Source organism: Sciurus carolinensis, chromosome 7 (assembly GCF_902686445.1).
Source record: "Sciurus carolinensis chromosome 7, mSciCar1.2, whole genome shotgun sequence".
In the NCBI taxonomy this organism is placed as follows: domain Eukaryota; kingdom Metazoa; phylum Chordata; class Mammalia; order Rodentia; family Sciuridae; genus Sciurus; species Sciurus carolinensis.
Window position 1 is genome coordinate 114,298,456 of NC_062219.1, and position 71,361 is coordinate 114,369,816.

Sequence of the window (71,361 nt, forward strand, 5' to 3'; positions counted from 1 at the left end):
AGGGTTGCCCCATCTTGGAATTACAGCTTCCAAAACTCTTTTCTTCATAAGTACTCAGCTTCAGGTAGTTTGTTATAGCAACAGAAAATGAACTAATATACAGGGCACAGGAAAGCATTCATTTTGTGCTCATTGACAGCCTCATATAAGGGGGCTTAAGAATCATCTCCATCCCCTTCATTTTCTGAGGAAAAAAAATGGAGTTTCAGAGAGGGAGAGTGACCTGCCCAAGCTCATACAGGGTTGAACTGAGAAAACAAATCCAGGTGTAGAAGAAATATATAAAGCATAAAATATAAGAAATTACATATTTCTTATTATTTCACACCTCAGACAAAAGGCCTTCTGATGAGCTTAAGGGTGTGTACTGCACACTTTTTTTTTTTTTTTTACTTCAAATATTAGGGAATCTAGGAAGCCGAATGCACTTAGTGTCTCAGCAGAAGCCCAAGGTACAGAAGAGATTTTATCTTGAAGAGATTTGTGTGATTCTGTCTAATGATGTGAATCACAAGGAGATTCATAGGAGATCCACACATTCTCAAAGAGAATGACACAAAACACCGCTAGCTTAGTCTGAAAGGAACAGAGAGTATTAAAAAAAAAAAAAAAGCCATTGTGTCTTTCACATTCTACTTAGTAATCAGTCTTAGAAAACTATGGTGATTGCAAGTTTTAGGCAACTTAGAGAGACTCTGGCTCAAAATACAAAATAAAAAGGACTGGGGATACAGCTCAGTGCAAAAGTACCCCTGGGCTCAATCTCCAGTACCAAAAAAAAAAAAAAAAAAAAAAAAAAAAAAAGAAAAAAAAGAGCATAGGCTGCTCTTCACAGAAAGAAAAAGATGGCTCAGAGGGCAGAATCAAGAGCCCAGGGGAAGGACCCATGAGCCATGAGGAACGTTGGGCAGGAATTTCCACCCTTGGCTCAGCTTGTTTCAGAGTCCCTGTGGCTCAGGGATGCATCTTGTCTCCTATTCCACCTCCTTGGAACAAGACTGTCTACAGAGGTTACGCTACAGCCCCTGTGCATTGAGTGTGTGTGTGGCAGACAATCTGTCTTGCTAGCTGGGAGGTCTTCCTGTTGGGAAGTGTGCTGAGAATCTGTCTTCAAGAAACTATATCTGCGCGGGGGTGATGAATGCCCATAATCCCAGGCCTTCCCCTGGAGGGCGGAGGCAGGAGGATTGCAAGTTTGAGGCCAGCCTCAGCAATTTAGTGAGACTCTGTCTCAAACAAAAAAGAAGGCGCACACCTGTAATTCCAGAGACTCAGGAGGCTGAGGCAGGAGGAACATGAGTTCAAAGCTAGTCTCAGCAACTTAGCGAGACCCTGTATCTAAATAAAACATAGAAGGGCTGCTGATGTGGCTCAGTGGTTAAGCTCTGGGTTCAATCCCTGGTACTAAACTCCCCCAAACAGCTCCCCCTGAGGAAGTGTAGGCATACCTGGAGCTGATATGAATGACAAACTCCTGGACCTCACGCTGACGCCATGACAGGGTGAGACCTTGAGACTTTTGGATGAGCATGTTTTGCATGTTGGAGGAATGTAAATATTTTGTGCCTATAGTGTGTACTGTGATGATTTAAAAATATACCTGCATATTCTTTGATATCCCTTCCTTCAGGAATGCAGTCTGATCCTCTCCCACTCAGTGTGGGGTGAACCCAGTGAGTAACTTCTAATGAGCAGAATATGGCAGCAGTACTGGTATGTGCTCCAGAGACAGGATAATCAAAGGCACTGTGGTCTCCTCCTCACTCTGTCTTGGATGACCACTCTGGGATGTCAGCTCCCACGCCAGGAAGAAAGGCCCACATGGCAGGGAACAGAGACCTGCTTAAGAACTGGGAGTGCACCACCATGGTTTCTGCTGGTGAAGGAGTTCAGGGAATAGCACCCCCAAATACATAGCTCAGTATGCTGATAGCTTCAGACTATGAAGCTTTGACCTTCTCTCTCTCATTCATGGTACTGGGGATTTAATCCAAGGTGGACTGAGTTGCATTCCCTTCTTACTTTTAACTCTTTTTCGAGCAGGGTCTTGCGAGTTGCTGAGGCTGACCTTGAACCTGTGATCCTCCTGCCTAAGCCTCCTGAGTTGCTGGGATCACAAGTGTGTGCCACTACACCTGGCTTGTATTAATAAGGTTTTATTGAGATGTGGTTCAGGGTGATGAGGGAGGACCTGGGTGTCCTGGTCATCTTGTGGTGGCTAGAGTGAAGAGGGGTAAAGGCATGAAGAGGCTGGTCTGCGGTCACAGCGCCAATCCTAACCTTTGGGGGTAGGAGGGAGCCAGGAGTCTGTACAGGAGCAAGTGGCAAGTGGCACCTGGCTCCTTGGTGGTGGGTCTTGGGGAAGGATGTTTTGATGGGAAATCATCTGGGGTCCCCCCTCACTCTTGCTAAGAAGGTGTGATATTCTCAAGAATAAAGAGAGAGCACCACAAAATTTTTGAAGTTGGATAAAGATCAGATGATTCCCAGAAAACTCTGAGGAAAGACAGAGGTCAACCAAGGGAGGAAACAAAAGACACGACGAGGCATGCAGAGGGAAGGGCACATACACGGTACTTAAAAGGGGTTTGAAAGTTAAAACTTTATTGTTTCTGGAGAAAAATATGGTATGCCAAAAACCACTCACACACACACTCACACACACACACACCTCATGCTATAAAAAGGAACATTCTGAGAACAAATGGACTGTTTGGAAATGGAAAAATGTGATAGCACATGTCGTAAACATTTGAATCGAAGAACTGGAACGTAATCCAGCCAGGTATTTGTTGAGATGGGCTGGCTCGTGCAGCCTCGGCTCCTGGGAACAGTGGCGCTCACACAGAAAACAAAAACACAAGCTCAAAACCAACTGCTTTTTTTGGAGGAGGGGTCCCAGGGATTGAACTCAGGGGTGCTTAACCACTGAGCAACCTCCCCAGCCCTATTTTTTATTTTATTTAGAGACAGGGTCTCACTGAGTTGCTTAGGGCCTTGCTCTCGATGAGGCTGGCTTTGAACTCAAGATCCTCCTGCCTCAGCCTCCTGAGCTGCTGGGATTAACTGCGTGTGCCACCTCTCCCAGCCAAAACAAACTACTTTTTTTTTTTTTTTAAAGAAACTCTACAATTTCTAAAATGTTCTTGAAAAAAATGCAACAGAGATATTTGCTTCCCAATGTGTGGCTAATCTATGGCAGAGAGAAAAGCTTAAATGCCACTTTCCAGTGACAGACAAAGCCAACATGGCAGCTTTATTTGCTCTGAGTCGCTGGGATTACAGGTGTGCGCCACCACCCCTGGCATTTGATAATCCTTAATAATTTGATAGGATGTTTTGAAATTTGTTTCCTGTCAAAATAAGGTAAAGGAGAAAAAATTCATAGACCCGGAATCCACTTTTCTTCATCTCTCTCTCTCCTCCTCCTCCTTCCTTCCTTCTTTCCTCCCTCCCTTCCTTCCTTTCTCCCTTCCTTCATTGGGTACTGGGGATTGAACCCAGGCTGAGGTGCATCTACTCAAGCATTCTACCACTGAGCTACACCCCCAGATCCAGAATCTATTTATTTATGAAAAGCTAATTTGAATTTAACTATAACTTTAAAGAGTAAAGTTTTAGAACTGGTTACTGAAGAATTGAAGATAAATTTTAAAAAGTTACAGCATTACTTGCTTCCATTTGTAAAAGTTAAAAATAAAAACATTAACCTTGTTGAAACTGCTTTAAAATTCCTCCTTTTATTTCCACCAATATACCTGTGTTTTTAAAAAACAAAGCATCAACACAATTTCTTTGTACCTTATTTCCTAAGGGGAATGACACTGTCCTAAATTGGTGCCATTAATAGTTCTTGGACTAGGTGGGTTAACAAGTAAGAAGAGAATTGATTTGTCACATTTAGATCTTTAAACACGGACAGACTGGGTATTTGTTCCGGATGGGCATACTGGTTGGCCTTTAATATGGTTGTAATGGTTAATTTGAATTGTCAACTTGATTGAATTAAGAGATACCAATGATTAAGAGACTTCTGGTGTCAGTGAGGGTGTGTCTAGGAATGATTGGCATGTGGGATAGTGAACTGAATTGGAGACCCTCCCTAAGCAGGGGCAGCACCGTTCAATAGGATGGAATACAAGCTGGAAGAACAAGGAAGCAGATGCAGATGCAAGCTCGGCTCTTCTTGAACGGGTTCTTGATTGCTGCTTTGATCGTCTGAGGATATCAGACTCTTGCTTCTTCACTCTTCCAAAGCAGACTGCCAGTGATTCTCCAGGGAGTTTCCAGAAGCCTTGGTCTCAGACTAGGGTAGCACTGTTGGTCCCTCTTGTTCTGGGACTTCTGCCTCTTGGCCTGCGAGCTACTTGTTCTTGCAGCTCTCCAGCTGCAGATGGCCATTGTGGACTATCCAGCTTCTGGTCGTATAAGTCAATCTAGTAAATTCCCTTTTTATAATCATATTCCTGCTGATTCTGTTCCTCTAGAGAACCCTAAATATATGGAGAGCTGCTATTGCACTTCTAACGGTTGGTTTAGTTAGGAGAGAGGGCATGGGTTTAATGCTGAGCCACTGTATCAGTCGCCTTTATGAAGACTGGCAGATGAACAATGTGCATTGTTTCATAATTAAGTTTTCCCCCATCATGTTTGTTATGATTACATTTGTTGATAGTTTTATGTCTGCCAAATCTAATAAAAATTTGGTTTGTATTTTGTATGTTTGATATTTCCTTTTATTTATTTATTTATTTTTGGTTGTCCATGAACCTTTACTTTATTTATATGTGGTGCTGAGGATCAAACCCAGTGCCTCACACATGCTAGGCAAGCAGTCTACTACTGAGTGACAGCCCCAGCCCTCCATTTATTTTTAAAAGTTTTATTGAGACAGGGTCTTGCTATGTTGCCCCGGCTGGTCTCAAACTCCTGAGATCAAGTGATCCTACTGCCTCTGTCATAGGCCAGACGATATGGGCAACAACCAAACAGACTCCATTTTACCCCGAGACTCCATGTCATGCAGGAAAGGCTTCTCCTGTGGAACACCCCGCCTCTGTACCCATCAACAGTTGCTTAGCATAGTACATTTGGCAACACAAAATGACAATTCTTTTTTTTTTTTTTTTGTTACTGCGTATTTGACCAGCTCTTTATTCAAAATAAACTGTCCCAAATTATTTGAACTTATGGAGTAAAACTGATTTTAAGAGTTTATGCAGCAGACTTTTTCTCTTCTGCGACAGGTTTCTTTTCGGCTGTTTTCTTTTCAGCTGTTGGTTTCTTGGAGGGCGCTGCCTTTTTCCCCACAGGTTTCCTCTGCTTAACACCAACAGCCTTCTTTCCGTGCTTCTTTACCACAGGCTTTTTGCCTGCAGCCCCCTTCTTATCTTTTTTATCTGATTTGGCTGCTGCAGCTGCTGCTGCTTTATCCACCCGGAGTTTGTGATTCTGGGCCTGGCGAAGAATGGTGTTCCGGCGCATAGTCTTTGCATATGGGTTTAGCTTCAACATGATTCTCAGGTTTTTCAATGGATTCTTCTTCAGGACTCTGCGATGAATCTTCTTACGTGGTGCCCTGAGAGCTCTTTGGATTTCTGGGCTTTTCAAGATTCTGCTGAGGTCTGTATTCATCATCTTGTGCATAGGGAGGTTATAGTTACTCTTGAGGGAAGCAGCTTTACGCCAAGTGCCATACAGTTCATCCAACTTCCGAAAAGCACTTTCAGTCCAAATGCAGAAACGTCCCACATGTCCACCAGGAGCAAGTTTCAAAATGTTCAGTTTGCTTACATTAAGTAGAGTAATTCCAGGAATGTTTCTGAAGGCCTTGATGATATCATTGTCTTCATTATAGATGATACAGGGTCCCCTGCGCTGGATACGACGACGGTTTCTCATTTTGCCTTTGCCAGCTCTCATTCGTTGAGAGGCATAGACCTTTTTGATGTCATTCCAGGCTTTAAGTTTCTTAAGAAGCAAAACAGCCTCCTTGGTCTTCTTATAACCTTCAACTTTATCTTCCACCACCAAAGGGAGTTCAGGAACTTCCTCAATTCGATGACCTTTAGACATGACCAGGGCTGGTAAGGCTGAGGCAGCCAAGGCAGAGCAGATGGCATATCGCTTTTGGGTTGTGTTCACTCTACAATGCCAATGATGCCACGTTTTGGTTGGTGCAAACATGCGGCCTCCTCTACACATATTTCCAAAGGCACCTTGGCCAGAACGGTGGGTCCCACCACCTCGAACTCTGGGAATTCGAGCCACAGCTCTGCCAGTACCCCAAGACTCAGCACTGGTCTGATGACCTGCTAATTCACTGATAGCATAGGGCTGTCTGTTGTTTTTATGCAAGTTGGTATGAACAAAATTCACAATATCTGGTCAAATTGGAGCCTTGAACACAGCAGGCAAAGTGACATTTTTGCCAGATGACTCCCCCTTTTCAGAGTACACAGATATCAGGGGTCGAGCACACGCCTTGTTCTTAGGCCCCAAAGATTCTCATTTCCAAAGGAACTCTAGTTTTCTAGGATCCAATAAAAGCTAGAATCCTCAAGTCCCTCTGAGAAAGACCGAAGTTCTCCCAAGTAGCTTCCAGGCGCGCCCTTGTGCTGGGTCGCCCACGTTGCCTAAGATGGCTGCCGGGTTGCCGCACAACCCAGTTCCCCCCAGAAATAGATGCCTTTGGAACGCTCGTCCTTGATTCCTCTCCAACAGATTTTGTTTTCTGAACCCTCCATCACTCCCTTCTCGCTCCGGAACAGGCGAAAGTCCAGCCACCAAGACTTCCACTCACCATGGTCAGGAGAGGAGAAGGCCACGCTCCTCTCGACCCAGCTGCTCCCTCAGGAAAAGCGGCAATTCTTACATAACGTGAAATTGTTCTCTTTTTGGTTCCTATTTTTCTTGGACAATGTACTCTGTCAGAGAACGATTGTCTAGATGTTAGTAACTATTCTTTAACTTGTACCCAATTAAGGTCGATTTGACCCACTTCCCCTTCTGCTTATGATTTTAGAGCTCATGATGTTAGTTTGTTTTGAATCATAGCAACAGACACTTGTGATTGATGGACTGACTGATGGTATAAAAACCCCTGCAACCTACACTTGGGGCTGTTCTCCAATAGCCATTTTTGGGCGTTGTGTGAGACAGCCAGCTGGCTGGCTAATAAACACTCTCAAATTTGGACTTCTCCTTGGTTATCGGTCTGTTCTTAAGTTGCGCCCCACAACAGCCTCAGCCTCTCTAGTAGCTGGGACTACAGGTGTGAGATAGGTATGCCTGGCTTTTTGATTTTATGTTTCTAGTTTTTTTTTTTTTTTATATGCTATATCCTGTTTAAAAATCAGTCACTGATGAACTGTGGGTATTTATTTATTTTTGCGGTGCGGGGGATTCAACCCAGGTCCTTGCAGATGCTGGCAAAGGCTCTACCATGGAGCTACAGCCCGGGGCCTAACTGTAGATTTTTTAAAAAGGTCCTTCACCACAGACACTTTGAGAGTCTCTGCTCTTGACTAGACATTGGTGAACTTTCCCTGCAAAGGGCCAGAGAGTAAATATTTTTGGCTTTGGGGGCTTTGTGTCTCTGCTGTTGTTTTGGGCAAAGAGCCGCAGACCACGTGTGAGTGAGAACAGCTGTGTCCCAATAAAACTTTACTTGTAGGCACTGAAATGTGAATTTCCTACAATGTTCATGTCATGAAATATTGTTTTTCTTTCTTTCTTTTTTTTTTTTCAGCCATAAAAACCTGAGAGCCATGTTTACTGGTTGCTGATGTGGCCCACGAAGGATGGGCAGACCCTACCCAGATACCAACAAGCTCACTGTGGGGGTGTTTGCTGTCATTAGATTCCCATCTCCTGAGCATCCACCATGTGCTGAAGATGCCCGGCAATCTCGGGCTTCCCTGATTGGTCAGCATGTGCAATTGATCTGTTTAACCATCTCTGAGGAAGCCACTGGCTGTAGGCTTGTAGGTCATGAAGACGGACAGGTAAGGTGGTGTGTGCAAGTGCCCTGTTCCCAACAGCCCTCCCAGGAGACAAGGGCAGGGCAGAGGCCTCCATGACCTGCAGGCCAGAGTGAATGGAGGCACTGAAAGGGAGTGAAGAGTGTTCCTGGAGGGCCCTGGACACCTTGGATAGATTTCCATGGTCCAGGGGCAGAGTTTCTGGAAGTGTGGTATATTTTATACCAGTAGCTCTGGAGTCTTCCTCCCTCTGACCAATCGTGGTGACAATGAAGATGTGGCAGCAGGATCGTCCCAGAGTGAGAACAGGGAGGCTTGGACCTGCGTTCCAGAACTTACTGGGCACTAGCCCGATGCACACAGGTGCTGACACCTCCTGACGCCAGGCTGTTTTCTCATAGAATCTCAGTGGATGGGAGCCAGCACCTCATAGAGGGCATCTGCCCTACCACTTCTTAAACTTTCTAAACCTTTTAAACTTTCTGTGTCTTTAAGAGTGCCTAGGAGGGGGCTGGGCTGTGGCTCAGTGGTTGAGCACTTGCCTAGCACGTGTGAGGCACTGGGTTCAATTCTCAGCACCGATTATAAATAAAACTAAAAGGTCCCTTGACAACTTAAAAAAAAAAAAAAAAGAAGAAGAAGAAGAAGAGTGCCTAGGAGCCTGGTGATTGAGGTCACAGATCAGGGCCTCATACAGAAATTGCTGCACACTGGGCCTCTGGACCTCTGGCCAGGGGAGAGGTCACTGGGAGTCGGGTCTGGTTCTGTGTGCCTCTTCTAGCACCTCTGATACAGAACAGAGAAGAAGTGACCAGGCCTGAGTCGGGGAAGAGGGAGAACACGGAGGAAGGATTGGAGGCCGGATTCTGTGGGCTGAGGAGGTGGAGGCCTCCAGCTGTGGGCATCGACCTGGGTCTGGAGGACGCAGCCCCACCCAGCACAGCTCCCAGGCCTCTGTGGAGGATGCCCGCTCTCCCCAGTGCCCAGCTGCCCTTTCTGTGTCCACCCCTGCTGGGGAGCTGAGGTCAGGAGGAAGCTGTGGGCCGGCCATGGCCTCTCTCCTGCTCTGTGACTGCCTCTTGCAGGGCAAGCCTGTGCCTCTCCAGGGAAAGTCAAGTTGAAGGCAGGTGGCAAGCCCAGGGACACTTGGGGGTCTGACCCTGAACCCCAAGCCTCAGGGTAGTCAGTCTTCAAGCCCAGGCTCCTGGTGGGTTGTGCTATGCTTCTGCCCTGGGGGACCTGGTAGGTGCTGGAGGGATGTGCAGGGAAGGAGGGAGGATTCCAGGAAGGAAGTGAAGGGAGGGTCCCTGCAACGGTGGGGGAGCTGGGGACGGTGCTGAGCAGGGTTCCTCAGCGGGACCAGCAGGAGATGGCACATCACTAAGGTGGGGGACAACGGAGCCAGGAACTTCCATCAGGCCTTCTTTCTGAATCCTCAACTCCACCCACAGGTGGTGCCTAAGCAGAGACTCCAGCTTCTCTTTCATGAATGAAGGAAGCATTCTTAAGATTTAATTTTTTTTAAAAGATGCGATTGATAAAGAGAGATGCGTTTCAGGTCGCTGGAGAGGCTGGGTGAATCCAGGCGCAGCCATCGGGTGCCATCAATCAAGCCCGCGGCTCTGTGTGCTGCGAGCTCCCGCAGAGATTCACGGACCACTCCGCACGCCTGGACTCCTGCTCCCACTGGGCCTCAGCGCAGTCCTTACAACAGGGGTGACAGAGACTGCAGAGAAGAAAGGGAAAGAGGAAGAACTAAAGAACACAGCAGGGATACCAGATTCTGCATGGAGGGCCCCGGTGGGGCAGCAGCCTGGGGCTGTAGAGCTGGAAGGCAGTTCAGGGCACAAGGCCGGTGCACCGGAGGCACAGTCTACAAAGCTGGTTCTCTCAGGTGCCTCGCAGAAAGTTCATGGAGATTGAACCCCGGGGTGCTTTACTACTGAGCCACATCTCCAGTCCACCCTTTTTTATTTTAATTTGAAGACAGGGTCTTATTCAGTTACTGAGGGCCTTCCTAAGTGGCCCAAGCTGGCCTTGAACTTGTGATCCTCCTGCCTCAGCCTCCCGAGTGGCTGGGATTACTGGTGGGCATCCCTGTACCCAGCTACTTTGCTTCTTAATAGATCTGGAGCTGAGGCCCAGATAGGGTCAGGGGCCTGCTCTAAGTGACCCGGTGAGTTGGTGATGTCAGCAGAATAGGCCTCCTGACTTCCGCCTGGAATCTCTGGGTCATTGTCTGACTGGAGTTTGACCCACAGACACGACAGGAAACCAGGCGCGAGGCAGAGGCCAGTGAGCTGGACGGATGGGGTTTCCTCATGCCCAGCTGAACTGAACTTCCCCTCCCTGAACCTCCTAACTCACCAAATCAGGGAGGGGCGCCCTCCTGGTGGGGAGGAAGGCTGCCGCCCTGGCTGGCCAAGAGACCTGTCACCCAGCACAGGGGTGTCAGTTTCTGCCTCCTACTCTGATTTTCCCTTCTCTGGCTACGGCCCACGGCTCCTTCCTGCTCCCAAATCACCTCTTGCCGCACACTACTCACCAGGGTGACCTGGAACTCTCAAAGGGTGGGTCTGCCTCTTTCTCACTCTGCGCCCCCAGTATGAGCGGGGCAAGCATCCCCCGCCCCATAGACTTGGGACCTCCGGCATCCCAGATGAGGGCTCTGCTAGAACCATCTGGAATCACCCTTTCCTCAGCATCTGGGCCTGGAGCTGGAGGGAGGGGATTCTGGGCTGAGGTTCAGACCCCACCCGGGTCAGGGCTGGCCCTCTGGAGGGGGGCTCACTACAGTCCCTGTCACAAGTTGAGTTTTTGCAGGAAGAGCTGGGGCCAGCAACTGGGCTGGAACTCTGGGCTCCTTCAGAAGCATCCTCAAGGAACCTCTGCGCAGAACCATGTAGCAGTTAAAAAAGGGTGAGGCGCAGCTTGTATTTGAACCTGGCTAGATCTCCAAACATCTCTCTCTCTCTTTTTTTTTTTTCTTAATCTTTCTTTTTTATTTTTTAGCATCTTACTAAATTTAATGATTGCTGCAGAATAGTATGTGCAGCGTCATCTCATATAAAGTAAGAGGAACTTGAAGCTGTTTATTTGTATACATAAATCCTTATCTGTAGAAACACACGAATTGTCTGGAAAATCACACATGAAACTAATAATGGGGTAACTTTAGGGGAAAGGACTTTGATTAGTATTGGGGAAGGAACGGTGAAGGGAATTTGGGCTGAACACTACTGCGATGTTTATTGTCCCAGCTTCATTAAAGTTTTAATTGAGAATAAATAAATATATATATATATAAAATAAGAATGGTATATATTTAGGGTGCACAAGATGATGTTTTGATACACTGTGAAATGATTAAACGAAGCTAGTTAATCCAGCTGTCATTCACTGCTCATCATCTTTTGTGGTGAGAGCATTTATGACCTGCTCTCTTCCTGACTGGGAAGTACCGCATACATTATTAGTAACTACAGTTGCCACGGCGCGCCCTAGATCCCCAGCACTTCTTCATCCTAACTGAACCTTGCCCTCTGGAACCAATGTCTGCAATGTTTGCTCTTAATAAAAAGTCTTTATATACATATAATCATAAGTTGCTCGTGTAATGAATATAATTTTAAGATACTATATTAAAAAGTATTTTGAGCCAGACACAGGGAGGCACGCCTGTAATCCCAGCCGCTCCGGAGGCTGAGGCAGGAGGATCGCTAGTTCAAAGCCAGTCTCAGCAGTTTAGTGAGGCCCTGAGTAACTTAGTGAGACCCTGTCTCTAAATTAAAAATAAATGAATTAAATAAATAAATAAAAAGGTCTGGGGATGCGGCTCAGTGGTTAAGTGCTCCTGGATTCAATCCCTGGTACAAAAAAAAAAAAAAAAGGAAGTGTCACGCATGTTAGAAACTAACCTACTCACTCTGTCCTGGTTTGAATGGACTGACTGGGGTAACTGAGTGCAGAGGTGGTGTGGCTGGAGGAGCCGGGTCCCTGGGGTGTGCCCTGGGAGGGTAGTTCCCGCAAGCCTTTAGCTGGTAGCCCCTCCCTCTGCGGCCCAACCCCTGCCATGAGCTGAGCTACACTGGGCTCTTCCCCATGAGGCACAGCCTCTCCGTGGATCTAAAGAAATGGAGTCAGCCATCTATGGACTGATGCCTCTGAAGCCTTAAGCCCCCATAAACTTCCTCCTCTAAGTTGTTCTTGTCTGATGTTTTGGTCACAGCAATGAAAAAGCTAACTAAAATATAATGATCCATTATAACAAAGGTAACAGTTTCAGACATGGAAATATTTGATAGGATTTACCAGTAAAGTCATGTAGGTCTCTAGTTTCAAGACAAATATAATCTTTAGCAAGACAAAATCCATAAATATTTAAGAAATAACTATACCAAACTTAAATTCTTTTCTTTTAATTTTTTTTAGTTGATGCAGACCTTTAATTAATTAATTAATTTATATGCGGTGCTGAGATTCGAACCCAGTGCCTCATACATGCTAGGCAAGCACTCTACCACTGAACCTCAGCCCCAGCAAACTTAAATTCTTTAAGGCAATAGTAAACAATCCTCACTCATTTTATGAGGTCAGAATTCCCTGACACAAGAAAACAAAGAAAGGAATTAGAAGACAGAAAAATGATAGTACCTCATGAGCACAATGCCCTGAACAATGGATCAGCATACTGAATTCAATGATATGTAAAAAGATAACACACAATGACCAGATGGACTCTGTCCCAAGAATCTAGGTTGGGTTAACATTTGAAAAATCAGTCAGTGAAAACTGCTCTATTAAAAAGAAATAAAAACCATACGATCATCTTAAAAGATATAGAGAAAAACATTTGAAAAATGAGCACTTACCACGTCAAGCATGGTAGAGCACGCCTGTAATCCCAGCAGCTGGGGAGGCTGAGGCAGGAGGATGGCTTAACAAAATAAGATCTCTAATACCTATACATTCAAAACTACAAAACACTAAGAGAAATGTAAGAAAATCTGAACAAATGGAGAGAAATACCATATTTTTGAACTGGAAGCTATGATATTGTTAAGATGTTAATTTCCACCAAACTGATGTTCAGTCATCTTTAGATATTGGTACCAAGCCCCTTCCCTGACCCCATACCAAAATCTGCCCATGGCCATGTCCTTCATATGAAATGGCATAGTGTTTGCACACAACCTACACACATCCTCCCATAATACTTTATCATCTCTAGATCATTTATAACACCTGGTACAATGTAAATGTTGTGTAAATAGTTGTTATATTGTATTGCTTAGAAAAAAATGACAAGAATGAGAAACTACATGTTTTGGGGCACAACTTAAGAACAGACCCATCACCACCGAGAAGTCCAAATTTGAGAGTCTCTATTACGCTGGCCAGCTGACTGTCTCACACAATGCCCAAAAAATGGCTACTGGGAGAAAAGCCCCGACCATAGAGTTGCAGGGGTTCTTATACCAAAAATCACATCAATCATAAGTGTCTGTTGCCATGATTTGAAATTACAAACTAACATCATGAAATCATCAGCAAAGGAGGAAGTGGGTCAAAACGACCTTACTCAGGTACAAACTAAAGAATGGTCACGAACATCCAAACAATCATTGTTGACATTACCTTTCACATGGTGCATTGTTTAGGAGAAATAGGAATCAAAAGAGAACAATGTTTCATTATATAAGAATTGTCATTTTGTATTGCTAAACATGTCATGCTAAGTAAATGATGATGGGCACAGAGGTGGGGCGTTCCCATGGGAGAAGCTCATTTCCTACATAACATGGAGTCTCAGAGCAAATGGAGTCTGTTTAGTCATTGCCCATGTAGTCTGGCCTGTAACATTTCCATGGAGATAAATCTGTCAGCCTGTCACACTACGCATCTTTGGTACAGATGAAATATTTTTTTGCATATTTTTGAATTTGGTTTGATTCAATTCATGAATGCAGAACCTGCAGATACAGAGAGTCAACTGTATAAACTCAGAAGCAGAGAGAGACTCCACTCATCAGATACAAAATATATGCCCAAAGCCACGCCCCAATGCCCACCTCCTCCAGTCACACCTACCACTTCAGTTACCACTCAATGAATCCTATCAGGGTTAATCCACTGATTGGGTTAAGGCTCTCACAACTCAATCATTTCTCCCTGAATCACAGTAGACATTTTTGTTGAAACCGACAAGAGGATTCTCAACTTGTGAAATGCAGAGGGCAGAGTAGCCAAAACAATTTGGAAAACAAAGTACAAAGTTGGATGGTTCATACCAACTGATTTCAAGACTTACCATAGTCTACAGAAATCAAGACACTGTGATTTTGGAGTGGGATGACTAATTAAATCAATGGAACAGAAAAGATAGTTCAGAAATAGACCCACGCCTGGAGGGACAAGTGATTGCCAACAAAACCACCCAAGAAATTCCATGGGTAAAAAGGAAATCTCTTCAACAAATGGTGCTAGAACTATAGGATCCTTACCTCATACCACAGAAAAAAAAATCAATTCAAAATGGACTATCGTTCTAAAGGTGAAAGTCCAAATTGGAAAACTTTCAGAAGAAAACATTAGAGAAAATCTTTGCCTATAATAGATTTTCATAAATGTGGAATTATACAGTATGCATTTTTTTGTATTTCTCAACTTTGCTCAGGATAATGTTTTTGAGATTCACACGCGTTGCTCTTTTATCAGTGGTCCAGTCTGTTTATTGCCGAGTTACATTCCACTGTGAAATGCTACTCACCTGTTCATCTACTGAAGGACAGTAGGAGGAAGGGCAAAGTGGCACGCAAGAACTTTCTAGGGTGCTGCAAAGGTTCTCTGTCTTCAGAGTGGTGACTGACACAGGGGCATAAGCGTTTTCAAAACTCATCTAACAATACACTTAAAAGGGTGGATTTTATTTTACTTAAATGGGAACTCAGTGAGTTGAGTAAAAATTTTCTCAAGTGCGTGTGTGGTGCAGGAGAAGCAGGTCTTCCAGCCTACCCCTGTGCCCTGGACTAAATATGGAGTCTCTAAGCTAGTGGAGAAGAGTGTAGGAATGAAGAAAGTGATCTGGGGGGCTGGGGAGATAGCTCAGTTGGTAGAGTGCTTGCCTTGCAAGCCCAAGGCCCTGGGTTCGATCCCCAGCACCACCAAAAAAAAAAAAAAAAGAAGAAGTGATCTGGGAGACCTAGATAGGTGCACACCTGTCCCCAGTCCCCAAGACTAGGCCAAGAGTCCCATAGAAATCTTGGGATCTGAGAATACATGGTATCACTTCCTCAATTCCTGAAAAATGATCTTGGGAGGTGGAGATGTTTTCTTTCCCACCCACCCTGACATGGTAGAGATTAGACAAAATACATTCATGTGTCTTAAGCAAGGGGCAGAGATCCCAAAGCTGTAGTGGTCTTGAATGATAAAACCTGAGAGTTTTTTCTTTGAGTCTGAGAGGGCAGAGGGTGAGGCAGTGAGAGGTGGGGTCTCCAGGCTGGTGAGGGAGTCATGGGCTCCACAGCCCAGATCCCGAGGGGACTGCACACCTCAGAAGAGGGCGGATGGGAAGTAAAAGGATGAACCTGGAGCTTTAGTCAGCTATTTCACTGCTGTGACTAAAAGACCCAAGCAGAGCAATTGTAGAGGAGGAAAAGTTTATTTGAAGGCTCACGGTTTCAGAGGTCTTAGTTCATAGAAGGCTGGCTTCATTCCTCAGGGCTCGAGATGAGGGAAGACATCATAGCAGAAGAGTGTGGCAGAGGGAACCAGCTCACCTGGTGGTCAGGAAGCAGAGAGAGACACCACTTCTCAGATACAAAATATATACCCAAAGCCACGTCCCAATGCCCAACTCCTCCAGCCACACCTACCACTTCAGTTACCACTCAGTGAATCCTATGGGAGATTAATTCGCTGATTGGGTTAAGGCTCTCACAACTCAATCATTTCTCCTCTGAATCTTCTTGCATTGTCTCACATGTGAGCTTCTAGGGGACACCTGTGTGGAAAGTGGACCTGGTGTGAAACGAAACATGCAACAGTATCTTGCGTGTGCCAGACTTGTCTCAATGGTCTCACTACCAAAGAGCCACAAGTGTGCTAATTAGAATCAAAATAAGGATACTTAGGGTTCCTCATACAAAAGTTTAAAATCCTTGTAGTGGTAAAGATGGAAAAAACAGAAAAATTCTACACTTATAAAAATCCTTTAAGGCACTTGTTATGATTTAGGTATGAAGTGTCCCCCAAAAGCTCATGTGTGAGATGATTCAAGACAGCTCAGAGGTAAAACGATTGGATTATGAGCCTTAACCCGACCAGTGCATTAATCTGCTGATAGGGATTCACTGGTCGGGGGAGGGTAATGCAGGCAGGTAGGGCGTGCCTTGGCTGGAGGAGGTGGGCATTGGGGTATATATTTTGTCCGTGGCGTGGGGAGTTTGTCTCTGCTTCCTGATTGTCATGTCCTGAACTTCCTTCCTCCTCCACACCCTTCTGTCCTGATGGTCTGCCTCATCTCAGGTACAGAGCAATGCAGTCAGCTATCTACGGACTGAGACCGCTGAAATCCTGAGACCCAAATAAACTTTTCCTCCTCTAAAATTGTTCTTGTCAGGTCTTTTGGTTACAGCAGGAAAAAAAAAAAAAAGCTGACTCAAATGGTACTTGTATTTACCTCTTACAAAATATAAAAATCTGATAATTATGAAATTTGAGTCTATTTTGCTAGAAGCTTATGTCTATTCCAAATTTGAGTGGAACTTGAAATTGACAAATGACTTTCAAATTGCTGGACCCTTTGTCATAAACCCTCCGAATCTTTTTCAGTTTCTAGAGTCCTTGTCCCCTTTGTCCAGCAAGAACTGTGCACCAGGCTCCCTCCATTTAGGGTCTTCACCTGCAATAGGGCTGCACCTTCCACACCTGGCTCAGGCTCCTGGAGGACACTGAATTGACACTAAGCTGTACAGGACTCGTGTGTGTGTGTGTGTGTGTGTGTGTGTGTGTGTGTGTGTGTCTGGGGGTGAGGGGAGGTACTGGGAGAGAAAGAGATCAGATCCACTCAGGTCTGAGACACCTGCCTGGTCCTGGGCATTCTTCCGGTTAGTGGGAACATCTGCAGAGAACCCAGAACAGAGACCCAGGAAAAAACATCTAAGTTTAGATGTTTCTAGTCACCCAGAGTTATTCACCTCAGGAACCTGATGGGAGAGAGGAGGCGATATTCCTATTTTACAGAGGAACCGAGTTCCCTCTGCCAGCAGAGGTACTCAGGGAGGAATGGGCAGGGAGAGCACTACTGTGGTCTCTGCTTCCCTAGTTTCTTCTCAAATCTGAGTCTCAGGGTTGGGGGGAAGAAGGTACCAATGTTTTCCAGAAAGATTAGTAGGGTGAGATTCCAGAGAAAACAGGTGCCACCCAGGGCTGTTTCCTCCGTTCCCTGACAGTGACCCAAAGGCCCATTCCCTGGGCACCTCCCAGGGCCCAGTTCCCAGAGCCATGCTAAGCTCCATTAGGGGGACAGCGGCACCTGGAAGAGTCACCCTTCTAGGACTGGGGAACTTTTAGGAATCCACCTGAACTCCCAACAGAACTGAAGGTCCATGTGTTGAGCAGTCAGCACCGTCAGAATCCGAGACCCCTCCCTGCATGGAGACTGTTGACTGGAGAGAAGACAGTCACCTCCACATCCCAGCGCTTACTGTCTTCAGGAGAGAGAGGACCATACCAAAGAGCAGGTGAGAAGGACAGAAGGCCACAGGAGGCGTGGAACAGTGGTCCACGTCACCTTTTGAATATAGCTCTGAGGCTTATTTTTAACAGGTATATGTTTTCCTTTTCCTCTTCTCCCTCTCTCCCCACTAACCTGGGGGCAGGGAACAGATTACCCTGAGTTATCGGTGCTCCACCGGTGCTCCACCGAAAGAGGGATCTGCCAGAGGATCCCGGAAGTGAATAGCTCCCAATTAGCAGGTGAATGTTGACATACCATCAGGGCCCCCGGGAACCGGTCAAGGCACACCTAGAATGTGGTTTTTGAAGAGCTCCTTTAGAATCCCCCTGTCCCTCCTAATGGGCAGAATCACAGCCTCCGGGACAGTAGTCCCTTGTCTCTCCTTTGCTAGTAAAGCAATTGAACTTCTTTTTCATTTTTCTCAAAACCATATCCTCCTTATTGAATTGGCATCGGGGACAAGGACTGAGCTTTTGGCAGTAGGCAGAGTGTGGGAGGAGGGTGCTCTTGGGACACTGCGCGGCTCAGGCAAGATAAGCAACTGTGTGAAACTGCAGAGCTGAGGGCAAACGCGTTGGCGGGGCCGCACGCACGCACGCACTCTCGCGGTCATGGCGGCCTCAGGCCAGCAGGGGGCAGGAGCAGCCTGTCCATCACCTGGGTCTCTGTGCTGCCACGGAGACCCCCTCCTCAGTGCTACAGAAGACCCCTGGCTCCGCTTCCTGTGCAGCCAGAGGGTGACACCTGCGTTAGAATGAGTGCTGGGCCGCGAGGGTCCTGGTGCCACGATTTCCCAGGAAACCCTTCTGCAAACCACCGAGACGCCTGCGCTCCCGTCCTCACAGTCAAAGGGGATAGTGGCAACGGCTTCACAAGGCTTTTGTGGAAATTAAATTCGACCGGTGGCCCCCAGGTTGTGTGCACAGTGAGATCACCTGTGGTTTCAAAAGGACTGCCTGGTTCCGCTCCAATGGGCTTCATGTAATCGATCTGGGTGTGGCCCGGACATTTGCATTTAAAAAATAATCCCCAGTTAAGTCAGAGGTGCAGACTAGTGTGGAAATTGGAGTTGGATGACCAGTAAACTCTAAATTGCAAATGCGTTTTTTCCATTTTTCTTGAGACCCTTTTTTTCTACCTCTGTCCATAAAATTAAAATTCTATCCTCTCTCTCCCCTGCATAATCTCTCAGAATAGAAAATGTGGATTTCTCTCACCATTGGAATTTGAAGAGTTCAAACCTTCATTCCTATGATCTGCACAAACTTTATCTGAACTTGCTAGCTGACTTAAAAACCGGCTGTGACAAGCATCCTCATGCACCAGGGAAGACTGTCAAGATTCTCCAGCGCAGGAGAGAGCAGAGGTTCTTGACCATGGCGTCTCGGCTGTTCTCCTCAAGGGTGTGGGGTCCTGGGGTCTTCAGGTCTGCTCTGCTGGGTACCAGGGGCACAAAGAGCCAGGTATAATGCACCAATTTAACTAAAGTCTTAACCAGGTGTCGTAGCACACACCAGTAATCCCAGTGACTCGGGAGGCTGAGGTAGGAGGATCTTGAGTTCAAAGCCAGCCTCGGCAAAAGCAAGGCACTAAGCAATTCAGTGAGACCCTGTCTCCAAATACAATGCAAAATGTGGCATTTGGTATGTTGGTATTTAGTATGGTGCCATTGTCCGGAGGCCTGTGAGACGCAGGGATGCTTCGGGAGGCTGCTGGGGCGGCCCGCCTGGGAATGCTTCGTTAATGGTTCTCGAGCGTTGTAACGCACTGGGGCTCATTCCATCTGAAAACTGCTGCAGGACACGTTGCCAGGGACTTTGAGAGGCAAGTGTGTCATTTCAACCCCACCTCCTGCTCTCCTTGGGGACTAGAGGGGCATAAGGGTTAGTCAGACCTCAAAGAGTCAGAGTCCGCCAGGCTCTGGAAGGAGAGGGCTTGGAAGAAGCAGGGCAGCCTCATTTCCATGCTGGCTTCCTCCTGGGAGGAGACTGGCCTCTGGTACAGGAAGCGGGAGAGCAGGGAGACATAGGGACCTGAAGGGGGTCCCCGGAACTCAGCCTCAGAGCTGGCTGGGCAGGGATGGAGGAGTACCTCTCAACTTCCTCCACGATGCAGCTCAGGAATGGACGCAACACAGGCACAAAAGGGCTCTTCTCTCAGGACTGATTTGACAGTCGAGGAAAACAAACCCCAGAGAATGCAAATGTCCTGTCTGAAGTCACTCGGCTGTCTCGGGTCGCAGGAGGACCAGGACCTAGGTGTGCTGCCTCCTGGCCGGAGGCTCCCGTCAGGCACTGCTGCAGCTCCACTAGGTTTGCCCGTCACCCACCTGGGAGCTCCCCCGTCCCCTCTGCTCTGCTTTGGGTCCCCAAGGCCTTATGCTCCCCACCCAATGGAGCTCCGTGCTACGGCCCCCTAGCAGTGTCACCAGGGAAATGACAACTCTGGCCATTTCTTTTCTCTTGGCCAACCTCTCCCTCCACCCAGGATCCTTGGGTTTCCATGATCCTTTTCCAGGAGGTTGCTGTGTCTTACTCTACCACCACCCCTATTTGGTGGGTTTGGGGTAGGTCCTGCACAGTCTCCGGCCTCATGTTGGGTCCAGGGGCTCCTCTCCCTATCCCGGATCCTCCTACCCTCTTCTCCTTCTAGTGGGACCAAGCCTCCTCCTCCCTTCCAGCCTGCTGCGGGCAGTTTCCTGGTGCGTCTGTTGTGTGGCCTGCTTGTGACCAAGCTCCTGATGCTGGTAGCCCCCCCGTGTCCTGCGTTGTGGAGTGGGTGGGATCTGGCCTTGACCTGGGGGGCAGTGGGGCAGGGGCAGCTTCTCTCCCGGGAGTGGCGTGGTACCTATTGGAAATGGCATCTGCTTACCCGTGTTTTACCCTGTTTGTCTCTGCACACTGATCTGGTTGTCACCGCTCACCACTTTCCTTGACCTTCAGACTCATGCTCCTGGTTCACGTCCACGCTGGGGCACCCAGGTTTGAGGCTGTAGCCTTGGGCACCTTCCATGTCTAACCCCCAGGAATGCACATGCACATACCAGCGCAGACAGATCCACGGGTGTTTCAGGTATCCTTCCCTCTGCAGCCGACCAGCGCGTCTGGGAGTCTCCCCTGTGCACCAGCCTTCAGGAGGGCAGAGCCCGCAGTCCTAGGGCTCTCCACGGGGACGTGCGTCCTTCTCTGTCCAGCGGGGAAAGGAGTGGGTAGATAGAAAAGGAAGACCGAATCTGGTGAGAAGGGGACATTTTAAGGAATAAAAAGGGACTGGTACTGGGAAGACCTTCAGTTCAAAGAGGAGAGTTAGAAGAGAGCCAGTGAATGGACGCGCTTCCACGTTCTGAATTCCTCCTTCTCCACTCGCTCCTCTCCTTCAGGAACAGCAGCAGTGGCTGCCCCAAGCCCCTGCCTAGTCGCAGGCCCATGGGTACTCCCTGTGAGCCTGGCTGGGTTCCCTCACCTCCTCTTACTCTTCCAAGACCCCTATGGTTGGAGCCATTTTTTTTTATTTGTTTGTTTTCTAGTTCTTTAAAAAAATTTTTTTATCTGTTCTTTTCAGATAAACATGACAGTAGAGTGCGTTTGACACTTCCCGTTCTTGTGACTGTACTTGATGTGGAGTTTCACTGGTCACATATTCATATATGAACATAGGAAAGTAATGTGGATTAATTCTACTGTCTTTCCCATTTCATCACCCCTCCCTTCCCTTCATTCCCTTCTGTTTAATCCAGTGAACTTCTATCCCCCCCACCATTATGTGTTAGATACGCATATCAGAGAGAACATTTTGCCTTTGGTTTTTTTGGAAATTGACTTGTTTCACATGGCATGATAGTCTCCAGTTCCATCCATTTATGGGCAAATGCCATCATTTCATTCTTCTTTAAGGCTGAATAATATTCCATCGTGTATATATACCACAGTTTCTTTAACCATTTATCTGTTGAAGGACACCTAGGTTGGTTCCACGGTTTAACTATTGTGAATTGAGTTGCTATGACATTGATGTGACTGTGTTACTGTAGTATGCTGATTTGAAGTCCTTTGGGTATAGATGGAAGAGTGGGGTCACTGGGTCAAACAGTGGTTCCATTCCAAGTTTTCTGAGGAATCTCCACACTACTTTCCAAAGTGGTTGCACCAATTTGTAGTCCCACCAGCAATGCGAGTGTACCTTTTTCCCACGTCCTCGCCAACATTTATTGTCACTTGTAATCTTGATTGCCATTCTGACTGGAGTGAGATGGGATCTCAGCGTAGTTTTAATTTGCATTTCTCTAATTGCTAGAGAGGTTCGAGCCTTCTCGTGCCTATAGGAGAAGCCTTGCACCACCCAGTCCTCCACTGCGGAGGCCCCTCCCCCAGAGTCGGGGACCCCCAGATTGTCTGCCGCCACCCCATGACCCCAAGGCTTGGACCGACCACCTGGGATTCTCAGGATGCCTGTCCCACTTGCCCGTGTCCGTGAGCTAGAGCTCAGCCCATCAGCGTCTCCTGTTCTCTGTCAGCCCGCGCTCAGCTGGCTGCCTGGTGGCAGGAACCTTCACAGCCAGCTTTGTTTTTCTTTCTCCCTTTAAAGGAAATATCTTTAGTTCCCAATGTATGAAAGTGAAACATCAGATATTTCCAAACATGGCATGAATTTTAGAAGTGTCTGACAGTGGAGGAAAAGGATCTCCATCTTACATTGCAGATGAAAGTGTCAATAGCTTTAGGACTTAACCATCTTTTTCTTTTAAATAAGTAAGAATCCAGCAGATATTTTAATTTCATCAAAAGCTAAGGATATAATCCAAGCCACTTGGGAGGCTGAGGCAGGAGGATTACAAGTTTGATGCCAGCCTGGGCAACTCCGTGAGACCCTGAGGGCTGGGGATGTGGTTCTGTGATGGAACACTTGGTAGAAATTGTGAGGCCCTGAGTTTCATCCCCACTACCATTAAAAAAAAAAAAAAGGGGGGCCGAGGATAAGAACAAATAATTTGTCATAGAATAAAGAATGAGTAATATGTATACATGTGTTCAATGTGGCTGAAAATCAAAGAAACGTACAATGAAACAAGACCTCGCTGTTCGCCTAGCAGTTCAAAGAAGCTTCAAATAAACCCTAATCCTACTCTGTCCTCGAGGGGTGGGGGAAGGGCATCTCATGTGCTTTTGGACAGACATAGTTGACACCCTCTTTTTGGGGTCAATGTGATGATGAATCAGAGGGCAGAACGAAGAAAACAGACGAAAGAAGCTCCCTGCTTTGAGCCAGCAGTCCTAAAATGTTCTTCTGAGCAAGCCATTTGAGAGTGGGAGCGCTGCGGTTGTTTTAAAAGTGAAACAATCTTAGGAAAACCAAAGCAGCCCCCTCTACCACTCTCTGCCTTGGTCCCCGTTCCCCTGAAGGAATTTACTTCACATTTTTATCTATTCTTTCGAGGAGTGACCTCTACACTTTTATAAGATGAAAAAAGAAAAAAATTATCCAGAGTGTATACTGCTTTGTTGATTTTCCTGATTTAGGTATTCTCCATAAGCACTTATTAACAAAGGTGGGAACTGAGTTAAGGCTTCGCTTCTCTACCCACTCCCCTTGACCCACAGTAGAGTCAACCCATGGCCGTCTGTAAAATTGAGGTCCAGATTTTAAGTTTCCTGACCCTGTAAATATTGTGTGTGTGTGTGTGTGTGTGTGTGTGTGTGGTACTTTGTTTCATTTTCAATATCATCTTTTAATGATCCCAGAGTTGCTTATTTCTTGTTAGTTTTATTTTCTAAGCATTATTGAAGTCCTCAGGCCCAAATCCAGGAGTCCCGACAAGTCAGGTCTGACCGCCTGCCCCAAAACCAAACAGAAAAGGTAAAGGGGAAGAGCAGGAAAGGAACTTGAATGCATGCAGCTGTGTTGGGGAGTCAAGGAGAGATCGTAGGTCTCAGGCCTGGCTTGGCGGGACTCACACGAGCTCTAGGTGGAAACAGGAAGAACTGGGCGGGGGCGAGAGATGGGCGTACTGCAGTGGTCTTGGTCAAACTGTCGTCTGGCTCATCATGAGCCCATGAGCCACTCACGTCTGGTTCTGTGAGGTGGCTCTGGAGAGGTGGCTCTGAGACGCTCTGGAGAGGTGGCTCTGAGACGCTCTGGAGAGGTCCTTATCACTCGAGGGGACAATTTCCATTTGCTGCTCAGCCTCTTTTTCTATCAGACCCTGTGATACTGGAAGGGGGATATTCAGTGCCCATGAAGTCATTGCTCCTTCTTAGGGGCTGGCCTCATGGTCTGGTGCTCTGCTCCACTGCTCCTAGAAGCTGTAGGGCCAGGACTGGAGACTAGGAGATGCCACTCCAGGGGTCTGGAGAGCTGGCACTGGGATGTCTCTGCAAATCTTGAGAATACCTTAGTTATTCTTTTTTTTTTTTTTTTTTTTTTCCTTAGTTATTCTTATTTCAATACCCTTGGTCTTTTTTTTTTAATTAAAATATTTTTTTATTTTTACAGACAAATTTTAATTCATTGTACACAAATGGGGTACAACTTTTCATTTCTATGGTTGTACACAATGTATATTCATGCCATTCATGTAATCATACATAGAAATAGGGTAATACTGTTTCGTTCTACTGTTTTTCCATTCCCACCCCCTCCCACCCCTTTTTCCTCTACACCATCCAAAGTTCCTTCATTTTTCTCTTCCCCCTGCCACCCCCCATTGTTATATACTCTTATCAGAGAAAACATTCAGCCTTTGGTTTTTTGGGCTTGGCCTATTTCACTTAGTATGATATTTTCCAACTTCATCCATTTACCAGCAAATGCAATGATTTTATTCTTCTTTATGACTGAGTAACATTCCATTGTGTATATATACCACAGTTGCTTTATCCATTCGTCAATTGAAGGGCATCTCGGTTGGTTCCACAATCTAGCTATTGTGAATTGAGCTGCTATGAACATTGATGTGGCTGCATCACTGTAATATGTTGATTTTAAGTCCTTTGGGTATAAACCAAGGAGTGGGATAGCTGGGTCAAATGGTGGGTCCTTTCCAGGCTTTCTGAGGAATCTCCATACTGCTTTCCAGAGTGGCTGTACCAATTTGCAACTCCACCAGCAATGTATGAGTGTGCCTTTTTCCCCACATCCACGCCAACACTTATTATTGCTTGTGTTCTTGATAATAGCCATTCTAATTGGAGTTAGATGAAATCTTAGGTGGTTTTAATTTGCATTTCTCTAATTACTAGAGATGTTGAACTTTTTTTATTTATTTGTTTATTGCCTGTGTATCTTCTTCTGTGAAGTGTCTGCCCATTTCCTTAGCCCATTTATTGATTGGGTTCTTTGTATTTTTGGTGTAAAGTTTTTTAAGTTCTTTATGAACTTTGGAGATGAGTGATCTGTCTGAGGTGTGTGTGGAAAAGATTTTCTCCAACTCTGTAGGCTCTCTTTTCACATTATTGACTGTTTCCTATGCTGAGAAAAAATGTTTTAGTTTGAATCTATCCCATTTATTGATTCTTGCTTTTATTTCTTGCACTATGCGGGTCTTGTTAAGGAAGTCTGGTCCTAAGCCAACATAATGGAGATTTGGGCCTATTTTTTCTTCTATTTGGTGAAGGGTCTCAGGTCTAATTCCTTGATCCTTGATCCGTTTTGAGTTGTTGTACAGGGTGAGAGATAGGGGTTTAGTTTCATTTTACTGCATATAAATTTCCAGTTTTCCCAGCACCATTTGTTGAAGAGGCTATCTTTTCTCCATTGTAAGTTTTTGGCACCCTTGTCTAGTATGAGGTTACTGTACTTATGTGGGTATGTCTCTGTGTCTTTTATCCTGTATCATTGGTCTACCTATCTATTTTGGTGCCAATACCATGCTGTTTTTGTTACTACTGCTCTATAGTAGAGTTTAAGGTCTGTTATTGTGATACCTCCCTGCATCATTCTTCCTGCCCAGGATTGCTTTGGTTATGCTGGGTCTTTTGTTCTTCCAGATGAATTTCATGATTGCTTTTTCTGTTTCTATGAGAAATGTCATAGGGATTTTAATTGGAATTGCATTAAATCTGTATAGTGCCTTTGGAAGTATGGTCATTGTGATAATATTAATTCTGCCTATCCAAGAACATGGGAGATCTTTCCATCTTCTAAGGTCTTCCTCAATTTCTTTCTTCAATGTTTTGTAGTTTTCTTTGTAGAGATCTTTTACCTCTTTGGTTAGATTGATTCCCAAGTATTTTATTTTTTTGATGCAAATGGAGTTATTTTCCTCATTTCCCTTTCAGATGTTTCATCACTTATGTATAAAAATGCTTTAGACTTATGCATGTTGATTTTATAACCTGCTATTTTGCTGAATTCATTGATGAGGTCTAGAAGTTTTCTGGAGGAGTTTTTTTGGATCATCTAAATAGAGAATCATGTCATCAGCAAATAGTGACAGCTTAAGTTCCTCTTTTCCTATTTGTATCCCTTTAATTTCTTTAGTCTGTCTACTTGCTCTGGCTAGAGTTTCGAGGACAATGTTGAATAGAAGTGGTGAAAGAGGGCATCCCTGTCTTGTTCCCATTTTTAAAGGGGATGCTTTCAGTTTTTCTCCATTAAGAATGATGTTGGCCATGGACTTAGCATAAATAGCCTTTATAATGTTGAGGTATGTTCCTACTATCCCTATTTTTTCTAGTGTTTTGAGCATGAAGGGGTGTTGTATTTTGTCCAATGCTTTTCCTGCATCAATTGAAATAACCATATGATTCTTATCCTTAAGTCTATTGACATGATGAATTACGTTTATTGATTTAAGGATGTTAAACCAGCCTTGCATCCCTGGGATGAACCCCACTTGATCGTGGTGCACAATTTTCTTGATATGTTTCTGGATACAGTTTGCCAATATTTTGTTAAGGATCTTTGCATCTATATTCATCAAGGATATTGGTTTAAAATTGTCTTTCCTTGATGTGTCTTTGCCTGGTTTGGGTATGAGAGTGATATTAGCTTCATAAAATGAGTTTGGTAGGGTACCCTCCTTTTCTATTTCCTGGAATACTTTGAGAAGTATTGGAATGAGTTCTTCTTTGAAGGTCTTGTAGAACTCAGCTGAGAATCCATCTGGTCCTGGGCTTTTCTTGGATGGTAGATTTTTAATGGCTTCTTCTATTTCATTGCTTGATATTAATCTGTTTAAATTGTGTATGTTCTCCTGGTTCAGTTTGGGAGGAGCATATGTCTCTAGAAATTTGTCGATGCCTTCAGTAGATTCTATTTTGTTGGAATTCAGATTTTCAAAGTAGCTTCTCATTATGCTATGTATTTCAGTGGTGTCTGTCGTGATATTTCCTTTTTCATCATGAATTTTAGTAGTTTGAGTTTTCTCTCTCTCCTTCTCTTTGTTAGTGTGGCTAAGGGTTCGACTCTTTAGTTTTTCAAACAACCAACTTTTTGTTTTGTCAATTTTTGAATTGTTTCTTTTGTTTCAATTTCATTGATTTCAGCTCTGATTTTAATTATTTCCTGTCTTCTACTACTTTTGGTGTTATTCTGTTCTTCTTTTTCTTGGGCTTTGAGCTGTAATGTTAGGTCATTTAGTTGCTGGCTTTTTATTCTTTTCTTGAATGTGCTCCATGCAATGAATTTTCCTCTTAGTACTGCTTTCATAGTGTCCCAGAGATTTTGATATGTTGTATTGTCATTCTCATTTACCTCTAAGAATTTTTTTTATCTCCTCCCTGATGTTTTCTGTTATCCATGTTTCATTCAATAGCATATTAGTTAGTCTCCAGGTGTTGGAGTAATTTCTGTTTTTTATTTTGTCATTGATTTCTACTCTCAGTTCATTATGATGTGATAGAACACAAGGCAGTATCTCTATTTTTTTGCATTTCCTAAGGGCTGCTTTGTGGCATAACATATGGTCTATTTTCGAGAAGGTTCCATGTGCTGCTGAGAAGAAAGTGAATCTGCTCATTGATGGGTGGAATATTCTATATGTCTGTTAAGTCTAGGTTATTGATTGTGTTATTGAGTTCTATGGTTTCTTTGTTTAGTTTTTGTTTGGAAGATCTATCCAGTGGTGACAGAGGTGTGTTAAAGTTACCCAGAATTATTGTGTTGTGTTCTATTTGATTCCTGAAATTGAGAAGGATTTGTTTGATGTACAGGGATGCACCATTGTTTGGGGCATAAATATTTACTATCATTATGTCTTCCTGATTTATGGTTCCCTTAAGCAGTATGAAATGTCCTTCTTTATCCCTTCTGACTAACTTTGCCTTGAAGTCCACTTTGTCTGAAATAAGCATGGAAACCCCTGCTTTTTTACTGAGTCCATGTGCATGGTAGGTTTTTTCTGAACCTTTCACCTTTAGTCTGTGGATGTCTTTTTCTATGAGATTAGTCTCTTGCAGGCAGCATATTGTTGGGTCTTTCTTTTTAATCCACTCTGCCAGTCTGTGTCTTTTGATTGATGAGTTTAGGCCATTAACATTCAGGGTTATTATTGAAGTATGATTCGTATTCCCAGTCATTTGGGCTTATTTTTGGTTTTTAACTTGACTTGGTTTCTCCTTTGAATGGATTTTTCTTTCGGTAGTTCCTCCCTTTGCTGACCTCCATTGTTGTTTTTCATTTCCTCCTCATGGAATATTTTGTTGAGAACATTCTGTAGCGCAGGCTTTCTATTTGTAAATTCTTTTAACTTTTGTTTATCATGGAAGGATTTTATTTCATCTTCAAATCTGAAGGTTAGTTTTGCTAGGTATAAGATTCTTGGTTGGCAACCATGTTCTTTCAGAACTTGAAATATGTTGTTCCAGGCCCTTCTTGCTTTTGGAGTCTGGGTTGAGAAGTAGGCTGCTATCCGTATTGGTTTCGCTCTATATGTAATCTGATGCTTTTCTCTTGCGGCCTTCAAAGTTCTATCTTTATTTTGAATGTTAGGCATTTTCATTATAATATGCCTTGGTGTGGATCTGTTGTGATTTTGTGCACTTGGTGTTCTGTAAGCCTCTTGTATTTGATTTTCCACTTCATTCTTCAGGCTTGAGAAATTTTCTGATATTATATCATTGAATAGGTTGTTCATTTCTTTGGTTTGTATCTCTGTGGCTTCCTCAATCCTGATAATTCTTAAATTTGTTTTTTCATCATGTCCCATAGTTCTTGGAGATTCTGTTTATGATTTCTTACCATCTTCTCTGGGCAACTTTATTTTCAAGATTAAATATTTTGTCTTCATTGTCTGAGGTTCTGTTTTCCAAGTGGTCTAATCTGTTGGTGATGCTTTCCATTGTTTTTTATTTGGTTTATTGTTTCTATCATTTCATGGATTTCTGTTTTTTTTTTTTTTTTTTTTTTTTGAGAGTCTTTCTTTGTTGAAATGATCTTTTGCTTCCTACAATTGCCCTTTCAACTGCTTATTGTTATGATCATTGATTGCCTGCATTTGCTCTCTTAACTCATCCTTTGCTTCACAAATCATCTTAAACATGTGAAATCTGAAGTCCTTTTCTGACATTTTTTCTACCATACTGTCACTGGATTCTATTAATATAGAATCTAGATTTGTTTGGATCATTTTCTTCCCTTGTTTTTTCATGTTATTCATGTATCTTCCCCTCTAGCAGTGCAGATCTGGAGTATTGCATCCCCCCCCCATAGGTTTATAGTGACCCTATAGGTTTCCAAAACCTTTTCTTTAAGGAGGAAATCAATATTAGCAGTGCCCAGTTCAGACAGTATGCAACCCTAGACCAAATAGCCCCTATGAGGACATTAACAATATTATCATAATAAACAGAATGAGTTCAATTATTATCTTCACTATAACAAATAGATTTGCAATAAGTCTACAGTTTCTAATGGAGGACAAAGGGGATGCAGAGGGGTGAGGATATATCTGTTAATGGGATAAGAAAAGAATATAGATTATAGAAATTATTCTAGATCATAGAAAGAGTGATCATAGATCATAGAAATAGTGAGAGTATAATCAAAAGAAGTTGGTTGTTAGCATGCAAAAAGGGAGAAAGAGACTCTGAGGGAACAGGTAAACAAAAGGAAAAGAGATCAAGAAAAGCAAAGAAATAAAAACTTAAAATTTTTCAATAAGGAGAAAAAAGAAAATTTACACTATAACAGTCATATAGTATTCAGATCTTGCAGTCTTCAGTAGCCTGATGCATGAGAGGTACCTGATAATGAGCTTCCAGTTTCCAGCATCTCAGAATGGGATTTGCCCCACCTAAAGATCGGAGCTAGCTTCAAGGATTATCCAAGATGGCCGCTCTAGCTTCCAAATGTGTTGGCAAATGGGAAGCTGCAGCTGGGGGTGTGGGCAGGGTCAGCTGGAGGTCTTGGAGGCGGGGTGTGGTTGGTCATGCAGGGGTGGTGGAGGTCGGGTATGTTTGATGTGGTTGTGGGATCCTGGAGGCGGGGTGCAATCAGTCAGCCTGGGGGTCCTGATGGTGGGAGCAGTCAGTCAATGTGAGGACCCCAGAGGCAGGGAGTGATCCGTTGTGCTAGGGATCCTGGAGACGGGGCTCAGTCAGTCTGGCCAGGGGTCCTACAGGACCTGGCTGTTGTCTCAAAATGGCGGCAGCCATGTGTAACCAAACCTGCAGGTACTGTGACAGTGAACTTCCAGGCAACAGCAGGCAGTTGGTGCTCTAGCTGGCAGTCTGCAGTCAGTTTGCTGACTGTTGTTGGACAATCGGGAGGTGAACCTCGGGTGGTGGATGATGGATAGGTGAAAGGCAGGTGATAGACAGGCAAGAGGCAGGCAAATGGCGGATGGTAGGCGCCTGACAGTGAGCAATCTGCACTCACTGGATATGCTCGCAGACTGCAGGTGATTGCAGTAGACAAATGGGGTAAACAGCAGGGATCGATAAGCAGCAAAAACTGCCTCACCAAGAAACAGATGTCCTCTGCTTGAAACCTGAGTTACGGAGCAACAAGGAACGCAGCCTCCCTCTAGTCCACCATCTTGGATCCTCTGATGCTGTCAGTCTAGAAGGGAGGTGAGATAGGTTGGGTAAATCAGGGTTAATAAACCTTACACTACCAGTTTTTAGATGAACTTTCTTAAATGATTCACATGCCTGCTTGCAGAGCTGAGCAGGAATCTGAAGACAGACACAGAATGAACGCAGAGGTGTCACATTTCATCCTGAATTTAGTTACCCATGGCATCTGAAGGGCCAGTGCTTTTAGCAGAAGCAGCTTCTAATTCTCTGTTATGTTAAGTATTGTAAACTGCTGGTGCATTTCTAACCCTCTCCCTGGTGTGCACGTTTCCTCTCCGTAGAACCTGGCACGTGAAGCTGCCGACAGATTCGTTCCCTTAACACACCCCACGTGGCCTTCTGTCCGGCTCTCCTGTGGACTGGTTTTCCTCTGAGCCTGGGCGCGGCTGTGCTCGCTGTCCTCAGCCACCTTCTTGGGAACTCCTCTGGGCTTCCTCAAGTGTCGGCCGTGCCCTCTGCTGAATCTCAAGCCCTCGTCTTTACACTGGAACAGTCCCTGCAGTTCCTCCCTTCCTTTTGAGAAGCCCAGTGCGTCCATCCACTATGAGGAGGGTTTTGTTTTGTTTTCTCTTTGCCTCTTGATGCTTTTAGGATCTTCTCTCCCCCCACACCCCCAAGGTTCTGAAATTCCATTTCGATGTGTTTTGGGAGTAAGTCTTCAGTCATTTATTGTGCTAGGTACCCAGGCAACCTCTTCTATCCAGAAAATCATGTCCTTAATTCTGATTAATTCTGTTTTGCTTTTTTTTTTTTTTTTAATAGTACTGGGGATTTAATCCAGGGGTGCTGTTTTTTTTTTTTTGAGACAGGGTCTTGCTAAATTGCTGAGGCTGGCCTCAAAATTGCCATCCTCCTGCCTCAGACTCCCAAGCCACTGGGATGACAGGCCTGTGCCACCATGCCCAACTCTAAGGCATATATTCTTCATTTCTTTTGTATGTCATCATCTCCAATTTGCTGTAACAGTTCATTGTGTGATGGCACCTGTTGGCGTTTGACTTGCTTTCAGTTTTGGTTATTATGAATAAAGATTCTGCCATCATCCTTGAACAAATGTTTGATGGCATATATCATGTTTATGTGCATGGTCTTTCCTGTGTCCTCATCTCTTCATATAAGGATGTTAGTCATACTGGGTTAGGGCCCACCCTTATTGTCTTATTTTAGTGTAATTGCCTCTGTAAAGAACTCACCCCGAAGACAGTAGAATGAATGGGACAGAACTTGCCTATGTTCACATATGAACACATGACCAGTGAAACTCCACATCATGCACAACCCCAAGAAAGGGATCCTCATTAGAATAAGTTATACTCCATGTATGTATAAGAGGTCAAAATACACTCTGCTGATATGTGTAGCTAAAAAGAACAAATAAAAAAAATTAAAAACTTAAAATAGTCCCATTCTGAGGTCCCAAGTTTAGAATTTAGATATGAATTTGGGAGGCAGGAAATAAAATTTCCCCAATTTCATGCCTTTTCCTTTCTCTTGGTGAAATACTTAGGAATGGAATTTCTGGGCCATGGGGTAAAAGTATGTTGCAGTTTATGAGAAACAGATTCCCAAAGCGATTGTGTCATTTTATACCTCACCCCAACAATGCCGGAAAGTTCTCCTTCCTGGACCTCCTTGGCAAGTGCTCTACCACTGAGCTGCACCCCCAGCACCCCCGCTCTTTACCTTTTATTTTGAGATGGTCTTAGTGAGTTGCCCAGGCTGGCCTTGAACTTGCATCCTCCTACCTCAGCCTCTTGAGTAGCTGGGATTATAGGGGTGCACCACCCTGCCTGGCCTGAGAATCTTTGTCTACTCCTGAAGATATAATTTTAAGATTTCCTTCTACAAACTTGATAGCATTGGCTTCATGTTAAGACCTCTAATGAATGTCTGATTAAATTTTGTTTTGAAGTTCACTTCTTCCTGTATGGTTATTCAGCTGTTTCTGCACCATTTGTTGGAAAGAATTTTCTTTTCCATTGAGTTGTTTTGGCACCTTTATTAAAAATTATTTGATAGGTGAGTCTGTTTTGAACTCTCAGTTCTGTTCCATTGATCTATTTGATTATCATTTAACTAATACTCTTTTTAAAAAATCATTGTTTCTTTATATTAAGTTTTTAGAATCAGGTAGTACAAGTTTTGACTTTGTCTTTTTTTTTTTTTTAACAATTTTAGTTCTTGTCTGTTCCGTATCCTTTGCTTTCCCACACAATTTTAGAATCAGATGATCAACAACAAAAAATTAATACTGGAATTTTTTGGCATCGTGTTATAGATCAGTGTGGGGAAAATGGGTGTACTAATAATGTTGAGTCTTACAATTTATGAATATGATATGTCTCTTCATTTATTTGGTTTCCCGGGTTGATACTTCACAGTTCTCATATTTTCTCAATTATTTTCCATCTTTTCCCCTTACTTCCTCAAAATATTTTGTCAATGTAATCTTCCAACCATCCTATTGAATTAACTTCACTTCTATCATATTTTTAATTGCAAAAGATACTATGTGTGTCCTAAGAGGGGCCTCTTTGTATGGTTTTCTGTTCTGGTTTCATGGATATCTTCTCTTTTCTTTATAAATATATTGTTTTAGTCTGTTTTCTGTTGCTATAACGGAAATACAGCCTGGTTGATTTATAATGAAAAAAAATTTTTTTAGGTTAAAGTTCTGGAGGTCCAAAAACCTGGTAAGCTGGTGTATGTACAGGAGCACATGTGTGAGAGAGATTGAGGGAAGTTACAGGCTTTCTCTACAACAACTCTTTCTTGCAGTAACTAACCCTGTCTTATGGGAGCAAGAACTCATTCTTGCAAGAAAAGCATTAATTAATTTATTTTAGAAAATTTTTTAGTTGTAGAGGAACACAATACCTTTATTTAGCTTATTATTTATTTATTTATATATTTTTGTGGTGCTGAGGATTGAACTCAGTGCCTCACAAATACCAGGTAAGTGCCCTATCACTGAGCTACAACTGCAGCCTCCAAAATCATTAATTTAATCCTGGTACCTCTCAACAATGGGGACCAAGCCTTGACATCAGTTTTGATGGGTAAAAAGACTATAGAGATATAATGTAAAGGGTTTTTCAATTGTTTAATTCAGACTCCTGTGTTCTCTGTTCCTCTCATGTTCCTTCATATGTTCAATTTGGTTTAAATGCCTGTGCTGTACATGAGAGACTAAAACATTTAGCTGGACATTTTTTCTATTATTTCTATTTTTATGTATGTTTGGAAATTTCTACAAATGAAAAGGAAGAAAGATTGAAGCATAAATGCACAGGAAAATTTCTCTCTGTGGTTTGCTTAGTAGGTTTTCTGTCTTCTAGAACAAAATTTCTCGCTTTGGTACTATTGACATTTGGGACCAGATTAACCTTTGTTTTCGGGGCCGTCCTGAGCATCGTAGGGTGCTTAGCGATATCCCTGGCCTCTACCCACTGGATGCCACTAGCACCTTCCCCTCAGTACTGACAATAAAAAACCATCTGCAACCATTGATAAATCTCCCCTGGGGGGGCAAAATCGCCTGGAGTTGAGAACCACATATCTAGAATTATTAGACAAGAACCTCTGCATTTTTGAAAGGCCCCATCCCTCAGAATCTATGGTATTTTTATCATGAGCTAGTCATTTCCTACCAGAAATTGACCTTCTAGCTTTCCTATCTGGGGTGGGATGGGGGTCTAAGCCTGGCTGCCAGCATTCTTGAATCACAGTGGCTGCTGTGGCCAACAATCATTGAAATGAACAAAATATAGAGGGAAAAGTAATCCAATCGTAAAATGATCTACAAAACAATAAGGAATAGATAGGGACTGGGGATATAGCTCACTTGCTCACTTGGTAGAGAGTTTGCATTACATGCACAAGACCCTGGGTTTGGGTTCAAGTCCCAGCACCAAAAAAAAAAAAAAGAGGGCAGCAGGAAGTCCGAAGAATGAGAAGAGAAGCAAAGATTTAAGATGTAGTAGAAGAAAACATTTTTCAGAGTGAGGAAAGAAACGCCTGGGCTGACTTAAAGGACTTACTGCATGTTAGACAAAATCAGTGAAAAAGATCTACCTTCTATCTGCCAAGCTAGGCTGGGTCATGATGGAGTCACCGATGCCCTGAGCCTCGCTGGCTTCACACACAGCTCTCTCTCTCCCGTGCAGCGTCTGCTGCAGGTCCAGGCCAACTCTGAGGGAGCTCCCCGCAAGGTGGGCTGCTTCCAACGTGTGGTCTCTCCAGATCTGCCAGCGCTTCTGCAACCAGAGAAGAGGGAGAGCTGGGAACGAAGCCATTAAATGCCAGATCTGGAGGTGACACATTGGTTGACATTTCTTTGCACAAAACAGATAATATCGCCCTGCTCGTTTTCAAGAACACAGGGAAGTGTGATTCTCCAAGTGTCTAGGACTAAGGATCAACAGGATGCTGCTGAGCTGGAGTCATGTCAACCCTGTACCTTGAGGCACATCTGGGGAAATTTTTTTGTTTTCTATGACAACCAAGAAAAATGTTCCTGCAAGTATCAGTGCTGGAGGCAAGAAAGGGTTACTTCCAAAGGACTTAAAAAATATCTTGTTGACTTCAGAGTTTTCTTCTGCTGTGCACAATGCTCGAAGACAACAAATTATCTCCTCCCAAGGATAGACGGAAATATTATGATCCAGTCATTTTCTGCCTCATTAAATTGTCCTCATTTGTAAAGGCAACCCAAAGAATTTTCATATGAAAGAACCTGAGGTGTCTTTCTTTAAAAATATAAATTGAACATTTACTTCAGGTCACTGAGGTAGAAAGTAAAAAAACAAAACAAAACAAATTGACAAATGAGGAAGTCGTGGTTTAAAAATACAGAGTTAATCAGAAATCAGGCTCAAGATAAGCTCAAATAACCGCTGCAATTCTGTTATGAAGATAAACAAAACCCACTCGTCCTGGCCAGTTGCCAGGCCAGAGAGACACCATGGAGTTTTATATTTGGTCTTGTTTCGTAAGGGCAGACGCAATTTTGGAATTTCTACCCAGACATCGCCTGTGCGCAGTGGTGGTCTTACGGCCTCCTTCAGATCCGCAGCCCTTCCCTTCGTGTTTTAAGGCACGACCTTGGATTTTCAATGCAGCCCTGACTAGACAAGATGATCATGCGGATGCTTGTCTTGCTCCTGAATTTAAAAAGGGCCCTCCCTCCCCTTTCCAGAGTCAGGATTTTTATTGTCCAATGCATCTCTCCCAGATAAGAGAAAAGCAGCTCGATTGCTGATTTCTCTGAATATTAACCACAGGTTATTTAAAATGTGGTTTTAATTTTTCGAATATCTACTTTTATTTATGTTTTTGTCACTTCTTCCTAATTCAATGGTGGTTGCAAAATGTGGATTGTATTTTGGATACGATGTGTCCAGTCTACAGTTTCCAGATTTCCTTGTTGCGGTAGTTTGGGTCTGGGATGTCCCTGAAAGGATGGTGTGTTAGAAGCTTGGTCTCTAGCTTGGTACAACTAGCTGGTGGTGGAACCTGTAAGAGGCAGGGTCTAGTGGGCAGTCTTAGGTCATTGGGGTATGATCTTAAGGGAGATTGAGGGATTCCAGTCCCTTCCTTTCTCTCTTCTGCTTCCTGGCCACCAAGAGATGACTAGCTTGCTCTTCCACATGTTCCCGCCATAATGAGCTGCTTCACCACAGACCCAAAACAATGATTCAATTGATCAGTCAGTCACAGACTGAAACCTCCAAAGCTGTGACCCTGAACAAAACTTTCATCTTTATAAGTTTATTATCTTGGGTATTTTGTTATAGTAAGGGAAAGCTGACTAACACTTGTAGACAGAGGTGGTCATTTAACTAAATTCTGGTCAGTGCAATCAAAACTGAAGAGTACAGAATGAATTCCAGGAAATCTCCTCAAAGGACATCTTTTGCTTCCTCTTTGTTCTCCTCTCTCCCATGTAGTAAACCACTATGAGTTGAGCATCCCTAATCTGAAAATCTGAAATACAAAATCTGAAACTTTTGGAGCCCTGACATGATGCCACAAGTAGAAAAATCCCATACCATGAAGCTTTTCTTCATGCACAAAATTATTATAAATATTGTATAAAATATACATATTTTATATGAAGCTGCTATAGTTTGAACATGGGTGTTCCCCTTAACTCATGTAGGGGTTTAATCCCCAAAGTCAATGTTAATGATATTAAAAGGGTGGAAAATTAATTTTACTACTTGTTTAGAAGTGGGGCATCTGGAAAGTGATTAAGTTTAATAAGAAAACGAGGGTGAAGCTCTCATGACTGGATCCTGATGGCTTTGTAAGAAGCCACAGAGACAGACCAGACACGCAGACAGACATGCTCACCCCCCACCTCTTGACATAGGATGCCATGTGCTCCTTTGAGACCCTGCAGGCAAGAAGAACATCACCAGACCTGAGTCAATGCCAGGGCCATGCTCTTGGGCCTCTAAGAACCATGGGCTAGATAAACCTTTTTTCTTAAAAGTTTGGTCTCCATCAGGTATTTCATTATAGTTACAAAAGGCTGACTTATACATAAAAATATCTGATTTTATGTATTCTTTCAGGAAACCTTATGCACATGCATACAGCCATCTGTATTCACAAGTTCTGCATCCACAGATTCAATCAACTTTAGATTGAAAATATTTGAAAAAGGAAATTATATCTGTACTGAGCATGCACAGACTTTTTTTCTTCTTATCATTCTCTCATTGATACAATAGAGGAACTATTCATGTAGCACTTACATTGCATTGGGTGTCATCATCTAGAGATGATTTAAATTATAGGGGAGGACACCATTTCACAGGAGGAACTTGAGCATCTGAGGATTTTGGTATTTTGGAGGGTCCTGTAATCAATCCTTTCTGGATGCTGAAGGACAACTTTCCCAGCATATATGTAATTTTTATTTTACACAAAAATGCACTATGCAATAAGTGCTGTTCTGCATTTTTTTTTCTCAATGGAACTGAATTGTGGAGATTGCTCTTCATCTACACATGGAGATTCCACTCACTCCTTCTCTAATAGAAGCAGCAAGTCATTTCACTGCAATTTACTTAACCATTTCCTTCATGATTACGGAAATTTAAAAAGGCTCTTTCCAATTGTACAATGATAAAGTTCCTTGTACATATAATGGTGATTTAGTGGCACATTTGTGGAAAAAGTTGGAGCAGTGGAATTGCTGGGCTAACAGGTAGGTCCCTGCATTTCTTCTATATGGTTAAATTGTCCTCCTCCATAGGACATGGGCCTTTTCTTGGTGACCTCTTTGAAACCTTGAATGGTTTCTAATAACTAAGTCGTGCAAAGAGAAAATCTAAGAACTGCAAGCAGGCTGGATTGAAGGGAATAGAAGGGACAGGGTCACCTTCAGGGGCTCTCGTGGTGATCTGGTGGGAAGTTGCCAGGAAGACAATGGCAGGTAGTTCCAGGGTGAAGGAGCACAAGGTTGAGATAGAGGGGTCGGTCTTGGCAGAAACAGGACCTGGGGGAGGGAGAGAGCCAGGAGCCAGAGGCCTCTCTGGAATATGCAGCAGTAGGACTGACTGGCAGGTGAATGGCCCAGCGAGGGTGGAGGGATCCCCGAAGTGGGAGTGGGGCAGAGCAGGAGGTCCGGGAGCCCTGACCCTGTGAGCTGGTGTCCTCTGAGCTTGGGGAGCAGGTGGTCTCCATGGGAGCTGCGCAGCATGCTGGCCGGGTCTCCTGGTGCACACCCACAGGAGGGGCCAGAGCAGGCCTCCTGGGAACCCGTGTGCCCAGGGCTCTGGCTCGTGTGCCCAGGTTCCGGCGGAACCAGAGGCAGCTCGTTCTTTTTCTCTTCTGCATGACCTGAAGAGGAAGGCCAAGGAGAAAGTTCAGCAGGAGGAATGAGGCCGCTCGGTGACGGTCCCGCCGCTCCTCAGCCAGCCCCTTGCCCAAGCCCGCCCTCGGCCTCCGCCTCTCCCTAGGCCCTGGCAGTCTTCCCTCCTGTGCTCTTTTTCAGCACAGGGGTCCAGGAGCAAGGCATAAAGGGACATCTGTCCTCCTGAGACCAGCCTTCCCATCACCCTTGCATTGATCTGCTGGCTCTGCCCGTGTCCTCGGGCTGCCGCCCACGGTCCAGAGAGCTGGCGGACAGGGCCCACCACAACGATGGTTCAGGGCAATCTTAGTTTTTGTCTTGGGATGGACTTGGTGGCAGGGATGCTGGGACTTCCTGGGTACTCCGCCGCCACTGCTGGGAAGAGAGGGGTCACTCTGGTCGCAGGTCTCTGATAATGACCTACTTGGCAGTTGTGAAACAGGGAGCAGACCAAACAGGTGCGTGTGGGGAGGACATCTTTGCGTGTGTTCTGGAAGGGTGGAAGGAACGGATGGTCGAAGCCGAGTCTCCAACCAGGGAAGGCCGGTTGGCTACTGTCTTGATTTTGAAGGGGAAGGAGAAGAGGCCCTGGTCTTCGTCCCACCACCACTAGGATGAGTCCAAGGCCAGATCGTTCCTCCAGAATTTGAACCACGGCCCTTCAGACCAACGGCACTTCATAAAGTGTGTCACACCCTGACATGGGTCCAATTTTCATTTGATAAAAAAATAAAAAATAAAAAAATCACTTCCAAGTCCATGGCCACCATTTTTTCAGTGGAAACGTCATTTCAGGGGTACAGAGCCACTCTTGAGCTAGAGCTGATGGGGGCTTAAGAACGTCACAGAGCACAGCCCCATCCACCACCGACAGCGCACCTCTGGGTTTCCCCTGCCTGGAAGCAAACCTCGAAGCAGCTATGAGGACCATTATTTGAAAATTTTCTGTTTTCTACAGATGAACTTAATCCTGACTAACGCAGCTCGTGCTATTGAGCGTTTCATTAGGCATACAGTTTTAGTTGAACAGTTATTGTTCCTATATTTCTATATTGTTCCACCACCTGCTGGCTTGCATGGCTGCAGAGGAGAAGTCTGCTCTTTAAAATTCTTCCTGCTGGCTACTGATGGGCACCTGTAATTCCAGTGGCTTGGGAGGCTGAGGCAGGAGGATCCTGAGTTCAAAGCCAGCCTCAGCAACTTAGCAAGGCCCTAAGCAACTTAGAAAGACCCTGTCTCTAAGTAAAATATAAAAAGGGCTGGAGATGTGGCTCAGTGGTCAAGTGCCCCTGGGTTCAATCACCAGTCTCCCCCTCAATCCCCTGCCAAAAATCTTCCTGAGTGATGACGACTTCCTCCCAGTTTCTGTTCTGCATTTTCTCTACGATGTGCCAGTCTGAGTGTTTCTTTTTGTTCTTATGGCTTGGTTTATTATGGTCTGTAACTGTGGCTTCCTGGCTGTTCATGGCTCTGGAAAGTTCTCAGCCATTCCATCTTCTTCGCGTGTGGCCTCTCGAACTGTTTCTGCAGGGAGCGCAGGAAGCTCGGACCCCCACTGCTCCCAGTTGAACAAGGAGAAAACCCCAGCTAAGCAACAAAGTCTTAATGTGTCTTGGACGTAAGAGAGCTGAAGTTCAAGGCAAGAATCACCCGAGATCTATGCAGGGACAAGGCACTCCGAGGAGAGGCGAGACGGGGGCAGAGGTTCGAGGCCTCGCAGGAAGGAAGGGAGGGAGATGGGGAGGAGACACAAACGGGCGAGGCCAACTCAGCTCAGGTGTTAACCCATGCTGAAAGGTCAAGCACAGGCTAGCACGATCATCCAGGGCTCCCCAGGCACAAGAGAAGGGATCATATCTGTGTCAGATCTCTTCCCAGAGACCCCCACCAGGTGCTCAGGAGGAGGGGTGAAGGCAGAGTGAGAACTGGAGAGATAGCTGCTCCATGGTGAAGATCTCAAGAAAGAGAGTGGGGAAATAAACTCTCAGCCTCCACAGGACGAAACTTCAGAGTGCTAGGGCGGAAGCAGTAAGCTCTGCACCCCCAGAGAGGGTCGGGGGAAACTAAGGAAATATGTGAGAACTTTCTTGTTGCATGGAACACAAATGTGATGACTGGAGCTCTGGCAGTCATTTTGGAGACTATGAACTGGGATGGTGGGGCAGAGAGGAACCAGTCTCTGATGAGGAAAAGCTCTCCTCGCAGCCCAGAGTGCCAATTTCCAAACTTTTCAGTGAGGGATAAGAAACTTCTTTTACTTAAGCCCCTCTTACTGGAGTTTTCTATTATATGCAGTCAGATAAGTCTAACTGAATCAGAACCAGACCTACAAACCATTTATTGAGGAACCTCATATCCTGGGATGTCCCTGGATCATAAACCTTGTACGTCCACCAAGATCTGACTAGGTAGGAAGGCAATATTGTGCTTCCACAGTAAGATTCATTTGCAAGTTCCAGGTGCTGAAAGAAAGGAAGGAGGTGGGGAGTCAGAAGGAAAGTCAGAGAGAGAGAGAGAAAGAGAGAGAGAGGGGGGGGGAAGGGGGAGGGGGAGAAGAAAGAAGGAAGGAAGGAGAGAGAAAGGAAGAAAGGAACGATTTCTAGTTTAAAATTATTTTACTGTGAAAGATATTCCTGGGACAGAACTCTTTGAGTATGAAGGTCTGCACATAAGGCATCTGAAAATGGTTGCCCCTATGAGCCTCTTCCTTTAAGAAAGCCATAGGAACGTGCTAGAAGCTTATCCAGAGGTAAGCTGGGTAAATTACTCCCTCTAGTGGTGATGTTAGATTTACACCAGGTTGTGACCCGGAGGTCTGGGCATTTGTTTTAGGATCAAAAAATGTCTGGGAGTTTGGAGATTTTTCTTTTTTTGTGCCAGGGATTGAACCCAGGGGTGCTTAACCACTGAGTCACACTCCCAGCCCTTTTAAAAATAATTTATTTAGAGACAGGGTCTCACTGAGTTGCTTAGTGCCTCGCTGTTGCTGAGGCTGGCTTTGAACTCACCATCCTCTTGCCTCAGCCTCCTGAGGATTACAGGTATATGCCACTAGGTCCAGTTTTGGAAAAATTTTGACTGATACTTTTTAACATTTATTTTTTAAAAAATAACTTTACTTTTTTTTCTAGTTGATCATAATGCAGTTACCATGGAATAAATGGTATTTTTCTGTACTAAAACTTAAATATCTAAGAGTTTGTGGTATAATTATTTCATAAACATTTTTCAAGTTGCCTTTATCAAATTGGTTACTGTATCAATAACTGGTGTCCATATACTTCTGTTCTTGTACTCCATCTAAAGTTGAAAATTACGTGAAATTAATCATTCTACTTGGATCTTCTCATAAAGTTTTAAATGCATAACATTTCTATTTTAATTCTTAATATGATTGAATTGATTGCTCAAAATACTCTAATAATATTTTATAAAATTGTAAGTAAAATTTGGGGACTTTGCCGGGTGCAGTGGTGCACACCAGTAATCCCAGCGGCTTGGAAGGCTGAAGCAGGAGGATTGCAAATTCAAAGGCAGCCTCAGCAACCTCGCAAGAAATTAGTCTAAAATTCACCCTCCACTTCCCAACCCCCAGGTTAGAACAGAAGGGTTTCTTTTCAGTTTACTTCAACTGTGTTAGGGTAATACTAACAGGGAGAATATTCTGGACAACTACAATGTGAAATAATGTCAAGGTATTTGGGCTAAGAATGGAAAAACATAGTCTCCACACCATTCCAGAAAGTTCTGAAGGAAGCTGAAGTTGTGTGAGCCATGCCAATTCCTCTATAGCTCTATCTGGGGAACATTGTCCTTTAAGCAACCTTCAGTCTTCCAATTCATAAACGAGGGATGTCTTTCCATTTATTCAGTTCTTTGAAAACATTTCTTTCCACGTTTGGTAGTTTTCAGCATAGAAGTCTTCCATCTCCCTTGTTAAATTTATTCCTAGGCATTCATTCTTCCGGATGTCATTATAAAGGGAAGTGTTTCCCTAATTTCTTTTCATTTTCAGATCATTCATTGCTAGTGTATAGAAACGCAATTGCTTTTTATATATTCATGTTACATCTCACACAGCTTTGCTGAAGTTGTTCATTAGCTCCGATCATTTTTTTTTTTTTCTTCTCTTAGATCATTCCTGGGGGTTTCTATGGACAAGTGGATATTCACCTGTGAGAAGAGATGGCTTTACTGCTTCCCTTCCAATCTGGAGGCCTTTGTTTCATTTTCTTGCCTTACTGCTCTGGCTACCCTCCAACATGACGCTGGGTAGATTGACAGAGAAGGTCTTTTGTCTTATTCCTGATCTTGGGGAGGGAGCACGGGTTTTCCATCATTAAATACCGTGTTAGTGTTAAGCTTTTCATAGATGCTCTTTATTAAGGAAGTTTCCTTCTCATCCTAGTTTGTGTTTTTCTTTTTAATCATAAAGTGGTGTTTTTTTGGGATCCAAGATGGTGGACTAGAGGGAGGCTGTGTTTCTTGTCGCTCCACAACTCTGGTTCCAAGCAGAGGATATCTATTTCTTGGTGAGGCAGTTTTTGCCGCTTATCAATCCCCTGCTGTTTACCCCATTTGTCTGCTGTGATGACCTGCAGTCTGCCAGCATATCAATGACTTTTTTGAGTGCAGATTGCTCACTGGAAGGCGCCTATCATCCGCCATTCGCCTGCCTCTTGCCTTTCCATTGCCTGCCTTTCACCTACCCATCACCCACCACCCGAGGTTCACCTCCCGATCGTCCAACAGCTGCCAGCAGACTAACCACAGACCGCCAGTGGAGCCCCAGCTGCCTGCTGTTGCCTGGAAGTTCACTGTCACTACATGCAGGTTTGATTACACGTGACTGCTGCCATTTTGAGAAAACAGCCAGGCCCTGTAGGACCCCTGGCCAGACTGACTGAGTCCCGTCTCCAGGATCCCTCAGCCTGACCAATCACTCCCTGCCTCTGGGGCCCTCACATCAACTGACTGCTCCCTGCCATCAGGACCCCCAGACCAACTGACTGCACCCTATCACAGGGACCCCAGACTGACTGATTGCACCGGCCTCCAGGATCCCGCAACCACACCAAACACACCCGACCTCCAGGACCCCTGCCAGACCAACCACGCCCTGCCTCCAGGACTTCCTGCTGACCACGTCCACACCCCAAGCTGCAGCTCCCCATTTGCCAATACATTTGGAAGCCAGAGCGGCCATCTTGGATAATCCTGGAAGCTGTAGCTCCAATCTTTAGGTGGGGCAAATCCCATTCTGAGACGCCTGCTGGAGGCTTGAAGCTCATTGTCAGGTACCTCTCATGCATCAGGCTACTGAAGACTGGGAGGTTTGAATACTATATGACTGTTATACTGTAGATTTTCTTTCCTCTCCTTATTGAACAATTTAAAGTTTTTATTTCTTTACATTTTTTGTCTCTCTTTTCCTTTTGTTTACCTGTTCCCTCAGAGTATCTTTCTTCCTTTTTGCAAGCTAACATCCAGTTTCTTTTGATTACACTCTCACCCTTTCTATTATCTAGAACTTCTGTATATTCTTTTCTTATCCCATTTACAACTACATCCTACATCCCTCTGCATCCTCTTTGTCCTCCACTAGAAATTGTAGACCGTATTGCAAATCTGTTTGTTTTATTGAAGATAATATTTTAACTCATTCTGTTCATTATGACAATTTTGTTATTGTCCTCATAGGGGCTATTTGGTCTAGGATTGCATAGTGTCTGAATTGGGCACTGCTAATATTGATCTCCCCTTAAAGAAAAGGTTTTGGAAACCTACAGGGCCACTATAAGCCTGTAGGGGGAAATTTGCCATACCCCAGATCTGCACTGCTAGAGGGGAATATACATAAACAACATGAAAAAATAAGGGAAGAAAATGATCCAAACAAATCTAGATTCTATATTAATAGAATCCAATGACAGTATGTTAGAAGAAATGTCAGAAAAGGACTTCAGATTTTACATGATTCTTGAAGCAAAGGATGAGTTAAGAGAGCAAATGCAGGCAATGAATGATAAAAACAATAAGCTGAAAGAGCAACTGCAGGAAGTAAAAGATCATTTCAACAGAGATAGAGATTCTCAAAAAAACCAAACGGAAATCCTTGAAATGAAGGAAACAATAAACCAAATAAAAAACTCAATGGAAAGCATCACCAAAAGACTAGACCACTTGGAAGACAGAACCTCAGACAATGAAGACAAAATATTTAATCTTGAAAATAAAGTTGCCCAAACAGAGAAGATGGTAAGAAATCATGAACAGAATCTCCAAGAACTATGGGACATCATGAAAAGACCAAATTTAAGAATTATTGGGATTGAGGAAGGCACAGAGATACAAATCAAAGGTATGAACAACCTATTCAATGAAATAATATCAGAAAATTTCCCAAACCTGAAGAATGAAATGGAAAATCAAATACAAGAGGCTTACAGAACACCAAGTGCACAAAATCACAACAGATCCACACCAAGGCATATTATAATGAAAATTCCTAACATTCAAAATAAAGATAGGGCTTTGAAGGCTGCAAGAGAAAAGCATCAGATTACATATAGGGGGAAACCAATATGGATAGCAGCAGACTTCTCAACCCAGACTCTAAAAGAAAGAAGGGCCTGGAACAACATATTTCAAGTTTTGAAAGAACATGGTTGCCAACCAAGAATCTTATACCTAGCAAAACTAACCTTCAGATTTGAAGATGAAATAAAATCCTTCCATGATAAACAAAAGTTAAAAGAATTTACAAATAGAAAGCCTGCACTACAGAATGTTCTCAACAAAATATTCCATGAGGAGGAAATGAAAAACAATAATGGAGGTCAGCAAAGGGAGGAACTACCTTAGAGAAAAACCACTCAAAGGAGAAACTGAGCCAACTTAAAAACCAAAAATAAGCCCAAATGGCTGGGAATACAAATCATATCTCAATAATAACCCTTAATGTTAATGGCCTAAACTCATCAATCAAAAGACATAGACGGGCAAAATGGATTAAAAAGAAAGACCCAACAATATGCTGCCTTCAAAAGACTCATCTCATAGAAAAAGACATCCACAGACTAAAGGTGAAAGGATGGAAAAAACCTACCACGCACATGAACTCAGTAAAAAAGCAGGGGTTTCCATCCTTATATCAGATAAAGTGAACTTCGAGCCAAAGTTAGTCAGAAGGGATATAGAAAGACATTTCATACTACCTAAGGGAACCATAAATCAGGAAGACATAACAATAGTAAATATTTATGCCCCAAACAATGGTGCATCCCTGTACATCAAACAAATCCTTCTCAATTTCAGGAATCAAATAGACCACAACACAATAATTCTGGGTAACTTTAACACAACACTGTCACCACTAGATAGATCTTCCAAACAAAAACCAACCAAAGAAACCATAGAACTCAAAAACACAATCAATAACCTAGACTTAATAGACATATATAGAATATTCCATCCATCGATGAGCGGATTCACTTTCTTCTCAGCAGCACATGGAACCTTCTCGAAAATAGACCATATGTTATGCCACAAAGCAGCCCTTAGGAAATGCAAAAAAATAGAGATACTGCCTTGTGTTCTATCACATCATAATGGACTGAGAGTAGAAATCAATGACAAAATAAAAAACAGAAATTACTCCAACACCTGGAGACTAACTAATATGCTATTGAATGAAACATGGATAACAAAAAACATCAGGGAGGAGATAAAAAAATTCTTAGAGGTCAATGAGAAAGACAATACAACATATCAAAATCTGGGACACTATGAAAGCAGTACTAAGAGGAAAATTCATTGCATGGAGCGCATTCAAGAAAAGAATAAAAAGCCAACAACTAAATGACCTAACATTACAGCTCAAAGCCCAAGAAAACGAAGAACAGAACAACAACAAAAGCCCTAGAAAAAGCTCAAAGCCCTAGAAAAAGAAGAACAGAACAACAACAAAAGAAGTAGAAGACAGGAAATAATTAAAATCAGAGCTGAAATTATTGAAATTGAAACAAAAGAAACAATTCAAAAATTGACAAAACAAAAAGTTGGTTCTTTGAAAAAGTAAACAAAGAGACAAACCCTTAGCCACACTAACAAAGAGAAGGAGAGAGAAAACTCAAATTACTAAAATTCATGATGAAAAAGGAAATATCACGACAGACACCACTAAGATACATAACATAATGAGAGGCTACTTCAAAAATCTGTATTCCAACAAAATAGAATCTACTGAAGACATTGACAAATTTGTAGAGACATATGCTCCTCCCAAGCTGAACCAGGAGGACATACACAATTTAAACAGATCAATATCAAGCAATGAAATAGAAGAAGCCATTAAAAAATCTACCATCCAAGAAAAGCCCAGGACCAAATGGATTCTCAGCTGAGTTCTACAAGACCTTCAAAGAAGAACTCATTCTAATACTTCTCAAAGTATTCCAGGAAATAGAAAAGAAGGGTACCCTACCAAACTCATTCTATGAAGCTAATATCACTCTCATACCCAAACCAGGGAAAGACACATCAAGGAAAGACAATTTTAGACCAATATCCTTGATGAATACAGATTCAAAGATCCTTAACAAAATATTGGCAAACTGTATCCAGAAACATATCAAGAAAATTGTGCACCACGATCAAGTGGGGTTCATCCCAGGGATGCAAGGCTGGTTTAACATCCTTAAATCAATAAACGTAATCCATCATGTCAATAGACTTAAGGATAAGAATCATATGGTTACTTCAATTGATGCAGAAAAAGCATTGGACAAAATACAACACCCCTTCATTCTCAAAACACTAGAAAAAGTAGGGATAGTAGGAACATACCTGAACATTGGAAAGGCTATTTATGCTAAACCCATGGCCAACATCATTCTTAATGGAGAAAAACTGAAAGCATCCCCTTTAAAAACCGGAACAAGACAGGGATGTCCTCATTCAACACTTCTATTCAACATCGTACTTGAAATACTAGCCAGAGCAATTAGACATACTAAAGAGATTAAAGGGATACGAATAGGAAAAGAGGAACTTAAACTGTCACTATTGCTGATGACGTGATTCTATATTTACAGGATCTGAAAAACTCCTCCAGAAAACTTCTAGACCTCATCAATGAATTCAGCAGAATAGCAGGCTATAAAATCAACACTCATAAATCTAAAGCATTTTTATATGCAAGTGATGAAACATCTGAAAGGGAAATGAGGAAAACAACTCCATTTGCAATAGCCTCAAAAAAAAAAAAAAAAAAAAAACTTGGGAATCAATCTAACCAAAGAGGTAAAAGATCTCTACAAAGAAAACTACAAAACATTGAAGAAAGAAACTGGGGAAGACCTTAGAAGAGGGAAAGATCTCCCATGTTCTTGGATAGGCAGAATTAATATTGTCAAAATGGTCATACTACCAAAAGTGGTATACACATTCAATGCAATTCCAATTAAGATCCCAATGATGTACCTTACAGAAAGAGAGCAAGCAATCATGAAATTCATCTGGGAGAATAAGAAACCCAGAATAGCTAAAGCAATCCTTAGCAGGAAGAATGAAACAGGGGGTATCACAATACCAGAACTTCAACTATACTACAAAGCAATAGTAACAAAAATGGCATGGTATTGGCACCAAAATAGACAGGTAGATCAATGGTACAGAATAGAGGACATGGACACAAACCAAAATAAATACAATTTTCTCATACTAGACAAATGTGCCAAGAATAGAAAAGATAGCCTCTTCAACAAATGGTGCTGGGAAAACTGGAAATCCATATGCAACAGAATGAATCTAAACCCCTATCTCTCGCCCTGCACAAAAATCAACTCACAATGGATCAAGGACCTTGAAATCAAACCAGAGACCCTGCATCATATAGAAGAAAAATAGGTCCAAATCTTCAACTTGTTGGCTTAGAATCAGACTTCTTAACAGGACTCCCATAGCACAAGAAATAAAAGCAAGAATCAATAACTGGAAGAGATTCAAACTAAATAGCTTTCTCTCAGCAAAGGAAACTATCAGCAATGCGAAGAGAGAACCTACAGAGTGGGAGAATATCTTTACCACTCATACTTCAGGTAGAGCACTAATCTCCAGAATATATAAAGAACTCAAAAAACTCTACACCAAGAACACAAATAACCCAATCAACAAATGGGCTAAGGATCTGAACAGACACTTCACAGAAGATCTACAAGCAATCAACAAACATATGAAAAAATGCTCACCATCTTTAGTAATAAGAGAAATGCAAATCAAAACTACCCTAAGATTCCATCTCTCCCCAATTAGAATGGCGATTATCAAGAACACAAGCAACAACAGGTGTTGGAGAGGATGTGGGGAAAAAGGTACACTCATACATTGCTGGTGGGGCTGCAAATTAGTGCAGGCACTCTGGAAAGCAGTGTGGAGATTCCTTAGAAAACTTGGAATGGAACCACCATTTGACCCAGCTATCCCACTCCTCGGCCTATACCCAAAGGACTTAAAATCAGCATATTACAGAGATACAGTCACATCAATGTTCATAGCTGCTCAATTCACAATAGCCAGACTGTGGAACCAACCTAGATGTCCTTCAATTGATGAATGGATAAAGAAACTGTGGTATATATATACAATGGAATATTACTCAGTTATAAAGAATAATAAAATTATGGCCTTTGCAGGCAAATGGATGAAATTGGAGAATATCATGCTAAGTGAGATAAGCCAATCTCAAAAAACCAAAGGACGAATGATCTCGCTGATAAGCGGATGATGACACATAATGGGGGTGGGAGGGGGACAAGAATGGAGGAAGGAGGGACTGTACAGAGGGAAAAGAGGGGTGGGAGGGATGGGGGGGAAGGAAAAAATAACAGCATGAATTAAACACCATGAATTAAACACCATTACCCTATGTAAATGTATGATTACACAAATGGTATGCTGTTACTCCATGTACAAACAGAAACAACATGTATCCCATTTGTGTACAATAAAAAAGAAAAAAAGAACTTTTTAAAAAAATCATAAAGTGGTGTGGCTTTTGTCCATCGCTTCTTCGGCATCTGCAGGTGACTGGCTCCTCCCCGCCCCTCTTCACTATTGCTCTGGCACGGTACCTGGATGGATGGTCCTGTGCTGAATCACCACCACCTTCCTAGGTTAATCCCGCTTGGTCGCGGCATGCATTTCTTTGTGTAAGTTGGTGTGGTGTTCTTTGCAGATGTTGTTTGTAGTGCGTTTTTGTGATGCCTTTGTTTGGTTTTGTCTTCGTGGCAGTTATGTGACATTTAATTGCACGCACTTCGGCAAAGCTGGGGAAAGGCTGGCACAGCTCGGGTCAGCAAGGCTCCTGAAGGGTTCTGGCCCAGGACTGGGGGTCCTTGTGTGTTCGTCCTGGAGTGAGTTGAATACTTCTCTACCTTGGTTTGAGCTGAGATTCTGAAGTCAGTTTTCTTTGCGGGCTGGTTCACTTCTGGGCTGTCAGTCGGGGAGCTAGAGGGAGCTGTGGGGGAGACAGGACTCCCAGCCTCTTCCCCTCCGAGTCCTCCTTCCCGCAGCCTTCACAATGTCCTTATAGGGTAACGAGGCTGGTTCCGGTTTGCAGTTTTTCCCATGGCCAGGATCACCCTTATAGGTCCTCGGAGTCACCAGTACCCGGCACATCCTGCCTGAGAACACAGTCCTGGCCCCGTGGGGCACCTCCTGTCAGACACACTCACAGTAGACACTCATTGTTAAAAAAATGTCACACACATTTTCTGGCTAGTTTAGATTAACCAGTCCTTGTTACAAAGACTTATTATTTACTATTATTCTAGTTTAAATGCAGGTGTGGCCTCTAATCAGAATAGCATGAAGAAGCATTTAGCTTCCGGTGATATTCAGGTGTAATTACAAATTTTTCTCGGGCTGTTACACCAAGTTCCCCCTTAGTCTACCAGAAATTTGGGCTGTAACACAAAGTGACTTAAGTCAGAGTAACGTGTGTCAGAGTTTAGTAACCTGTACCAGAGTTCCCTGCGGGTGTGGAAGTACAGTGTGAATTTTTGAGCAGAGAGTGAGATGTGTCTCAGGGTCACAGTGAGTTCAGGAGCAAAAGCAGACAGGTCCTGTGCCCGCTTGTGATTGGGAGAGGCAGTCGTGGGTGTTGCTGGGTGGAGGTCTAGTGTAAGTGGTGAGCCGTCTCCACGATGGAGGTCTTGGGTTGTGGCGACATGGTCGAAAGTGATGCCACTCCAGGACTAAGTCACCTGGGATGTGAGGTTGGGTGTTCTTGTCAAGTCGGTGCCCATGTGTGTTGATTAGGGTCTCAGTGTTTGCTGTGATTGGTTGAAACAGTGGTCTGTCTACTGGAGGGTTTGGGACTCTGCACTGTAGACCAATAAATGGGTCCAAGTCAGCAATCAATAGAATATGTGCAGCTACCCCTGACTGGGTTTATTTTGGATATAATTTTAGGTTCAAATGGGTTCCATCAGTTGTGGATGCTGCTGGGCAGGGGAATGATCTCTGGCTGATGAGTCCTGGGAGACTATGAGCCCTTGATCCAGCTTCCAACATCCGTGGGATTGGGAAAAGGTGCAAATTTATTTAAAAAGTAGGTTAAGACCTTGGGCACAAGAAAGGGCATTTGCTGTCTTGGAATTTGAGCGGGAGTTGTTTGAAGACAAGCAAAACCAACTCAGAGTGTTTGGCACTACGAGGGATGGGAAAGTTTTTTTGAATGTCTGCTTTAAGAGCCCAGCGTCCTGTCCTCTAATAAGGGAAATGTGTGCCTTGGTTACTACCAGCAGTGCCTGTAACTCTGAAGGCAATAGGAGTGTCCCAGCAAGCCCTTGCATTGTGGCCTTGCTGTGTGCTGAGATATGTGATTTTTAAAAAATATCTTTTTAGTTGTAGATGGACACAATGCCTTTATTTTATTTGTTTATCTTTTTGTGGTGCTGAGGATCGAACCCCGTGCCTCACTCATGCTGGGCAAGCTCCCACCACCTCCAAAATTGCTTCCATCATTACCAAATCCATTGTAGCCATCCCTCTGCCACCATGTCCACCACCACGGCTGCCACCAAAGCCACCATGACCACTGGAGTTTCCTCCACGACCAAAATTGTCATTTCCACCAAAACCACCTCCACAGCCACCACCAAAGTTTCCAGAACCACTTCGACCTCTTTGACTAGATGAAGCACTAGCCACCTCTTGCTTTGACAGGGCTTTCCTCACTTCACAGCTGTGGCCATTCACAGGATGGTATTTCTGAATGACAATCTTATCCACAGAGTCATGGTCGTCAAAAGTTACGAAAGCAAAGCCCCTCTTCTTTCCACTGCCTCTGTCAGTCATGATTTCAATAACTTCAATTTTCCCATACTGTCAAAATAATCTCATAGATGATGTTCTTCAGTGTCTTCTTTAAAGCCACCAACAAAAATCTTTTTCACAGTTAAGTGGGCCCCTGGTCTCTGAGAATCTTCTCTTGAGACAGTTCTCTTTGGCTCCACAACTCTTCCATCCCTTGTGTGGTTCTGCATTCATGGCTGCATCCTCTTCCTCCACAGTGGCATAAGTGACAAACCCAAAGCCCCTGGAGCACTTGGTGTTTGGGTCTCTCATTACCACACAGTCTGTGAGTGCTCCCCATTGCTCAAAATGGCTTCTCAGACTCTCATCAGTTGTTTCAAAGCTCAGACCTCCAATGAATAGCTTCCGCAGTTGTTCGGGCTCTTTAGGGAACTCTGATTTAGACATGACGGCAGCAGGAACAGAGACTTTAACGATGCTTTCTCGGCGGCGTCCACGGGCAGAAAGGAGTAAGCTAAGCAACGTATCCACTGGATTCAGCGTTCTTAGTGCACGTCCCAAATCAGTCTCCTTGGAGGAGGTTGTCTTCCGTGTGCTCCTGGAGAAGGCAGACGCCGTTAGGATTTTGTGTGCCAAGATCGTGTGCAATGGCAAGGTTGTGGGGGTCCCCCACCCCTCAGGCAGCCTGAAAAGGTGCACTGTGTCCCTTCAGAGGTGGAGGCCAACTGCAGCAGAGAGGGTGAAGAGAGCAGGCCAGAAACTCTGCAAGAGCAGAAGAGCGACAGTCGCTGACCCATGAGGATCCATCCTTCTAACAGTATCCCATGTCAGGTGAGGGCCAGCGGGTTGGACCACCATGAGAAGGTCGTGGTGACCCATCTATTTCCAGATTCAAGAACAACGTCGTACCGTTCTGAGGAGGAGCTGTGGGACAATGACCCATTTATTAATTAGGTTCTACATAATAAAACCCATTTCAAATACATTCGGCCCTACGAACTGTCTTCATTTTGAGTTCTTGGGTCCCACGTTTTTCAGCCCATTGGTAAGTGCCAACGATTTACTTTTATCTATTTATTATTTTTGGTTGCTGGGGATTGAATCTAGGTCTTTGAGCATGCTAGGGAAGCACGCCCCCATTGAACCACATGCCCAGCACTAATTTTAATTGATTCGTTGTGGCAGAGCATCCATGACCAACGTAGAATATTCCACAGAAATGAATATATGACTATGGGAAATTTAGTCTGGTTATGGTGATGTGCACTCTTTTTTAAAAAAATTAATATTTACCTTCTCACTATTAAAGGGGCAGTGTTTAAATTTGGTAGGATCCCCAGGTAGAAATATAATTTGTGCCCCAGTGATGAAGTTCATGAATTTTTGTCAACCAGAGTATTGTCACACATGTTAAAGTATAGTTAAAACCTACACTGCAGAGCACAAAAGCCAATTGGTGTCCTTTAACTTTTTTTTTTTTTTGTACTGAGAATTAAACTTAGGGGTGTTTTATTACTGAGCTACATCCCCATCCCTTTTTATTTATTTTTAATTTTTATTTTGAGACAGGGTCTCACTAAGTTGTTTAGGGCCTTGCTAAGTTGCTGAGGCTGCTTTGAACTGGCGATGCTCCTGCCTCTGCCTCTCAAGTCACTGGGATTACAGGCCTGTACAACGGTGCCCAGCTAAAATTTTTTTGTTGTGTGATTTTTTGATATATAAATTAGTGTATGATTTTTGAATTTCATTTGAAATACATTATGGAAAATTTATACACATTTGTCTATCACATATTATATTAAAATATATGTCACATATTATATTAAAATATATTATATTAAAAGCATATGTTTTGCTTTTTTACTTTTTATACCATACCTGGAGATTCCCTCAAAAATGACATAAACGATCTCGGTCGAGCATTACAGTTTCTAGAGCTGGCATTTGTTCAGTGCGTACAGCTTGAAGTTTCTTTCCCCCCCTTGGACTTGCTGCCTAAAACAGCAGTCTTTTTCATTTTTAGGCTTTTAGCCACCTGCAGCTGTGTTCTTAGCATGTGTCTTTGGTCGATAAGAAGAAAAGAGGGCGGAGGAAGGGGGCCCAGCGCCTTCAGGCCATGGCTTCTCAGGAGGGCCCCACCACACGCTCATCAGTTCCTTCCCCCATTTTTTTCCTTTTAAGTAAAATCTTTAGAATGGTTTGTATTTCTAGGTGACTAAAGTTTTCCCCTCTCCTCTCTCTCTTCAGTTGTTGACCTCACTGGTTCCTGGTGGGGCTGAGTAGCCTGTTGTTTTTGACTTTACACGGATTGTTATAAAAAGAAAATAGAGGCTCACCGTTGTGACAGTCACTAGACAGCCACTTTCCCTCCCAGGGTGTCCCAGCTGACCTCAGAGGGATTAGGGTCAGTATCCCCCTGCATGATTCTCCTCCTTCTTCCTGGCTCCCAGGCCCCAGCTTCCCAGGATGGCGGGCAGAGTCACCCTGCAGAGCCGCCGGCAGCTTCCCCGGGAGTTTGGTATTCACCCGAGAGCTGCTTTGACATCCTCTGGTGCCTTTGGAGGGACAGGGACCAAGTGTCCACAGCATTTTTATTTACCCATCAGAGTCTTAGCCATGTGGGACCGGGAGTTGGACTCATGACATCCCGTGGGGTTGGGGACAGGGGCGTCAGGAACAAGGGATGCAATAAGAAAGCAGGGCTGACCCAGCAAGGGCCACACTTTCTAGTCCCTGGTTGTCCATGAGCTGGGGTCTCCTGTTAGCACCCACCGTCCCCACTGCAGACACTGCCAGTCTGGCCGGGGGCCCCGGTGAGACTTTGCCATGTTGCACCCCACCACGCCTCACGAGGAGGATCGTAGGAGTGCTGGCACATGGTCCCCCGTTTGTTCCATTAGTGGGACTGTTGCCCTGTGGTCCCAGTAGCTCACCTTGGCTCTGACCAGGACAGAAAGACATAGTTGTAACTGGGCACAAGGGACTGGGAATGTCACAATCCTTAGACTCACTCAGGGTCCCAGAGCCACCCTGGCCCTTGGTCTAGACTGAGAATCCCTCTCGGGGTGAGCCAGATCACTTTGGGGAGCATAATTATTGTCACTAGAGTGGACGGCCAAGTGGCACTCTGCAGAGGTGACGACAGCACAGGTGGTCAGTGGAACTGCTGGGACTGGCACAGCCTCGGGGTGCAGTTGTCCACCCGCGGGAGTGTCAGCAAGCCTTAGCAGCTCTGTGGTCCTGAGTGAATCGGCAGGAGCGCTCTCTGACCTGTCAATTGTTCTGATTTAGAACCTTCAAGATGGAGAGCACCCCTTCAATGATTAGGAGACACACAGATAGAAATAAAGATTTTATTACTTACAGGTCCCCTGGGGGGTGGGTAGGTGGCATACCCAGAGGCCCCCCACATGCAGGTCAGGGAGTGAGTGGAGAGAGACTGAGGGACCCGTGACCAATACCCTTAAGGGGTCTTGGGCAGGTTTTACTGGGGAGTTTTATCCGCTGGGTTGAAAGCAAGCAGGCCTGAGTCCCAGGAGGTCACACTGTGATCAAGTGGTGGTAACAGTGACATATCTGCACAGTTGCTGTGGGGTGTGAACTCCAGTGGGGCCAGTCAAGTAGGCTGTGTTAGGCTGTCCCACAGGAAGGTGGTCACTAGGAGGAAGTTGCATGAGGCCAATATCTGGATCCATTGCTTTGAGGAACTGGGGCAGATGTGTGGAACTAGAAACGGTGTCAGAGGTGACTAAGGCCTGCATCTGGAGTAAGAAAGTTAAAACTGTATTTAAAATGGATGTTGAGGTAACAATTATAATTGACCACAATTAGTCTCACTTTTTAAAAAAAAATTTTGGACATTGGGGATTAAACCCAGGGGCACTTTATCACTGAACCGTATCTCCATCTCCTTTTATTTTTTTATTTTGAAGCAGGATCTTGCTAAGTTATGTAGGGCTTGTTAAGTTGCTGAGACTGCCCTCCAAGTGTGATCCTCCTGCCTCAGCCTCCCATGTGGCTGGAATTATAGGCATGCACCACCACTCCCAGCTCACTAAAATAGCGTGAGGCTGAGAAGGTAATTGTCATTAGTCCTAGAGAAGAGGAAATTGAGGTTCAGAGAAGTTTAATTGACAATTGAGCCCTGGTCTCTGGATTCCTCATTGACGTCTGCAACCAGAATCAACAGTGATGGAACAAAGCATCTGACCCGGCACCTCCCAGGAATGGCCTCATGTCCTGTTGAGCAACTTTCCGGGGCCACTGTGTCAGGGTGGTGCCTTATAGCTGACGCAGGAGCCCACAGGGGCAGTTGGAGCTGGACTACTTGAAGGATGATGCTCTGGGGGTTGCTGTGGATGCTGTTTGTTTCAGGTAAGGCAACGGAGAGGTGCGAGCAGGTGAGACCTCTGCTTTGAACTCCAGGGGTCCTTCTCTTTTTGAAGCACCAGAGCACATGATCACCCAGGACAGAGCCATCCAGCAGTTAAATCAGGAGAACATACAGGTCTGAGCACAGACATCAAAGAAGGTTGGAATTAGGGAAGTGAGACGTCTGTCATTATTATTATTATTATTTTGTCTATGGCAGTACTGGGGATCGAACCCAAGTCCCTGTGTTAGGTAAATGTTCTTCCACTGAGGTCTGTCCCCAGTCTCTCTGTACATTTTGCGTTTTGGTGTCAGAGACAAGCAAACCATAGATGAAAATAATGATAGAGGAAATCTAACTGGGGTATGATCTAAAATAATTTTATCTGATTTTGAAGGGCATTTTTCTCTTTTTTAATTAATGTACTTTTTTTAATACAGAAAAATGAACTTATATGTCCCATCATGGTACTTTCAATGTGGACAATCTGTTAACTCAAAAGATCTATATTTAACAAATATTTCCCAGGGTCTCGTGTGCTAAAGACACAGGTGTGAACAGAAGAGGCCTGGAGCCTGTTCTTGAGGAGGTTAGGGTCCCCGCTCTGCTGTGCAGAGGGCTGGTCCATCCCCAGCCCTGCTTCTCTTATAATCTGCAGAGCATTTGGGGCTTTGCTGGCTCTTCCTCCTAATCACCCAGAATAAAAGAGGGAGAATGACTGCTTGAGTTAAAGTCAGTCTTGCCTTGGGAAGACACGGAAGCCCAGGGAGCAGCTGTCTCCTGGGACCCATCCAGCAGGGTCGAGGGCAGCTACCTGGCTGTACTTGCTTTGGATCTCCGAGCTGGGGCTGTCATCGAGGTGGACAGATGGGAGCTGGGTGCTGATGGGCCAGTGCGTTTGCTTTTGTTTTATTTATGTTTTCCTGAAGGACAACCAGGCGAAGCAAAGGGTTGAAGTTTGGGTATTTGTGAGAGAGCAAGACCTGAGTTATGAATTTCATTGTGCCCTACGGGGATAGGTTAGGGGTTAACCCCAAAGCTCCTTCCAGCTAGGGATCCATTCATACTTGGGTGGGGATGTGCCAATTCCAATCAGACAGTTGTGTTGGACAATGCAGCTGAGAGACTTAGAGCAGACTGTAGTGACTCTCTAGCTTTGAATCCTGACTCCACGCCTTATTGCCGTGGGACCTTGGGTAAGTCACTTAGCTTCTCTGTCCCTCAGTTTCCTTATTCATTAAATGGGAATGATAACAGTGGCGACCTTATAAATATGAAGCTTAAGTCTTTTAATGCACTTAGTGTATAGTGTTTGTTAGGTGGCACTTAATTTTTTCTTTTATTAGCTTATTGAAAGTGCTTCCTTTCTTGCAATGGATTACAGACTTTCTTCCTTTCTTGCAAATGTGTACAGAGCACACATTTCTCCCAGTCTCTTTTGCAAGAGGTGAGCAAGTTTGTGAGCCCTGTAACTCCCACATTTCCTGGGGAGCTAGCAAAGAATGGAAATCGATCCATAACATTAATTTAGTAAGTTAGGGCTTCCTTGGTGGCAACCGGAGGGTGGAGCCTGTGCTTCTTTCACAAAGTCCAGCATGGTGCCTGGCACACAGAAGGCTCTCAGCCATAGTTTGATAAACGAGGAGATAAATAAGACATCTCCCAGCCTCTGCTCACCCATCTTTTGTGGGGGGCATTCCTGACCAGGGTGTGTGGACATTGCACAGGAAACCCATTGGAAAGATTTCCTTAGAAAATGAATTGGCCTTCAATCTCTGCTTCATCTTCAGAACCCTCAGGAGTCCCTGAGGATGGTCCTCCCAGGGTCAGGCTGAGGTAGGCAGGACCTGCGGGAGCCTGGCCCAGCCTGCACGGGAAGGCAGGTGCTCCACTGGAGGGAGTACTCTTGGCGTTGTTCACTGGGCACTCCTGAGCGTCCACGGAGGGTGAAAGTGGGCGAGTGTGCAGTCAGGGTATTGAAACAGCAGGTCGGGGTGGCCCCACCGGCAGTTTGTCCCAGCAGTACTGTCCAGCTGTTCCCTGGTGTTCCACGGAGAAAGATATCTCCAGGTCTGAGTTGATACACTGTGGCCCCTCAGTAAACCTGTAGAGCCCCGAGTGTCCAGCTGAAGGCACAGACAGGATCCTCTGCACCTCCATAAGCAAGCCCCTCTTGGATTAGAGCAGAAAAATAATTCCTACTGTCCCTGTAACCCCAGGGCTCTCAAACTCAGTACTACTGACATTTTGGCCAGCATTGCTTTCCCATTCTTATTAGATGGCAGCAGCATCCACCCCTACCTCTGGTTATAACAACAAAAATGTCTCTGGACATCACTCAGTGTCCCTGGTGGGAGAGGGGAAGAAAGACTTGTCCTCAGTGGAGAAACGCTGCTGTGGCTTTTTGTCAAAAACAGGAAGCGGGATCTCTTGGCAGTCAGGTCTCCTGTCCAGCATGTCCTCAGAATAGCTTCCTCACTGTTTGGTCAAAGGTCTCTTGAACCTGTCTCTTTTCCCCAACTTAGCTGAAGTTCCCAGCTTCCTGCAGAATCACTCTCTGCTGGTATCATGTCTTCCCTCCACTCTTCACCCCATGCCCCTCTCTGTACCTCTGCCATGCCAGGCCACTCCTGATCTTTGTACAGTGGTACTTGTTCTGTCCCCAGTCAGGTAATTACTTTATCTCAAAAGGATCATTTATCGAATTAGATTGTGATGGACTCTACAGAGTGTGGTTCTTATCATAAAAAACAGAACCCAACACTTCGTGGTGGAGAGATTTGTGTTTGCGTGTGGCTTAGAGAGAGATGCATCTTCTCCAGGGGCCTTGAGGTCCTCATCTGAAAACTGGATGGTTAGACAAGAAGAGCTGGTTCCTCTCCTTTTCTTTCCCAACTCTTCCTCACAGAGCCTAACTCTATTTTCCTGCTTACAGGACTCCAAGCTGCAGAGGAAAAATGTGTCCTAGCAGAGGGGGAGACCCTGACTGTGAACTGTCCCGTCAACCAGAAGTATAAATACAGCAAGAAGGCTTGGCAGAGGCTGAGGGACGGGGAGCAGCCCCAGACGCTGGTTGTCACAGAGAGTTCTCAGGGGACACTCAGTCAAATCCAGGTGGGGAGGTACATTCTCAGAGATGACCCTCAGGAGTCCATGCTTCAGGTCCGAATGATAAACCTTCAAGTGGAGGACTCAGGACTGTATCGGTGTGTGATCTACTATCCTCCTCCCAAGGAGCCCATCCTCCTGTTCCATCCTGTCCCCCTGGTGGTGACCACAGGTGAGTGACCTGGGAGTGGGTGGGAAGAGGCAGACCAGGCAGGGATGGATGTGCCGGTGTCACCAGCGGAGCCATAGCTCAGGATTCCTACTGGCCAACTTTCTCCCAGAAACTCCTTGTGTGCCCTGTGAGGTCCTCGACAGACATTTGGCACATAGCAAGTGGGGGCTTCTAGGCATGGGATTCCCCTTGGTTGCAGAGCCTAATCTAGGGTGCTATGTGGGAAGTGGGGTGCTATGAAAGGTGAGCAATAGATTTGGGATAATTTAATACCCTTCCTCAGGTCTCCACTTAGAAGGCATGTCCTTGGGAAGCCTCCTGTGATCCTTTCTCCTTCTTCCAAGAAACCATGTGATGCTTTCAAAACAGTGCACCACAGGCCTCCCAGGGAGCATCAGCTGCCTGGGGATCTCATTTCAAATGCAGGTCCTGACTGGTAAGCCCAAGGCGGCTCCCCCAAGAGCCTGTCTCCAGGCTCTCTCTGTGTCCTTCTTGTGCACAGTATTATCTCACTGGGTGGTAGGGACTGGTTTACTTATCTGTCTCCCCTATTAATCTCCAAACTCCTTGAGAAAGGGCCTGTGCCTTGTTGGGCTCTCTGTCCCCAGCAATAATATTAGATGAACTAAGAAAGAAAGAGGAAAGGTAGACAGGTTGAAGTTTCTAGTACTAGGGGAATTCTAAGCCTAAGACATGGTACATATGCAGTTGATTTATACAAGATAACTTTTAAAGTAAAATGTACTTCTAAAAGGCAGAGTGAATGGTATAAGACAGAGTAATAAGGAAATTATTCTTGGAAAAAAGAAAGGGCATATGGATAAGAATAGCAGGCTAGTATGTTTCCAATAACACAAATACCCTGAGAGTTCCTTTCTGCACCTCCCTTCCTTGTTCCTTTCTTCCCTTACTTCCTCCATTTCTCTCTTCCTCTTTCCTGTCTCCAACCCAGGCTGACCTCACAGTATATTTTTGCTTTTGGTAGAGGAAAATCTTGCTTCTTGAAAGGCCATGTTCATTTCCCTCCTCAGCTCCATCTCCCCGCCACCTATTCCATCCATCCATCCATCCATCCATCCATCCAATATGCTTTCTTACAGATACCTCTGACAAGAATCCTACCACGAAATTGACTCAGATTCTCACCCTTCCTACCACGAACATCCCAAGTATACCCTATACCAGCTCTAGGACTGTGACCCCATTCCTACCCACGCCAACTGCTGTCATCTCTCCAAACACCACAGTCAACCTCACAAAGGTGACAGATACCATCAGGTATGATTTGCATGCCTCTGGACTCCTGGTTTAGACACCAAGTGCTATGTTCCCCAGTCTATGTGCTTAGAGGATGTGGTGGAACAGAGATGGGGGTGGGGTGGAGTGGGGTGGGGCAAGAGTTGGAAATTCCCAGGGAGGAAGGCGGTGGTGGTAGAGTGAGGAGGAGGCTCTGAACAAGGCCGCCATTTTCCTCAGCTCCCTCCCCTCATGCCTTGTACAACAAAGTGGGGAGGAAAGGAAAAATCCCAGTGGATCCAGCCAACCCTGGGGTGTAATAGCGCAATTGAAAAAGCACTGTGAGTGAGGGACCCTGGTTTCTGTGTCAGCCAAACTAACTGTGTGACTTTGGGCAGGTCAGGACCCTCTCTGGCTTTAGTTTCCTGTTGATGCAGTAGGGATGCTGGAAAACCAGAGCTGGAAGGGATTATCTAGCTCCTTAGCCCTCAGCAGCAGCTATGGGTTATGATTGTCTGAAGCATTTCTTTTTCTTGTTTTGTTTGATTTTAACACTGGTGCAAGTACTCTACCATAGACCAATGGAATGAAAATTTCTGGAGGTGGGTCCAGTTTTAGTATATTTAAATTAGATTTTCAGGAGATTACTAAAGTGTAGGTGTGTTAGTTAGCTTTCTGTGACTATAATGAATACCTGAGGTAATAAACTTATAAAGAGGAAAGGTTCATTTTGGTCCAAAGCTTTGGAAGTATCAGTCCATGGTTGGTTGGCCTCATGACTTTTGGGCCTGTGTTGATGCCATACATCATGGTGGCAGTGCCTGGCAAAGCCTTATAATCAGGACATGGTAAAAAAGGAAGAGAAAGGGGTTGGGGGTCAGGTCCCACTGTCCCTTTTAAGGGAATATCCTTAATGACCTAAAGACCTCCTACCAGATCCCACCTCTTAGTTTTCATGACCTCCCGATAGTGCCAATCTGGGGACCAAGCCTTTAATACATGGGCCTTTGAGGAACACCTCAGAGCCAAATGATAGCATCAGACAAAGGGCCACTAAGTTGGCAGGCACACCTCTCTTTACAGTTGTTAAATGATGATTTATTCTAGAATGTGTATATCATTAAATATTGAATTAACAGAGAAAGAAATGTTCTTCCATATTCCCGTTAACAACATGTCTTCCCCCGGCCTCAGCTGGTCTTTCATATTTTAACATAGTACTAATTCTAATTACACACACGCCATCAGTGTCCCTGCTGAAATCATCCTTCAACATTGCTACGTTGTCTTCTTCTAATCAGAGATTCAATGAACACATACTTTTCTGTCAGTTGAAAAAAGTCATCAAGTACATAATCATTTGCCAGATCTTAGTCATGGGTGTCGTTGTCAAAACAATCAATCAGTCAAACAAAATTTCCATAAGGGAATTTGAACACGTACATCATTCTGTAGACACGTCTCATGGATAAATGGTCTTCCAAACGATTGGACCACAGTTTGCAGGTGATCCATATGCACAAATGAACCAGCGTCACTGCAGGTTTTCCAACGTGAGTTTAGTGTCGTAACAATATTCCTGCTGGGCCTGGGGCTGTGGCTCAGAGTGTGTGCTAGGCATGCATCAGGCCCTGGGTTTAATTCTCGGCATCAAGGAAAAGAATATTCCTGGTAACCATTTTCACTTCTTTATTAATGTGAACTCCTGCTTGTGGGGGAGGGTAGAGGCAGTGACTTTTTTTTTTTTTATAATGTTGGAACTAAATTTATTTCCTCTTTACATACTATTATGATTTTTCCTTTGACGCAATATGCACTATGTAACATATTTCCTCACTGCTTCAATTTCTACATGGGTTTATTAAAAGGATTATCCATAGTTTGGAACTGGTTGGCTTACAGGTTGTAGGTCCAGCTACTCATTCTCCATTCTCATAACATGGGAGCGGGCAGGGACTTATTTAATTTCCTCCTTATGTTATTTTACTCGCACCAGCCTGAGTGCCTGGTACACAGTCAGTGCTCATTTAAGTTTTGTGGACTAAATAAAATAATCTAGTGGGAATTGATGCTTTTCTTTCTTCACTACTCTTACTTTCCAATAGGTAGAGAGTACATACCTTTGCCCACATTCCGACAAGAGGCTGTGTGTGCCTCTTTTTACCTGTTGACTCTGTTAACTAATATTAACTCTTCTGCTGGTCAGAGGCCTATCAGGACAGCAGTAGCCACTCCAGCTGTTTGAGAAAGAAGGACTGTAACACAGGGAGTTGTCAGCCCCCGTGATGGAAGAGTGGAGGCCCCAACCTGGGGAGGGTGAGGCACTCGAGGGGGGCCACGGCCTCCCTGTCTCGGCCTTACTCCCTGAGGGAAAGGTTGTGGGAAAATGTATTCTTACAGTGTTTTAGGAAGTGATCCCTGGCAGGGTCACTGAGGCCCCTGACAGGGTTGCAGAGGGGAAGGAAACGGAGGGGGGTCTCACAGGCCAGTTTCGCAGGAGCAGCTTTGATCTTTCGAGGTAGGTCTGGGTTACACCGAGTAGTCCCTACCAGGTGGAAACCCCAAGTATTTATATTCCTGCATTCAGAGTCACTGGGTAGGGGTGACTCTCAGCAATACTGGGGGCCTGTGAATTCCCAGGCACCTCAGGGCGTCTGGCCCATGTGCAGCCTCTGAAAGACCTGAGATGATGGTCCAACGAGGCAGCGCTCCCTCTCTCTCCAGCAGGCTCCTTGTGTTCAGCATTGTCATTCCTGTGGCCTGCGGAATCTTCATTAAGAGCCTGATCTTCACTGTCCTGTTTGCTGTCACTCAGAGGTCATTTGGACGCTAGACCCACGAACCCACGACAGTGACCCTGACCTCTGTCCATGTCCACCTGGCAGTTGTTGGAAGCCAAATGGAGAGGGTCTGAATTGAATCTGTGCTCACGGGAGATTTCCAGGGCCCAGGATTCCCTGATACCTGGCCCTGTCCACATTGATCACCCTCAGAAGAGAAGGAACGGCTCCCAGCAGGACCCCGCTCTTCACTCCACCTGCAACTTGGTGTGAAGTAAAGACAGCCCAGTGCTTTCCACCATCACTCTCTTGTGGGGTTGTGAGGTTGAGCAGGCACGGCCGGTATTGCTGCCCCTGTCCTTACCCTGGACCATACTATTTCAACCATGGACAGAACTTAGAAGCATCCTCCTTCCCCAGCCACTGGAGTGAGCCTCCCTCTCTTGAGAATCAGACGCCTGGGTTTTCTCTTTTCATCTGTCACTCTCCCAACATTTCTACCCATAGAACAAGAAGAGAAGAGGCCATGGTGGGAATTAATGAGAAACCAAGTTGTGCTGACCGTTGTATCCTGGGAAAACACTAGGAGACAAGATGGGATGCGCAGGGTGATGGGTAGATAGCACCTGCCTTGCGGTGTGTGCTTTGTCTCTGGATCCTGAAACTAACCCATGAAGGCAGAGGTGTACGTGACCAAGGTGAGGTCACATGAGTAGTAAGTCACCATTTCCTGGCAGGAAGGAAGATTGAAGAACTCTTGCTGAGGGGATCGGAAGTCACATGAAGAGCCAGGAGTTCTGCCTCTCTTCCTTGAATCACATGAGGGGCAAACATGGCAGGGTGACAAGATCCCACCAGTGGGGCTCTGGAGGCTGTCCCTTGTGTGCCCCTTAGCTCTCACTCACCATCCTCCTCCACTTGGTCTGCACCCAACTCCCCTGACGGCTCCCATGCTGTCTCTGGGACTCTCCCACTGTCCCCCATGAAATAGGTATGCAGGTCACCTGTGCCTTGAGACCTCCACCCACGTTAAACCAGGACTTCTCTGTGTCCTACCTCTGGGTTCTACAGCAGAAGGGACCCCAATGGTGGGGAAAGGAGATGGGTCCTTCCATTCCAATTCAGCAATGATCAAGGTCAGTTTCATCCTAGAGCCCCCAAAAACAAACACACCTTGCCACACAACATCTGTCTCATGATAGGAAACACATTCCTGCAATCAGCGAGACTTTCCCCCTCCTCTGCAAACAAACAAACAAACCTGGTTCTGAGGTACATGCTTCCATCCCACAAGGACTCCCTCCTAATGATTATGGCTCTACCTGAACCCACCCAGGGACGGCACTGACCTCAGAGATGATTTCTGATCCCCTAATTTTGAGTTCATTAGAAGGGGTGTGAGTGGAATTCATCTCATGCTGGAGCTCCTCGAGTCTTCAGAGAAGGACTTATCCAGAAGTCGACCGTCTCAGCTTTCCCTGTCTTGAACTGAGCAGCTCAGATGCAGCGGCTGAATGGCGCACAGTGTTTACATCCTGAGGTGGCTGGCCCGGCACCTGCATTTTAGCAGTTCCAATGTTCTTTAAGTTTATGAAGATGACAAAAAAGGCCAGGGGCAGGGGAGACACTGTAATTGGAGGCTACCCAGAAGAGGCAGGACACACTGGATCAGTGTTTCCCAAACAGTACCTCTTAGAACACTGCATTGCCTTCTCCTGAAGCCTAAGACACTCGCTCAGCTTCCGGGGCTCCTGCGAGTCTATCAGATCACAGCTTACAGTTATCTTGGTGCTGCTCAAGTTTGTTTCAAAGAAATCATAATGCTCTCTGTTAAACACCGTGACACATTCATATATTTATCCAGAACTGCATGGCTTGGTGTGCTCGTGTGATTCATTGAATTATAAACTAAGTGATATTTAAGTCCAATAAATTACATTTGCCTGAAAAATTTTGTGCACTCCATTGGAAGACAAATGGTCATGCTGGACACTCTCCCGTGCGCACCTGCAGGTCTCCTCTCTGTCCTCTTCTTCCCTGCTTGTGCCCAGGAACCTGCCCATGTGGGCAAGTCAGCAGGTTTCCTCAGGCACCAGCTTCTGTCTGGGCTTAGCCAAAGGACAGCAGGAGAGGACAGCAGAGCACGGGAAGAGACTGAGGTCAGGGGGTGGCATGCGTGGTTGCATTCCACTCTGAAGGTTCCCTCGAGCCCCTCGCCAGATGGCCACTAACTCCAAGTTCAGGTGACCGTTCCATCCTCTTGCCTGCAGATCTGTAGGTGGACAGCTCGCCGTGGTCACTAGACTCAGGGTACTGCAGCATCCCACGCTGGCTTCCCCAAGTTCCCTTATCTTTTTTAAACACTCCCTAGTTACTCAGGCTCACAGAGCCTCCTGTTTCTTGGCTGACAAAACGACACCATGTCTGGGTTTGAATACCAGCTCTGTATTCTTGAGGTCAGTGTGTCTGATCTTGAGGGACTCACTTAATTTTCTGGGTCTCAATATGCTTCATAGCCTCAAAGGGCACAATGTCACCTAACCAATACTAGTGAAGGTTCTCAAAGCCAACAACAGCATTCACCTTGGGCGGTGCTGATAGCAGAGGGACCGTAGAGGGAGCCTGGGAGCTCACAGGGTCAATAAGGAGGCTGGAGAACCAGGGTTAGAAAACAGGCAGATATCAAGAGGGGAGGAAGAGCCGAGGCCACAGCCGAGATTCCAGCAGGTCTGGCAATGTTGTCCTGGACACAGGAAGTCACCAACCACTTGCTGTATGCTATCCCTGGACTCTGCTTAAATGCCTCTGTGTAAGTCATCTCCACTGGCCCTGCATCTTGGATCAATCCCATCCTTGGGATCCAGAGTCCTGGGTGGAATCAGGCCTTTTGCTGAGCTGAGGTCAGGACCTGTGTCCATGTCACAGCTAACTGGGAGAAGGGTGAGGAATATTTGCCTTCCTACCCAACAGAAGGGGAAGTGGAACTCCATGTTTTAGGAAAACTTACGTACACATCGGGCCACATTCACCTCTCCATAAAGTGTTGGGTGCCAGAGAGTCAAAAGATGACAGGTGTCCATTATACAGTCTCACAGCACTGACCAGAGCAAGTGAGATGACTGGAGTAAAGCCTAGGTATGCCCAGGACTTCACTGGGTCATTCTCCTATCATAACTGTGGTCTCCATGTCTAGTCCTGACTGGGCTGCTCAGGGAAGTCCCTGTCCTACACAGGCAGAGCAGAGGCAGGCCTCCAGGTCCCTCTGACTGCAAACAGGGCTTTTGCAGGCATGGTCTATTTGGGCCGCTTGCCTCAGAATCACCTAGGCTGCTTGCTACGATGCAGATTCCTGAGTCTCTCTGCAGGCCTGCCATCCCAGAGTCCCTGGCGTGAGTATAGGTACTGATAGACTTCTGGAGTGATTCCGCCACCTGCCCATACCTGAGAACCCTGGTGTCGAATAAGATTGACGGAGGTGGTGTCATCTAAAGCTCAACCCCGGCCTTGGAGGGTGAGCACAGTGTGGATGCACAGCGTCATTTCAGTTGGGGACTTCGGTGTGAGGAGTGGCAGACTGTAGTGGGTGGTGGCCAGTGATGACGGGTTTTGGTGACCAGAGGCACAGGGTGGAGGAGAGGGGGAACCTCAGATGGGTGGGGCTGGACCTGCTGTGGTGGAGAACCGGGAGCCGCTGAGTGTTTCCCAACAGGACTGTGACATAGCAGAGGCAGGAAGGACCTTCTGCTTTTTCCTGGGCTGCTCCCTTGTTACATCTCCCTCAGGGTTTCTCAATCTAAAGAAACAGCAGCACCTCTGGGGGACAACCATAAACCAACCCCTCATAGGGCAGCGTCCTCCAGCAACAGGAGAGGCTACAGCAGACTCAGGAAGGAGGACGGGATGCAGGGGGCAGGCCAGCGGGGGTGGCCACAGTTGGGGCAGCTGCTGCTGCTGCTCTGTGTCTCAGGTAAGGAGAGGCGGGTGAGGGGTGGGGGGAGGGGCACAGGACCAGGGGTGGAGACCATCGGGAGAAACGCAGCGGCTAAGGAACTTTCTCTGGATTCTTTAGGATGGACTGGAATGAGATCAGGGCTTGTGCTAGAGACAGGCCAGGGAAAAGGGGGGGACAGATGCAGACCACGCTGGTCACCCCGGCCCAGCAGGGACCGCACCATAAGACAGGCTGGAGGTTCCTCTCCGGCATCTTCAGGTTGAGGAAGTGATGTGGAGCCAGTCAAGCAATCTCCCGGCACCATGCTGATATCCCGGGAGATGCCCAGAAATGGAAAGCAAATCTCCCTTTGAAGGATCTGGAGGAGGCATGCAGAAGGAAAATGTAAACGGCACAGGGTAGTAGCAAGAGGGAGGCAAAACTGAAATGGAAACCTCTCCAGCAAGGCACTGAGAAGGAAGGTGGGAAAGAGGGTGAGGGCTCTGGAATCAGAGCTGCGTTTGAATCCCATCTCTACCACTTTCCGACCTCAAGAAGTCCTCCTAACCTCCCTGAGCCTCGGTTTCTTCTTCATGCGTAAATAGCATCTAGATACAGGTACTCATTTTGCAGATGGCCCATATATCAGAAAGTTGTCCTAAGAATCAGATGAATAACAGATCAACGGGAAGCTCTTGGCTCAGTGTTTAGGACATAGTAAGTGCTTCATAAAACCTGTGGATGGTGATGACGGTATAACCAGGTTTGGGGTGATGCATGGTATCGAGGGCCAAGATGGGAAAGAGATGAGTTCCAGCTGGGACTGTTCCGGTGAGCTCCCCTCTGGATCGACGGAATGGAGACAGGTGGAGAGGAGGGGGAGGAGGACTCAGCTTGGGGACACCAGTGAGGTGCTGGACTCCTCCTTCTAGGGCTCCAAGCTGAAGGTGAAAGGGAGGAGCGGAAGTGCCTTCTGGAGGGCGGGAGCCTGACTGTGACCTGTCCTTACAACATCAACAAGTACGCCACCAGCCTGAAGGCCTGGCAGCGGGTGAGGGACCAGGGCCGCCTGGAGAATCTGGTGCTCACGGAGACCAGAAATGGAGACCTCAACCGGGCCCAGGCTGGAAGGTTCCTGCTGGAGGATTATCCCACGGAGGCTGTCATCAGAGTCACCATGACCCGGCTCCGGAGGGAGGACGTGGGGCTGTACCAGTGCGTGATCCACCTCTCATCCCAGAACCCCATTGTCCTGCACCAACGGATTCGGCTGGTAGAGTGTGACGGTGAGCAGCAGGTGGACCTGGGACGGGGAGGGGGCAGGGAGGGGTCTCCTCTGGTACAGCAAATGGGCTGGGACCCATTTGCCACGAGGGCCTGCTGTGGAGAGAGTAATGGGGGAAACCCCAGACCCCAAGTCAGAACACCGGGGCCTTCCATTCTCTTGCTTTGTGAATCTGGGCCTCAGTTTTCTCACCTGTAAAATAAGGAAGTTGGACTGGGTGAACTAAAAAACCATTTAACTCCATGGGAAACCGGAAACTGAGCACTTACTAGTGCCAAGCTGGTAACTTGTTAATCTCCCCACTGTGAAGCTGTTGTCTCTCAGTGCAAGGGAAGACTCCAGAGGTTAACTCACCCGGTGCTTTTGCAGAGGGGTGGAGCAGCGGGGATCCCACAGGGCCCACGCGACTTGCTTGTCCCTGGAGAACCTGTGAAATGGGCTCCATTTGACAGTAAAGATGCTGTCCCCTTTCTCAATGAACTTACACAGTAGGAGAGAACACAGTGAGGGCCTTTCACCAACCTTTGGTTTCTTCTTGTTGGCGGGGACACTCCTTTGTTAAAAAGCCTGTCAGCCCACGTGGGGACACAGCACTGGAAGGTGGTGCTCAGTGCCTTTGCCTCCACCTTCTCAGTAGACCTCCTTTGGCGCTGTGATTTGGGCGGCCTCCACCACCATGGGGTCTTGCTCTTCTGCAGACCTGAATAGACGACTCTCAGGACAGGACGGGGTTCCAGTCGCAGTCCATAGGATCTGTAAATAGCGTTAGCTAGCAAGGAGACGGCGCTGCAGGCTGGACTGCAGGAACAGAGTCAAACCAATCCTCAGTGCTTGGAAGTCTGCCCTGCCCAGTAACTAACAATGGGTTCCTGTAGGTAAGCAGCTCCGTTGCCCTCGACTCAGGAACATTTTATTAACTTGGCCTGAGTCCTTCACAATTGTCGAAGAGCTGAACTGCAGTCCTTACCAGGCAAGTGCAACCGCTGCAGATTGCATGGTGACAGAAGATTCTGAATTCCTCTTTGCCTTGAATATACCTACCGACCTTGGGCAAGTCCCTCACTCTTTCTGGGCCTCAGTAAACTCCTCTTGGTGGGGCTTTTTCACTGTACTACTCAGTGGTTCCAATGTTTTGGGTTCCTCTGCATTTACTGAGGTCAGAGACACCAAGGCCCTACATTTCATGCTTGGCAAAGACCTCTGCTCTGTGTACCAGTGAGCGGTTTGCAGTACTTTTAACTCAAGTTTGTTTTTGTTTTTCAGACTGTTTTTCAGTCAAACCCGGGGCTCAGTGCATGCTGGTCAAGCGACTTGCCACTGAGCTATATCCCCAACCCTTTTTATTTATTTTGAGACAGGTCTTATTTGAGACAGCCTTGTCTCAAATTTGCAATCCTCCTACCTCAACCTCCTGAGTTGCTGGGATTACAGCAGTGCGCCATCTTGCCTGGCTAACTCAAACCTTAATAAAGACAGGAGTCTTTAGGATCTGTAAATAGAATTAGCTAGCAAGAGGATGGTGCTAGCAAGGAGAAGCCGTGGAGAATGACAGAGCCCACGTGAGCACCTAAGAACTATATCAAGCTTAGCACAGGATAAACTGAAACATAATTATTTTCCTGGAGCCATAAGTAACACGAAGTGATGTTTCGATAGCAGCTTCCCATTCCTTCTCTCCAATAATTGAGGAAACATTAGGCTAATATGGTGATGGAAATACCTAGAGGAATTTCAGGAGAAACAAAGACAGAATCCTCCACAAGGGATACCTGTAGTAATTACTGAAGTTCTTTGGGGAGTGTGAGCGAGTCAGGACTGTTTTTCTCAGCTAGGTTAGTAAATAGTTGGACTATGGAGATGCCTTCTTTACTTCTTCTGCAGCTTTTGGGGTGGGGGAGGACACGGCAGTGACTGGCATGGAAAGAGACCTATATAACGTGAGGCTGTTTGGAGGTGGTGGATGTTGTCCCACCAACCCCACTTAGGAAGTGAATCCTGGCATGGGAGTTTGAGGGGAGAGAAAGGCGGCTGCAGAGGGCGTGAGGAGGGAGCTCCCTACTGCGTGGACAAGCTGCATCACCAACTGGAAGCGAGTGCAGGAGGAGGTTCTGGGCGTGGGGCGTGGGCAGGCTGGCCGGGATGGGCTGAGTGGAGGAGGACACAGAGCTGAAAAACTGGGCCAGGCTCCCTGGGTGAGGCTCTGATGGCTGAGACCAGCCTGGTGTCACAGACATACACAGGCACAGGGTTGGGAGGCCTGGGTCCGGTCCTGGGGCTGGCTCGGTTACTGTCCGCTATGTGACTGTGGCCACCCCTGTCCACCCCACTGCTTTGGAGGGTGGACTGGATGGTGTTGAACACTACTACCTTTGACCTTCTGGGACTCTGTAAACCTTTCCCCCCAACCAAACTGTAGGTCCGTGGAACAGTGGCTCAGCCCGTGCAGGAAGAAAAGCTGTTCCAAACCCCTTGGAGGCCCCTCCCAGCTCAGGTCAAGTGGGCCAGGCTGGATGGACAGCTCAGGGTGTGCTGCCCCATCTTCGTCAAGCATTACCA

The 71,361-nt window shown here is 45.3% G+C and overlaps 2 protein-coding genes and 1 pseudogene across 3 annotated transcripts in view; 2 read left to right on the forward strand and 1 right to left on the reverse strand.

The window, feature by feature from the left end:
• Positions 1-5,199: 5,199 nt before the first annotated feature.
• On the reverse strand, positions 5,200-20,736 carry LOC124989304 (60S ribosomal protein L4-like; annotated as a pseudogene).
• A 35,456-nt stretch (positions 20,737-56,192) lies between these two features.
• On the forward strand, positions 56,193-65,460 carry LOC124987972 (triggering receptor expressed on myeloid cells 1-like). Of its 2 annotated transcripts, none has more exons than XM_047557083.1 (4): positions 56,193-56,295; positions 59,229-59,573; positions 60,674-60,851; positions 63,534-65,460. In XM_047557083.1, exons 1-4 carry the CDS (start codon positions 56,256-56,258, stop codon positions 63,640-63,642), a joined length of 672 nt encoding a protein of 223 aa, XP_047413039.1. In that variant the 5' UTR covers positions 56,193-56,255; the 3' UTR covers positions 63,643-65,460. The 2 variants fall into 2 exon arrangements, with proteins under 2 accessions (XP_047413039.1, XP_047413040.1); XM_047557084.1 differs by having other exon boundaries at positions 63,537-65,460.
• Positions 65,461-67,420: 1,960 nt separating this feature from the next.
• Positions 67,421-71,361, forward strand: part of LOC124989523 (triggering receptor expressed on myeloid cells 3-like) — a 6,735-nt gene continuing 2,794 nt past the window's right edge. The window contains exons 1-2 of the mRNA XM_047559355.1: positions 67,421-67,556; positions 68,453-68,806. Coding sequence (XP_047415311.1) covers positions 67,490-67,556; positions 68,453-68,806 — 421 coding nt within the window. The 5' untranslated portion in view covers positions 67,421-67,489. The remainder of the gene's footprint in view (positions 67,557-68,452; positions 68,807-71,361) is intronic.

Excerpts from the sequence above, each read along its gene's own strand:
- LOC124987972 (XM_047557083.1), top strand. The coding sequence starts at position 56,256 with ATGATGCTCTGGGGGTTGCTGTGGATGCTGTTTGTTTCAG. Across the intron at positions 56,296-59,228 it reads GTGGATGCTGTTTGTTTCAG|GACTCCAAGCTGCAGAGGAA; the intron begins GTAAGGCAACGG and ends TCCTGCTTACAG. Across the intron at positions 59,574-60,673 it reads CCCCCTGGTGGTGACCACAG|ATACCTCTGACAAGAATCCT; the intron begins GTGAGTGACCTG and ends GCTTTCTTACAG.